The 72,089-nt window shown below is 41.3% G+C and overlaps 5 protein-coding genes across 7 annotated transcripts; 2 read left to right on the plus strand and 3 right to left on the minus strand.

Moving 5' to 3' along the window:
• Positions 1-804: 804 nt before the first annotated feature.
• LOC308087959 (leukotriene B4 receptor 1-like) lies at positions 805-1,803 on the minus strand (the record flags this gene model as incomplete). Its single annotated transcript, XM_080432226.1, has 1 exon — positions 805-1,803. The coding sequence occupies one exon, from the start codon at positions 1,801-1,803 to the stop codon at positions 805-807; it is 999 nt and encodes a 332-aa protein (XP_080288352.1).
• A 1,902-nt stretch (positions 1,804-3,705) lies between these two features.
• On the minus strand, positions 3,706-4,710 carry LOC308087968 (leukotriene B4 receptor 1-like; the record flags this gene model as incomplete). Its single annotated transcript, XM_080432239.1, has 1 exon — positions 3,706-4,710. One exon carries the CDS (start codon positions 4,708-4,710, stop codon positions 3,706-3,708), a length of 1,005 nt encoding a protein of 334 aa, XP_080288365.1.
• A 2,408-nt stretch (positions 4,711-7,118) lies between these two features.
• On the plus strand, positions 7,119-29,744 carry amfra (autocrine motility factor receptor a). Its single transcript, XM_080437852.1, has 14 exons — positions 7,119-7,299; positions 8,496-8,839; positions 9,330-9,422; positions 10,149-10,313; positions 15,750-15,902; positions 17,163-17,203; positions 19,877-20,009; positions 22,139-22,272; positions 22,919-23,029; positions 23,383-23,579; positions 24,108-24,211; positions 24,522-24,656; positions 25,331-25,521; positions 26,797-29,744. The coding sequence occupies exons 2-14, from the start codon at positions 8,579-8,581 to the stop codon at positions 26,951-26,953; spliced, it is 1,875 nt and encodes a 624-aa protein (XP_080293978.1). The 5' UTR covers positions 7,119-7,299; positions 8,496-8,578; the 3' UTR covers positions 26,954-29,744.
• Positions 29,745-35,819: 6,075 nt separating this feature from the next.
• LOC308087976 (N-alpha-acetyltransferase 15, NatA auxiliary subunit-like) lies at positions 35,820-38,420 on the plus strand (the record flags this gene model as incomplete). Its single annotated transcript, XM_080432249.1, has 1 exon — positions 35,820-38,420. The coding sequence occupies one exon, from the start codon at positions 35,820-35,822 to the stop codon at positions 38,418-38,420; it is 2,601 nt and encodes an 866-aa protein (XP_080288375.1).
• An 11,404-nt stretch (positions 38,421-49,824) lies between these two features.
• Positions 49,825-65,659, minus strand: LOC308084842 (CD209 antigen-like protein C). Of its 3 annotated transcripts, XM_080427769.1 has the most exons (8): positions 65,619-65,659; positions 65,213-65,332; positions 63,559-63,678; positions 61,677-61,784; positions 61,254-61,343; positions 60,650-60,789; positions 60,297-60,397; positions 59,350-60,196 (listed from the first exon to the last, which is right to left on the minus strand). In XM_080427769.1, exons 2-8 carry the CDS (start codon positions 65,310-65,312, stop codon positions 60,067-60,069), a joined length of 789 nt encoding a protein of 262 aa, XP_080283895.1. In that variant the 5' UTR covers positions 65,313-65,332; positions 65,619-65,659; the 3' UTR covers positions 59,350-60,066. The 3 variants fall into 3 exon arrangements, with proteins under 3 accessions (XP_080283897.1, XP_080283896.1, XP_080283895.1); XM_080427771.1 differs by lacking the exons at positions 59,350-60,196; positions 60,297-60,397; positions 60,650-60,789; ... (2 more) ...; positions 65,213-65,332; positions 65,619-65,659 and adding exons at positions 49,825-51,646; positions 51,747-51,850; positions 52,026-52,168; ... (1 more) ...; positions 53,071-53,178; positions 54,910-55,029; XM_080427770.1 differs by lacking the exons at positions 59,350-60,196; positions 60,297-60,397; positions 60,650-60,789; ... (3 more) ...; positions 65,213-65,332; positions 65,619-65,659 and adding exons at positions 49,825-51,646; positions 51,747-51,850; positions 52,026-52,168; ... (2 more) ...; positions 54,910-55,029; positions 55,356-55,451.
• Positions 65,660-72,089: the final 6,430 nt, after the last annotated feature.

Below are 72,089 nucleotides of genomic sequence, written 5' to 3' on the forward strand. Positions count from 1 at the left end.
CACAAAAATAAATATGGCTATTGTATTATACAGCAATTATTGATGCTTTAACCACATTAACCAGTGTGTGGCATGTGTCGTGTTTTGAGCTTGTAGATCAGTTATTTTTGCTGTTCATCGTATGATGAAGTATAGGGCTTAAGCTGTTAATGTGTAGTTAATGATAAAGGAGGGTCTTATTTTAATTACTTTATATACTGTGACCCCTCACCCATACATCCTAATTTACAATATATATGAATCGGCAAAGCTTTTAGAAGTAAAACATTATTTGTTTTAAATACTTTTAAAGATGTAAATGTCCTTCATCATTCTGGTGTTAGGCCTACTGTAGATCATTGATTGGCTTTGTGTTGTACATTCTCTCAGCAGCCAGCAGAGGTAGAGCAGGTCCCTTATGGGGACACAAAACAATTCTTAGGCCAAAGAACCACATTGAATCCATTTTAAATGTCCTATGATCAGTACCTGCTTCTAATAACGAATTGGAATGACCAGACTTTAGTTTATATCTATTATTTTTGACTGAGGCAGCCTCAGAACAACAATCAAGCCTTTGTCTTAATGACATTCCAAGGTTCAAGGTTCTCGTTTATTGTTCAATCGTGTGTACAGGTACATAAAACATAGTTTTGTAAAGCAGAGGGCAGACTTGTTCAAATAAATAAATCACTGGTGGTGATTCACACATTCACACGTTCTCACAGGTTCACACAGTGTTAAGAGTCTCAAAATGCTTTTTTTGACATACTGCACAGTGCACACGGTAAAAACTACTTACATTCAGGATTTTACTGTGTATTATCAGATATCTGTCTTATCCGTGGTTTTGTCTCTTAGCCCATCTAATTCTGTACTACCAGCTCCACCTAGCTGGTCAGTAGGGGAGGCCACTTCTCGGAACAGCTTGACCAATGGGGATTCACTGAGACTTCCCTGGAACGTACTCGCAGCGAAGACATAGAGGGCAGGATTCACTGAACTGTGAATGAAGGCGAGGGCACCGGTGATGAAGATGCCACTCTGTGGAACTTCATCATCTGAGCTCCAGGCTAAAATGTGAACCAGTTCAATGATGTTGATGATGTGGTAAGGTAGCCAACACAGTATGAAGGCTACCACCACACTGCTGATGAGAATGATGGATTTCTGTTTGATGTTCTGCATTCCACTGAGTTTGACCGCAACCATACAGCAACAGCCAGTGAGAACAGTGAAAGGAGCTACGAAGCCAAACGTGATCTCCAGACACAAGCAGGTTAGTTGAGAAACAGTGCTGTAGTCCCTATAAAGACACTGTTCAGTCCCATCAATTGTGTCTATGGACCGGGTCACTATCGCAGGAGTCCCCAAAAGAAAAGCAAGGAGCCAAATCACTACCAGAGCTCTATCCATAATGGTTTTAGTCGTCCAGCGCATCACAAACGGGTAGCGGACACCCACAAAACGTTCCACGCTCATGAGCGTGATGAGGAACACGCTGCTGTACATGCAGACATTGATGACGTACACCATGGCCTTGCAGGAGGCCTCCCCGAAGACCCAGGAGCGGGCCAGAGAGTAGATCCACAGAGGCAGGGAGATGAGCACCAGCAGGTCAGCAACAGCCAGATGCAGGATGAGCACCACAGTGTGGGAACGCTGCTTGACGTGCCTCAGGATGGTCCAGATCACCAGCAGGTTCCCCGGAGCCCCCACCAGGAAGGACAGTCCCAGGATAATACAGGCAACTCTCTCACCTACTGTAGACACATGATCTAACGATTTGCCTGTAATGATCTCTGAGACTGACGAGGTGTTCATTTTGCACAGAGGAAACAGACAGTAGTGTCTGTTACTCTGTTACTCTGTTTATATCCAGACTATATATAGGTCATAGTCTACAATTATTTATCACCTGAAACAGGGGGAGGACTTCCGTTTTAGAGAGAGCAATTCCAAGAAACCAAAGGTGGTTTGAGAAGAATTACCTTGCAGTTGCACTACAGACTACATTATAAGAGTTAAACAAAACTAAAACTAGGTGTGAATACACATTTAGGTGATTTAATTCAAAACGTTAGAAAAAAAATAAACTGACTGAAACTATATTTTGTGCTTTCAAACAAAACTAACTAAAATAACATACAAATGTACAAAAATTTATTTCGTTTTATTTTTTAATTTGGTGAAATTGGCCAACACAACAAGCATGCAGTTCTTATGTTTATTATGTCTACATAACTGAGTCAATTACACTCTAAAAGTGTTGTGTTTGTATTGTAAACCCTATTCTCTGAAAGTTAAATCTTGCCCCTGACAAATATGCCCCATATTATAATAAAAAACTATTAAACTATTATTTGTTCTAGTATATTATAGTATTCTAATCCTGAAACGAATCAAAACAAAACTAAAACTAAACTGAACAGTTATAAAAAATAAAAACGGAACTGAAACTAAAATGCACACCCTAACACACCCTATCTGAGGAATATACAGTAAGTGATACTTAACTCAATAGATTTGTTTTTATAAAATAGAAGTAAGAACTATGAAAAAATACAAAACTATAAAACCTACATATTTAGCATCTGTTAACAAGTCAACAACATAGGATGTTATCTATTAGCGTCTGGAAAATGTACAGATGCTTCCAGGAGCACTATTTATTCACCTGTTGACTATTTAATAGTCAACAGGTGACTAAATAGTGCTCTTTGAAGAGATTGCTTATGATTAAGTCAGTCTGAAGGGTCTCCATTGGGATTAATGTTGTTTATTGAGTTATACCCTTGTATTTCTTTCACTTCACTGTATCACTTTGAATAATATTAAACATGAATAAAACTAGACACTAATAGCAAATAATGGACTTTATGCATGTTAACGTTTACTTTTTTTTCCACAACTACACATTATCACAGCATAATTCATTTGTCTTTTCTTTTTTCATTTTAATTTAAAGTGAACATTATAAAAATAAATAAATATAATTATTAGTCAAGGAGGCAGCATCATGTCAAAGAACACTCAATAGTCAAAAGAGAAAAAGAAAAGAAAAACTCATCATTGCTCTGAGGTCAGTAGGCCAAAAGCATGTTATTATTATCACAACTATCCCTTACATCCTAATCTCCCGCAAAACTTCCATATTCACATGACAATACGTTACAACACATAGTACTATAGCATTCTCTCATCAACCAGCTGAGGTAAGAGCAAATCCCTTATGTGGACAAAAGAATCATTCTTAGCCAAAGAAGCACATTAAATCCCTTTTGAAATCAGTTAATGTACCTGCTTCTATTAACAAATTAAATTGGAATGACCAGACAATAGTTTACATCTATTGTTTCTGACTATGAGGCAGCCACAGGACAACGATAAACGGTTCATTGTCTTCGGAAAGGCATATGCATCTAATTACATATATCTGAATCAACATACAAAACGTAACGCAGAGGGAAGACTTACATAAATAAATAATAAATAAATAACTGGTGATTCTCACATTCACACGTTCTCACAGGTTCAAACAGCCATAGTGTTAAGAGATCAACGTCTCAAAATGTTTTTTGACATCTTCTCCTTTTTTCTTTTGGCTAATTAGGATCATCTGTTTCAATCTGTGTCTGTTTTCCGCATCTTCCTCACTACCGTCTTACCAACATACACAGTACAAAAAAAAAGAAACATTTACACTCATGATTTTACTGAGTAATATCAGACATCTATCTTGTCTGTGGTTTTGCCTTTTAGCCTGTCTAATTCTGTACTAGCAGTTCCTCTCAGCTGGTCGGTAGAGGTCCAGGAGGCCACCTCTTGGAATAGCTTGACCAATCCGCATTCACTGAGACTTCCCTGGAACGTACTCGCAGCGAAGACATAGAGGGCAGGATTCACTGAACTGCTAATGAAGGCGAGGGCACCGGTGATGAAGATGCCACTCTTTGGAACGTCATCATCTGAGCTCCTGGCTAAAATGTGAACCAGGTCAATGATGTTGATGATGTGGTGAGGTAGCCAACACAGTATGAAGACTACCACCACACTGCTGATGAGAATGATGGATTTCTGTTTGATGTTCTTCATCCCACTGAGTTTGACCGCAACCATACAGTAACAGACAGTGAGAACAGTGAAAGGAGCTACAAAGCCAAACGTGATCTCCAGACACAAGCAGGTTAGTTGAGAGATAGTGCTGTAGTCGATAAAAAGACACTGCTCAGTCCCATCAATTTTGTCTATGGACTGGGTCACTATCGCAGGAGTCCCCAAAAGCAAAGCAAGGGGCCAAATCCCTACTAGAGCTCCGTTCATAATGGTTTTGGTCTTCCAGCACATCAGAAGCGGGTAGCGGATGGCCATGAAACGTTCCACGCTCATGAGCGTGATGAGGAACACGCTGCTGTACATGCAGACCTTGATGATGTACACTATGGCCTTGCAGGAGGCCTCCCCGAAGACCCAGGACTGGGCCAGAGAGTAGATCCACAGAGGCAGGGAGATGAGCACCAGCAGGTCAGCGGCAGCCAGATGCAGGATGAGCACCACGGTGTGGGAACGCTGCTTTACGTGCCTCAGGATGGTCCAGATCACCAGCAGGTTCCCCGGAGCCCCCACCAGGAAGGACAGTCCCAGGATAATACAGGTAACTGACCGACCAACCATAGACACATGATCCAACGATTCCCCTGTAACGTTCTCCGAAGCTGACGAGGTGTTCATTTTGTACAGAGGTGAAAGTCACAGACAGGTTGTCTTTATATACTGACAAGTCTTACCTGAGGGGATTTGGAGAATGAAATTCCAAGACACGTCACTGATTCTTGGAAACAGGAGAACGGTGGTTTGACAACTACTGTAGTATTAGCTATACTGAAACCAATTAAAGTGAAACTAAAACTAAAACAAGTCATAGACTAGACCTAATGCATTTTTATAGCACATTGTGCAAAATAATGGTAAGATTAAACCACTATGGATAAAATAACCCAATATAACACAGTATCAAATCAAAAGAAAGTGGTTAGCATAATATCAATGTAAGTGTAGCTGTGTGTGTGTGTGTGTGTGTGTGTGTGTGTGTGTGTGTGTGTGTGTGTGTGTGTGTGTGTGCGTGTGTGTGTGTACGTGCGCAGACTGCGCACGCACGTACATACATACGTACATACACGACATACATACATACATACATTATACATACATACATACATACATACATACATACATACATACATACATACATACATACATACATACATACATACATACATACATATATATATATATATATATATATATATATATATATATATATATACATATATATATATATTAGGGGTGTAACGATACGTTTTAACAACGATTCGATACGTATCACGATACTTGGTGGTCGATACGATACATGAACGATACAGGTTAATTTAGAACGATACGATACGTTTCGATTCAGTGATTTAGTCGATACGATACATGAACGATACAGGACAGGTTCATTTAGAACGATACAATTCGATTCAATGATTTAAAATCGATATAGTAACTATTTATTTACCCAAAAATGCTGTTTGAAAAATAAATACCTGGATACTGGATATAAAACCCCTCTTTCTCTTTTTTTCTTCTTAAAAGTACTTAGTATTGATAAAATTGATTATTTGCATTGCAAAACGATTCGACACGATACAAAGTCAAACGATACGATATTTTGCTGTTTGCATATCGATATAGTAGATCGTTGAAAATTCAAAACGATTTTTCGATGCAGTTACTATATTGTTACACCTCTAATATATATATATATATATATATATATATATATATATATATATATATATATATATATATATATATATATATATATCCTGGTATATATCCTGTCCCATTTTTCTTTTACCACAATTAAAATGTTGGAAAGTTCTTCAGAGGTGGAAAGTCTGGTGACGTCACGCGAGGTTAGTTGGAAAAGAAAAACGCCTATGGTTGTGCTTACAGTACGTCATGACTCGAGCAAGTCTTGACATGCGTTAAACTGATTGTGTGTGTGTGTGTGTGTGTGTGTGTGTGTGTGTGTGTGTGTGTGTGTGTGTGTGTGTGTGTGTGTGTGTGTGTGTGTGTGTATGTATATATATATATATATATATATATATATATATATATATATATATATATATATATATATACTTTTAGTACTTGGCGATCAACATTAGAGTGCAGCAAAATGTGTTGACCAACACCTGCCAAAACACAAATTACACCATTAGTCTGTCTGTGTCTGGGGTACAAGAAAAATAAAGTAAAACGAATCACACAATCTTATCAGACAATGCAAAGTCCCACAACGTTGATCAATACTGCAATGTAGAAATACTCTGTAATACAAGTAAAAGGCCTGTGTTAAAAATGTTACTTGAGTAAAAGTACAAAAGTATTGTTATCAAAATATACGTTAAAGGTAGGGTAAGTGATATTTTTGGGTTAAAACAAAAAGTATTTTGTTAAAAGGTTAAAGCACTATATTCTGATAGTAATCATTGCTATAGAGTGTTTGATCAGTAACAGGAGTCTCCCCGTCTCTCCAGCTCTTTGATAAACAGAAAATACATTTTCCGGTAGGTGTCAAAATCTCAGCCAATCAGGAGAAAGTACCCATTTTTAAGCTTCATTTTTATAGTGTTCCAGTTCCAATTTTGCCTGCTCATTTCTTAGTGTCATCACTTCCAATTTCACTTGTTTAATCTATATATCCTGATTGAGTTCTCTATCCTCATTGGATAAAATTGGAAATGAAACTGAAACTGAAACGAAAATGATTTTCTGTTTAATAAAGAGCTGGAGAGACAAGGATACTCCTTTTACTGAACAAACACTCTATAGCAATGAGTACTATCAGAATATAGAGCTATGTAACACTTATTTTAACCAAAGAAAATCACTTACCCTACCTTTAAAAGTACAGTACAAGAACATGTTTGAAAATAGCAAATCTACAAGCTCACAATATATATATATATATATATATATATATATATATATATATATATATATATATATATATATATATATATATATATATATATATATATATAGTACTTTTAATTTGAAATCCATAACGGACGGGGTGGTGACGTAGGCAGAAAGTCCTGTCTGACGTAACAGCGTTACAACCATAGAGCCACTTGTTCTTATTGTGGAGAAATAAACATGACGGTAACGACGTTGTTGTCAACATGACGTTGTTCTGTCAACGACAACAACAACAACATTAAAACAACAACCGCAACTAGGAGGATAACAACACCTATACGCGACACAGTGAGTGGAAATGTTCTCATTATTATTTCAGCTCCTCGGCTGTCTGTCAGAGGAGGCTAGCTACAGCTAGCGGGCTAACGTTAGCTTTAGCTGGGCTTCACTGACAGCGGCTAAGCTAAGCTAGCTGCGTAGCGTTAGCAGCCTAGCTAACGCCTGTCAGAGGGGCGTGAGCCCACTTTAACAGCTCTATAAGTTGGGATATTATTATTATTATGTGTCTGCTAGCTCGGTTGGCTGCATCTGTCGACATCTGTCTTGTGTGGTGAGTGAAGGTTTCGCAACGGTACCTGGCGTCCATTGGAACTGGTTCGGTAGAGAAAGAATAAACAACATTCTGCGATCTGAATCTTCAGCTCAGAAGAGGTTCAGCTCTCTTGTTTGTATTATAAATAGCAACTGAACAGCATTGACCCACATTGATTCAGCCATTTCTATAGTATCAGTAGGAAAACTATAGGCTATCAGTGGTCCTTACACTTTTTAATTTCAAAGACCCCCCATAACTCTGGAACCGAATCTGAGAGTTGCAGACCTGTCGGGTCCATTTAGAACCGCCGAGCCCTGATGGTCCCCGTACCACACTTTGAGAACCACTGCTGTATCAAGGCTAATGAGTTCATGTAAATCACCTAGACTGGAGTCACTTATAATGACTCCTCCTGACTATGGTGAGCATATTTTCACCTGCTGTACTTAACCACTGAAGCCCTATAAAGAAAGGTGAAAATAGAAGCTCTACAAGATTGTGAGAATTTGTGACACATTTTGTGCTTGCAGATCTATTTTAGTTAGATTAGCTAATTTTTGGATTATTTTTGTAAATTCTGTGCCTATAATGGCATGCCCAAAGGGACGTCAGGGTTAAAATGGTTAAATGAACAAACATAAAGTTTATGCACACACGTTCAATTCAGTTAAACCCATGTCAAGACTTGCTCACAAGCACAACCATAGGCGTTTTCATCAGGATGGGGGAAAATTATCATTTTTGTTTTCAGCACACCTAGTGACTGCACCTTTTCAACAGAACATGAGAAATATTTATGTATAAGCTCTGAAAACATCTATTATCATTCTAAAAAAAACGGGACAGTTTTGTCAGGAATGTTGAAAACCGGGACATTTTAGTGTTTCACAGCTGTTTTGTGGGGACCAGTCCGTACTCCTTTTCCATTCACCCTCTTCTCCCTTCACAGGTTGTGTGAAGTGTTTATTCAGCTCAGAGGCTGTCTTCAACCGCGTTTCTTTCGGCAAGAGGGCGTAGGAACTCCACTGCTCCATGATGCCTCTGCTGTTCCTGGAGAGATTCCCCTGGCCCAGCCTGCAGACCTACACGGCTCTGAGCGTGGCTCTGCTGGCCGGCAGCATCTTCAGCGCTTACACCACTGTGACGGACCAGTCGTTCGGAACCTCCGAGGTGGACGAGCCCCCGACTCCACCCGCCGATGTGGAGGTGGAACACCTGAGGAGTGACGTTGGGGACGTGGAGTTGGCCACGACCGTGCTCTGGTATCTCGTCACTGACAGTCTCTTCGTATGGGTGAGTCCCAAGCAGTGGTGTAAAGTAACTAAGTACATTTACTCAAGTACTGTACAATTTTTTACTTTACTTGAGTATTTCCAGTTTTCCGTACTTTTACTTCTACTCCACTACATCTCAGAGGCAAATATAGTACTTTTACTACACTACAATTATTTGGCAACTATAGTTCCTAGTTACTTTTCAGATATAAATTATGATATTATGAAACGTACATTAACCACTTTAGCCCTATTTTATACATTACCTGAGGGGCTATTTGAAAATAGCCGATCTACAAGCTCACAACGCGTCGTGATGCGACGCGTTGTGAGCTTGTAATTTTTTTTTAACACAGGCCTTTTACTTGTAACAGAGTATTTCTACATTGCAGTATTGATCAACGTTGTGGAACTTTGCATTGTCTGATAAGATTGTGTGATTCGTTTTACTTTCTTTTTCTTGTACCCCAGACACAGACAGACTAATGGTGTAATTTGTGTTTTGGTAGGTGTTGGTCAACACATTTTGCTGCACTCTAATGTTGATCGCCAAGATGATCCAGTGTGTGGTTTTCGGGCCTCTCAGAGTCAGTGAGAAGCAGGTGAGTTTTGGAGTCGCAGTAGTGCTGTATTTTACAACTCAGTGGCTTCGCTGGCTGGACCCAGTCCCCTGAATCACAACCACGTCCACTCATTCAAATCGTCATGCCATTCGTGGGGATTGGCCCTGCTTTTTCTCTTGGCAGGAGATATGGACACAGGGTAAGTCCCAGATGCCTGATTGGATGGTTGACAAACCTACTGACGCCATCGTAGTACTTGACAAGACGACAACAGAATGGCAGCACTGCTGTGATTTGACGATTAGAAAGCCATTGAATAGCAGCAGATGTAATCAAATATGTACATAAGGTCCATGGTTCAAAGAAAATATCAATAAAATGATGCAAATGGAAAGCAGCAGATATAATAACAACCATTGGGAGAAGCATTGACATTAGTACAGTACATCATCCTCACAGAAGGGCAGGGCCAGTCAGTTTCTCCTCTTATAAAAATATATTATGTTCCCATACTTGAACACACACCTCTTTCATGATGGCTCCCTCCTTCACTAAACACACAAATACTTTGGTGTCAGACTGCCATCACTAATACAACCTAAGCCTTTGCTATTTGACACAGGCTATTTGATGGCTCCCTCCTTTGTTAAACACACACATACTTTGGTGTCTGAATGCCATCACTTTGCTATTTGACACAGTCTATAACACTTGTTATAACATAGTTTTGTTCTGACACTCCCTTTGTGCTCTGCCGGCTTGCAGCACCTGAAGGATAAGTTCTGGAATTTCATCTTCTACAAGTTCATCTTCATCTTCGGCGTGCTGAACGTGCAGACGGTTGAAGAGGTGGTGATGTGGTGTCTGTGGTTCTCTGCCCTGGTTTTTCTTCACCTGATGGTGCAGCTCTGCAAAGACCGCTTTGAATACGTAGGTTTACAAACCACACTACATTTTTTACAGATCGGTATCACTTAAGGCCGAAAGATACTATACTGCCTGTGCAATGCATGCACTATATTCTTTGCAGATGTTGAATATACATTCTTATGGCACTCTCATCCTTGTACTATATACCGGTATACTTTCTTCCAGTGGTTTTGTGTAATTATGTTTGATATAGGTACAGTATTTACATGCAAGAGTACGGTCCGCCCCTCCCCAGCTTTTCTGCTTTATTGTGATAGAGACAGTGAACAGAGAGACGGGAAGGGTGGAGGAGAAAGGGAAAATGCAGCAAAGAGCCTCAGGTCGGATTAGAACCTTGGCCAGCTGCGAAAGGAATGTAACCTTATTTATGTGGTATGCACTTTTACCAGGTGAGTCTTTGGGACGCCCCTGAAAGTACTGCATTTGACCCTTAAATCTTTTGAGGGCGCAGGTCAGATGTGAGAGCTATGCAAGCCTACAGCTGTAAGAAGCACATTTTGGCGTTTAGTCATGCAAAGTTGACTTATTACTGGTTACATATACTGCTTTTAGTCTCAATGGATAATAACAACTGAAAACCTGTTTCTCTAAAATAATGTAGGGACTTGTTTTAACCTTTCCCCGACCCAACTTGTCGTCGGTCTGACCTAGATTTACGTTAACACTGTGCTGCACTGTACTGCACTGTACCTCCTCCTACCATTCACTGATGTGTGTTGTTCAGTGGTGAGATTCAAAGTCACAAGGGCTGGCAGCGTGTGGATATGATTTTCTGCTTTTGGGTTCCCCGGCTCTCATGAGCTGATATTGGTCTGGAGACATTACACACATTGCTGTAACACTACAGAACAGCTTTGTAGAGCCCATACCCCATAGAAGGTATGAGGAGACTGAAGCACAGCACTGGCTTTTTCAGCAGCCATGTCATCATTCTTTAGAAAGAAAAATCAATAAAACTACGTTTGCGGGGTGCATTGAAATGTGACCGGTTTGTGTGTCAACCACGATGTAAATACGATGTCTCAGATTCTGTTCCAACCTCGAGACCCGTATTGGGTATGGAATCCGGCCCTTTTACCCTTGGTTTCCTATGTCTCTCTACATTGTCTCATGTCATTACATGCACAAATGCCTAAATAATCTTAATCACTTGTGCCCTATTTTATACTTAACTTGTTTGAAATCTTGTGAAAGTTTTCTTGCCTATAATAACATGGTTACAAAAACCTTGCCTTCTGACTCTAACTGAATCTTTGAATCGACATAACGCATTATAGAGTTTCTTTGAATAGGTTTCACCTTTATGACCCACTATGAGGCCTGTTTCTTTATTAGGATACAGAGTAAACATGATAGGCACAGGCCAGATTTCTCTGTCATGTTTACAGGCTGCACTACCCCGGTGTGTTGCGTTCCACTCACTGAGTGACCATACAGTACTTTTCAGTATTTTGGCTTGGTTTGTTTTTTCTGATACTATTCTTGGTGACTTTGGCTGCCGATGTTGTGTCACTGGCATCACCACGTTGTGTTCTGCATGTTGGGCAAAACAAAATATCAGATTAAGTTGTCACCTTATGTTGGAAAATGGTGTCAGGTTAACGTCTTATCTGTTGTTTATCTGTTACACTGCTTGTTCTAATGTGTCAGCAGAAGGTCATGCTGTCCTCACCTCCTTGTAAATTAAGGAGACAAAACATGGTATTATAATTGAAATGTCATCAATGAAATAAAATAAAAATAGTAAATAGGCCATTTATATGGTGCGTTTATCCAAAGTGCTTTACAATGTACAGCAGATAAAACCTTGCAAGACACCAACTTGCTCATCGGGTGCAGTTAGGCCGCGCTCAGTGTCTCGCTCAGGGACACTTTAACACTAACTCATGGGGAGCTGGGCATCGAACCGGGAACCTTCCAATTCCCAAGCGGCTGCTCTACCTCCTGTGAGCCACTGCCAGTCTTGTATTGAAAATGTAATTATTAATAAAAGAAATAAATGTAAAAGTAAAATAATAATAATACAATCATTTTCATATTGAAAACTGGTGTTTGGGGAGGGTTCTGACAAAAGTTAGTTAAGGCATTTGTAGATTGAATTGCAGATTGCGGTTTTACTTACTTTTTTAGTCTGCTGTGTGTGTGTGTGTGTGTGTGTGTGTGTGTGTGTGTGTGTGTGGGTCTTGGTATCTGTGACTTGCAATCTACAGCACTGCGTATAGACAGACATTAGTCTATATATATAATAGGTTAGCAGTGTGTCAGCACTGAGTTAATGTGTAACACATCACCCTAGACATCTGTCTGTCTGTCCTTCCAGTAGAGTTGTGTGAAAAGCTGATTAGATGCAGTGGAGTCCTGTTCCTCTGGTTTCTAGCTAGTGGTTAATGAACACACATCCATGCTGAGCTTCTCCAGGCCAGGGGAGTACGGTTACGTCTGTATCCTCCTGAAAACATTGGAACACTTTACTTCTCTGGAATAGAGAAACTCTGCTTTGAAATTTGCTTTGGAAAAATTATAATATTATTTTAAAATCTTATAATAACACTTAGTAGCCGTGGTGTACTGTATAATGTGCTTGGTAAACTGTGGATACTGCCATTGCAGTTTAAACCCTCTATTCTTAGTCAACCAGACCTGAGTTCCAACTGTACTTGGACTGCTTTTTCCTGTTTACACTCTTCCAAAAAAAATTAATATGTTATTATTGTCACGTTGATTGTTGTTGTTCTATTTACGTATATGTTCTATTTTCGTACATCACCGTCGTACGACAAAGTATAAAATAGGACTTATTAATAGCACTATTACAGTAATGAGTGGTGACAGTCAAAGGCATGTAGGGGAAGGGATCCTGTGGCTGAAAATGTATTGAACCACTAATGTGCCAGAATTGATTCTTGTGACCAGCAGCAGCATTAGAATTTAGTGGAACTGGCAAACTGTGAGATGTATGTACAGTATGTTGCCCTGCCTCCACTTGCTGCTTTTGCCCAGGCTAGAGTCACAGCAAACAGCTACTCTGAAGTTCCCTGTTTAGGTTGGGCCATAAAGTTCACACTTGGGGCTTAGTAACTGATAGTTTGTAACTAACTAGCTACTAGATTTGGTAACTTGAGCTATATGTTCTTAGCACAAGACCTAGTAAGATACAGACACTCTGTAAAGTAATGTGTAGTTGGAGTATACTAGTTACCTAGGATGATCCAATAAGCAGCTTTCACATTTGTGAACCGTGATATTGAACAGGCATGCTGTTAAAACTTCTGCTTTGGTGAAAGCTCATGTTTTTTTATGGTTAAGTGGTTAGGTTTAGCAGTTGTAGTTGAGTTATGCCTGATTTGTACATAGTTGAATGCTGTCTTGTTGCCTCACATGACAGCCGTTTTAACTTCAACAAAACTTTGTATCCACTCCTAGTGTACGAGCGCTAGCTTGGAGTGATGTCGATGAACACAAGGTGAACACGAAGTTAATCGTTATCAGTGACATCATCGATATAATGAAATCCAACCGCTATTTATTTTGTTCCTGGTCAAGGGCTTACAAACGGGGTTATGTAAACAAATCATGTTTTGCGGTGCAACACAGTAATATTTAGTAGTAGGTATGTTCTAATTTAGAGTAGTTACCACTTAAAACAAGGCTTAGTTCTAACTTACTTTGGTGCAACTGGGCCCTTGTCTTCACTGTGAATGAGTGCCTCTCAATGAGGAAACATTATATTATAGTGCAAATTCAACGGCAAAAGTAGCAGATCTACAAGCTCAAGCTTGTGTATCTGCTACTTTTGATGCTTATCTGTGACGCTGTAGTATGATCTAGTACAGCATTAACTGATTCACTGCCAAATATCACGTAGATCTACGTGAACCTATTTAAAGCCGCCACGTGCCAGTCACGTAGATCTATTTTTTTTTTTCAATTTGACCCAAAGACCAAGGAGATATGATTTTTCGAAGATCTAGACTCCTATCCACTTCCTTGTTAACTTAAAACTTAAAGATTCTGTATCTCTGCTCCTGAGTACTTTTTTTTTTTCAATGAAAAATCTCTGGCACTGGCTAAAAAAATATGAAAATACCTAAAATAGGTTTTTACCCGACAGTGGTCTCCCTATTCTTCCATTGCGACATTTAGACCCTGGTGTCGGGTAGGACCCCTACCGATTGACAAAGTAGTGCTGCCTCGAGCTCGAGTGCAAATAGCTCTTCTGGCCTACCGGGGATTCCGTCTTGGATGAGCGGTAGAGATAGGTAGAGACCCTTGTCTCCCCACATGGGGGACAAGGCTTTGAGTCTTGGGTAGGACATACAACTTATGGATTGCTGCTTTAAATCATTGGTTCTCAAAGTGGGGTCTGGGGACCCCCAGGGGTCCTTGGGGGGGATACCATGGGGTCCCCAGCAACATTTAACCATATTTTAGTGTGCCGCGCTACAAAAAAATAATTTGTGCAAATCTTTGAATCTATATATTTTTTTTTTAAGCGAACATTTGGAACTCAAACCTTTGCTTCTGGGGATCCCTGGAACTAATTTTTTTTAGATGGGGGTCCGCGGCCAAATACATATCATTTTGGGGGTCCTTGACATGAAAAAGTTTGAGAACCACTGCTTTAACCCATTAATACCTGGAACGCATCTGTGTCACTTTAGATTTCTTTGGCTATTCAAAAATAGCAGATATACAAGCTCATAGCGCGGCACCGAGTGCCGCGCTATGAGCTTGTAGATCTGCTATTTTTGAAAAATCTTGAAAAAAATATTTTTTGATTCTTTTTCAAAAAACTGTTAGGATTTAGATTTTTTTTAAAAGAATAAAGGTAGGGTAAGTGATTTGCATTGTTTAAAATAAGTGTTAAATAGCTCTATATTCTGATAGTACTCATTGCTATAGAGTGTTTGTTCAGTATTAGGAGTCTCCTTGTCTCTCCACCTCTTTATTAAACAGAAAATGCATTTTCGTTTCAGTTTCAGTTTCATTTCCAATTTTATCCAACCAGGACAGAGAACTCAATCAGGATACAGATTAAACAAGTGAAATTGGAAGTGATGACACTAAGAAATGAGCAGGCAAAATTGGAACTGGAACACTATACAAATTAAGCTTAAAAATTGGTACTTTGTCCTGATTGGCTGATATTTTGACACCTACCGAAAAATGTATTTTCTGTTTATTAAAGAGCTGGAGAGACAGGGAGACATCTGTTACTGAAAAAACACTCTATAGCAATGATTACTATCAGAATATAGTATTTTAACCTTTTAACAAAATACTTTTTGTTTTAACCAAAAAATATCACTTACCCTACCTTTAATGGGTTAAATAATATACTGTTGACATGTAAGCAACTTCTGTAAAAAAAATCCCTACTATAACTCCTTCCGTCAATTGATCTTTTACTTGTTTCGTTTTCCATCCCTGGTACAGCTGTCGTTCTCTCCCACCACCCCCATGCACAGCCACGTGCGCGTGCTGTCCCTGCTGGTGTCGCTGCTGCTGGGCTGCTGTGGCCTGGCTGTGGTGTGTGGGCTGCTGGGGGCCGCCCACGGAGCGCACACCCTGTCCTTCATGGCAGCAGAGGTGAGACGCCGTCAGCATTGGTTCTGACTAACACAAACAAAACACATGGCTCTCTCTTTTTATTTTACATTTAGTTTTTTGGGGCTTTTCTGCCTTTATTCGATAGTACAGTGGAGAGAGACAAGAAACGGGGAGAGAGTCGTGGAGTGACACGCAGCCTGGGAATCAAACCCGGGACTCGGCGCTGTCAGACTGATTGATTGAGTACTTTATTAGTCAGAAATGTGAACGGCACGGAAGTGCAGTAAGACATTTAACGTTTTCCCCCCTGGCCCCACACACACACACACACACACACACACACACACACACACACACACACACACACGTAAAGCGACTTGAGTACTTAGAAAAGCGCTTTATACATTTCAGGTATTATTATTTAGGCTAAAAGGATAACACATAAAAGTACTTGTTTCCATTGTGGTCCTATGTATTCAATTCATCAACATAGCATAGGATATTAACACAATAATACATGTCATTAACTATATGTACAAAGGAGAAAAAGAAGAAATGGCGTCATTCACGCCTCTTTTCGATTTAAAAAAATCTGCAAAAAGTGGAACGAAATGTGTTACTCAGGTCCTGGTCCTAAGACAAGTGGTTAAGCATTAGGCACCAAATAACTCATTCACTAAATGGCCCAAAAAGCCCACACTGCCAGGATTTTGCAATTTTCTTACCTTTTCAAGTAGTCACAGAATATTTATCTCTTAATATGATCGATCCCCTGATGGTTGCTAATCACGGAGGGGTTCACTGTGCTTCCGTGAAGAAAAAAAAAATGTCATCGCGATTCCCGTTTGCTTGTTTTACCCAGTTTTAAATAGCATGTCTCGCTCAAAAATACATAGTAAAACACAGGAGCAGAGATTCAGAATATTTCCCATATATTTTAACAGGGAAGTGAATGGAGCAGTAAATCTTTGGATCGCGTTATCTCCTGGTTCTTTGTGAAAAACGGGGGGAAAAAGATGTCATTGGCGGTGTGGGAACACTAAAAATAGCCATCAAAAGACGTCATTGGCAGGGAATGAGTTAATACAGATGTTTATTGTAGGAGCTTATGTTTGGTACCATTTTATTTTAGGGAAAAATAAGATCATAACTTTCTTACAGGGTCATTAGTCTTAACATTTTCTGTATATGAGCAGGGAGACGCAGCAAATGTTGACATTTTAAAACAAAATCATTACACCATACATTGACAAACATATTGACCTGCGTGTTAATGAATGTATGCTTTTTCTTCTGCAGTGTCTGCTGGTGACTGTACGCACTGGCCATGTCATTATGCGGTAAGCGCTTTTAAAGCCCAGTACCACACACACACACACACACACACACACACACACACACACACACACACACACACACACACACACACACACACACACACACACACACACACACACTACTGCAGCAGCACTGATGACATAGCCTTTGTAAATTTAGAATGATCCAGGGACTGTGCTATCTAACATTAGCACTGTCATTAGTTTTTTCTCCACTCTGTTTACAGGAACAGCATTTTGAAATGCACACAAATGTTTGTGTGTGAGAGAGAGAGGGGGGTGAACAGGATTAGCCTAGCGGCTAAAGCTGTATTGAAGAAAAGCACTCATTAATGAGGTTAGGCTGAACCTAATGCGGGTAAACGCAGTCTAGTGAGGATAGCCATGAGCATTTCACATAGCAGAGCATGGTGTGTAGAAACTCATTGCCCTGGTCCGTAACACAGCAATAGATTGAGTGCTTTGTGCAAGGAAAAGCCCCGTCACTGCCACTGGCTTATTTTTTACACTGACTAGAAACCTGATGGATAAATATAGATTATCACCCAAGCATTTATTCACAAAACAACAACAAAATAAATAGCATTTGATCAAATACCTTAATGAATAGATTGATGTCTTTACACGGGTATCGCAGGTGACAAATTTGGCAAGAGTTACTTCCTCCGTCTTACAGTATGTGGGGTGGTTGGCATAGAAATTGCTCCCTTCAGACGCTGTACGATCAACTGAGGGCAGAGCTGTATGTTTCAGACCTTATGACTTCATAGGGTTTTCAAGTGGACATCCCACGTCAACTAGCCCACAAGACCACTACACCTCAGTGTTGGAACTGGTCCCTGGGCCGCTCAGGTCTTCACCATTCAGCTCTGCCCTCTCTCTCCTCTGCCAGTCTCACTTCTCTTTATATTAGCCAAAGACCACCTGGAAGCCGTCTCTGCCTGCCTTATGATGTTTTCACCTGATTCTTCCTCTTTCTTTTGGCAGATAAGATGTCAGGTGCTGCAGTTGTCTTGCTTGCTGTTTTCTGCTCTATATTTAGGTTCCCTTGTGCTCTGATTAAGTCTAGTGTCTCCTCAGCCATTAATTCTACCAGACCATATGCAGCAAAAGTGTCTGGCACATGATTTTTGCCCAAGTTTTACTTTTCTTTTTTTATATTTAGAGTTGCCAGTTATGTTCCCGCCCTTTCTCCAAATTTATTTGTCAGCTCATGGTAGCACTTTAGTTCATGGTTTGCTAATTGGTCAGCTACTGCTGTGACTGATATCATTTATTTCTGTCCTTTTATCGCTCCCCCCATCCGTGGTAAATAGCCCTACAGCCTAGGGCTGGTAACTGTTCCGTCCTTTTGTTTAATTTTGTCACCTTTGTTCTTTATTTTCTTTCCCCATTTAAGATCTTTGTTGGGAGTTTCTCTTTGCCAGATTTAGTGTCTAATGTCAGGGGTGTTATTATTATTTTTTTTCTGGTCATACCGCCCAGCCCCACATTATTACACAACATACTTGTTATTGCCAGACCCAGGGGCCAGACAATATATTTTTAACTTTGTTTTATTGGTTTTTCTGCACATTAATAACAAATTCAGTGGTATTCGGTTCATGATATGTGCTATAGGGGGAAAGGGAAACGAAAACGTACAGGCCTTCACATTGAAGGAACCTCAACAGAGGGAAAGAAAACAAAACAAAACAAAAAAAAATTGACAAAACGACAACATTAAAGCAACAGGGGAAACAATAAAACTATCCATCACAAAACAAAAAACGAAACCAAATACAACTACTCGCACGCGTACATACACACAGTGTCATTTTGATCTCACCTTAACTCCACACTTTTAAGTAACAAATTCATTCAGGAATAACCGGAAAAGTAATTCCATCTGTGTAAACCTAGACTGCCCCAACGCTCCTGATTTCGTGTATAGAGGGGCGGGTGTAAAGAGCCGGCGAGAGATTGCGGCTGATCCCATTGGTTCACCGATCTGTCCGTCAACCCCTGCTCCGTTAACACAACATTACAAGCGACGCCCACTGCACTCTGGTTGGTTGGGAAGTGAAACACTTCCTCATACCGAGTACACCGACGCGCTGGGCCAGGCTTTTATTTTTTAGCAACACTAAACAATAAAAGCCTGGAGATCGAGGCTAGTGTAAACCAAGAAGGGATCCCATATATCGTGGAATTTTGTAACAGAGCCTCTCAATGTGTATCTAATTTTCTCAAGTTGTAAGTTATTAAAAATGTCTCTTATCCATTGAGTATGGGAGGGTGGAATTGTCGATTTCCATCTCATGAGTATTAGGCGTCTTGCCAGTAGTGTTACAAAGGCTATCAAGTCTGCTTGAAATCTAGACAGAGGCAGTTGGGAAATACCAAACAGCGCGGTAATGGCGTTAGGTTCAATGAGTGTCCCAGTTAATTCTGTAAGAGTATTAAAAATCTCAGTCCAATATGTGGAGCCAGACAATATAGTCCATGTCACTTACTGCTGGGGGCGGCAGGGGCTCAGGAGGTAGAGCGGTTGAACCAGAAGGTTCCCGGTTCGATCCCCCGGTCCTCCTGTATCACTGTATCATCTCCTCCAACGTTGTATCCATACAATTTATTGTTATTTTATTATTATTATTTGTTTCACATTCATGACCATTTACTGTTTGCCCCGTGCAGTTATTCCATCCACCTGTGGGACCTGAACCACCCAGGGACTTGGGAGGCTAAAGGAACGTACGTCTATTACACTGATTTCATCATGGAGCTGGCTATGCTGTTCCTGGACCTGTTGCATCATATACACATGCTGGTGAGAGAGAGAGACACACACACACACACACACACACACACACACACACACACACACACACACGGCACACACGGCACACACGTCACGCACACACACAGACACCGAGAGAGAGAGTGTGTGTGTGAGAGAGAGTGTGTAATCCTTCAATAATTAATTATTTAACCACTTAGGCTCTGTACATTTTACGATGACAGCACAAATTGTGAAGGTAGTGTAAATGATATTTTTGTTTTTGTTCAAACTAAACCTAAGGTTAAAAACAAAACTAATTGCTAAAAAAACGAAGTGTTTGTTCAGTAGTAGGGGTCTTCCCATCTCTCCAGCTCTTTAATAAACAAAACATTCATCAGGTGGGTTGTCAATTTCAACCAATCAGGAGAGCTCATTTATCAGATTCAATTTTATATTGTTCCAGCTTCGATTTTGTCTGCTCACTTCTTTGTGTCATCACTTCCAATTGCACTTTGTATCCTGTATCCTGTATGAATTTTGTCTCCTGATTGGGTAAAATTGGTATTATGACCTAAAAATACATTTTCTGTTTACTAAAGAGCTGAAGATATGGTGAACACTACAGTATAGCAAGGATAACTATCAGAATATAGAGCTATTTAACACTTAAAAATAGAAAACACCCACTGCACGATTGATTTGAGATACATTTGCTTTAGAGACTCCTCAGTGCATAGTCCATAGTGCTGATCCAGTCAGTCTTTTATCAAACTCCTTCCCCTGGCAGGATTTTTTGTCTGACCCCAACCCAAGGCTGTGTAAAAGTGTAAAAGTTCTGCATTTGCTAATATAATTCTGTGCGAAGATAAATATTTATCCACTCGCACGTGACCGATAACCTTTTGTTGCATAACAATCATTGAGGGTTTCCTTTTTTATCTTGGCAACAGAAAACTATAATTACACCCTCGAAATATCAGTGCTGCTATTGAAAATGAATGGCAAATCAAAGTTGTTTTAGCAAAGGATTTTCAAGATGCCTTTTCCATCATTCCAGCATTCTGTGGTATTGGAAATATCGCAAAAATCTAAATGAATGAAAAAAGAAAAAAAAAATCCTTCTCATCAAAGCCGGTGGCGAATGAGCCTGGTTAAGATAGTGGTAGCGGAATGAGAGAGATGGAACACCTCTTGTAGGGAATATACTAATCATAAAACAAGTGAGTGTTGTGAGTGAAAATATCATAACTCCAATTATACTGTCGCAGGTTTTACGGTAATTTCAAATCATAGAGAGCTGAGTAATGTTGATAAATATGAGCTCACCCCAGCCTTAAGGTCCTTACACACCGGGGGCGATTTTTTCATGCGAATATTACGTTTTTTTTAAAAAACCTTATAAAGTCAATGCAAGCTTCCACATCAGTTTCGCGGAGCGAAAAAGCGTCTTTTATTTATTCGGACCAAGTCCGAATTTTGTGTATATTCGCATAATCGCCGGTGTGTAATGACCTTAAGACCTGAAATTTAACCTTTGACCCATCCCTCCCCCTTAACTCATTCCCTGCCTAGAACGACTAAAACGACTTCTGTCCCATAAGCCCTGTCTGCCAAGAACGACTAAAACGACTTTTAATAAAAATTTAAAAAAAGAGAAGTTTTTTTAAATTTGACCCAAAGATCAAGGAGATATGATTTTTCGAAGATCTAGACTCCCATCCACTTCCTTGTTAACTTAAAACTTAAACATTTTGTATCTCGGCTCCTGAGTACTTTTTTTTTTCAATGAAAAATCTCTGGCAGTGGGCAAACGCAAAAAAAAATTGTTCTGGCAGTGAATGAGTTAATCCAGGGGTTTCCAAACTTGAAGAATACATTATGAATTAACCACTTACTTGAGCCCTATTGAAAATAAAACAAAATAGTGAAAATAGGTGATTCACGCGTTGTAGATCTGCTATTTTCACTAATGTGTCCCGTAAATGTTTTTTTCATTTATGGAATTGTTTCGATTTTTTTGGTGCAAATTTCTGAAATTATTTTGAAAAATGTTTCCTGAAAATGTTTGTGATTACTAAATTTGACTAATTTGTTTGGAAAACACAATCTGTCTTATCTCTCCCTCTGACATTCTCTCACTCTTCCTGTGTGTCATTGTCCAACCTTTCTGTCCACAGCTGTTTGGTAACATCTGGCTGTCTATGGCCAGTCTTGTGATCTTCATGCAGCTGCGCTATCTGTTCCACGAGGTCCAGCGCCGTGTCCGGCGACACAAGAACTACCTCCGCGTTATCGACAACATGGAGGCCAGGTGACCATACCGCTTTATTCACTATCACTGATGTGATTGGGATGTATCAGCTTGGGTTTCTTTCCAGTTTTCAGGATTCATACACATTATTATACCATTATTTATAATGCAGGTTCCTGTATCTCCTACCCCATTCCTAAACCTTCGGGGTCGAGACGGCCACCCGTGACCTTTTAGGATAGTCTTTATTCATTTTGAATTATCTCTGTCCTCATAGAAGGTAGAAACGTACTTTAATGAATTGGCATTTTTTCGGTCTCCGTCGCACTAATACTTCATTCAGACGCTTTGTAATCCAGCCTTGAACTGCACTCCATTTTTGGAAATCCATAAAAAAAAGTCTGTAGAAGTCTTGTTTCTAACATTTCTGCTATGTCAAACGAGACGACACAACAGTCACATGACGCGTTGGTGAATCTATCGACCAATACAAACGTCTAATTTGAAATTTAATGTACATTACAGGGCTGATGTTTTATAAGCATTTTAACACAAGAATACCAGGGGAACCAAAAAAAGTTTTCTCACACAAAAAGCTTATAGCTTTAGTAGCAATGATTTTTTTGTTCCTTTGTTAAATGATTTTAGTATGTTGCCTTTGCTTTACTTGAAATGACTTCAATTGTTTGTGTGTGTGTGTGTGCAGGTTTGCAGTTGCTACTCCAGAGGAGCTTACAGCCAATAATGATGACTGCGCCATCTGCTGGGACACCATGATGACAGCACGCAAGCTGCCATGTGGCCATCTCTTCCACAAGTATGTTTATCTTTCCAGATGAACCAGTGTTCTGTACTGTGCATGCAGGCACGGGATTCATGGGCACCGCTAGTCTGGTGTATCCTTCCATGTCACAATAAAGGTCAGATGATTCACACCAAGCCTGATGCTACTGTATATATTTTAAATGTTCTGTTCTCTTTTCACACCACGGCTGAGTAACGTTTCTTTTACCGACGCTGTCCAGGGGCTGAATATCCACTTCAATGATAATAATATTAAATAAGTTATATATATAAGTTATATAACACCTTTGCAAAATTGGCCTCCATTGAAGAGGTTACCAAGTGTGTTTCATGTGTGTGAGGGGTTCTGTGTATGCGTTTCTGTAGCTCCTGTCTGCGCTCCTGGCTAGAGCAGGACACTTCGTGTCCCACCTGCCGGATGTCTCTAAACATCAATGGGGACGGGGGGCAGGAGGGGGGCCAGCGACAGCAGGGCCCCTCCGAAAACAACTTGGTCCCTGGGGGGCCTCCTGCGGAAGCCAGACCCCACGTCAACCAGCACAACCACTTCTTTCACTTTGACGGTGAGTCCTTCTGGCACTAAGGAAAGACAGTAGGCACAGATTATCTAAAGTAAACAATACGAAGAAACCTGTCACATGAATTTTTTTGTTTTTTGTTTAGTGACCGCTTAAGCGCAATACATGCTCGTTCGGATACATGCTTTTTTTTTAGGAAAGGGAGGTGTTATAACTACAGTTTGACGTCATTTAGAACTTGTGGATAGCTTCGTCCTGACCCTCCAAACTAGTTTGGAAAGCCTGTCGGAAACGTCAGAAGGAGACGTTGGAAGGAGCATGTACATTCTGTTAATAAGGATGTTAATTCTTTGATGTGTTACCAAGATAATTGTCTCTACGGAACTCCAGATGACAATTAGCTTTGTAACTATATTCGTTCCTCTCTCTAACTGTGTGTGTGTGTGTGTGTGTGTGTGTGTGTGTGTGTGTGTGTGTGTGTGTGTGTGTGTGTGTGTGTGTGTGTGTGTGTGTGTGTGTGTGTGTGTGTGTGTGTGTGTGTGTGTGTGTGTGTGTGTGTGTGTGTGAATACAGGGTCCCGTATTGCCAGCTGGCTGCCCAGTTTCTCAGTAGAAGTGATGCATACCACCAACATCCTGGGCATCGCTCAGGCGAACAACTCTCAGCTCAACGCCATGGTGAGATGACGTCTACAGTCTTCTCTTCATTTGCAAACCCATGTTGCCTCATTAATATTGCTTATGTACAGAATTATTGCTCTCGTTTACACATTCAAGTTGCCTGTCCTCTGGGTCAAATCTACCATGGGGATTTTGAGTTACTAAAGGCGCAAATTCACCCTGCTGTCTGCTTGAAGTGTGCATATTTTCAGCAGGAGTCGACCCTTGCTGAAGCCGTCAGGAGCCACCTTACCTCCTTACCTCCTTACCTCCTGCTGTGTACAATGTGTATTTTCTTCTCCTTCACCTCCTTGTACCCTCCCACCAGGCTCATCAGATCCAGGAGATGTTTCCCCAGGTTCCCTACCACCTGGTGCTCCAGGACCTCCAGCTGACCCGCTCCGTGGAGGTCACCACAGACAACATCCTGGAGGGTCGCATCCAGGTGCCTTTCCCCACACAGGTCAGTTATTGCTCTTTTCAGTTACTACCCAGAACCTACCAAAACCCTGTCAAGTTTCTGTGATGTTTTTTTTTTTGGTTTACATTTTCCATTATGACCAGACCCAGCCCTGAAGGAGGATGTACATCATTAACCCATTAAAACCGGGAACGCTTATGTCATTTTAGATTTCTTTGGCTATTCCAAAATAGCAGATCTACAAGCTCGTACCGTGGCACTCGGTGCGGCGCTACGAGCTTGTAGATCTGCTATTTTTGAAAAATCGTGAAAATGTGTGCAAATCTTTGAATATATATATATTTTAAAGCGAACATTTGTAACTGACTTCTGGATGTCCCTGGAAGAACATATTTTACAAATGTTCGCTTTAAAAAATATATATTCAAAGATTTGCACAAATGTTCACAATAAAAAAAATATCACACCCAGTGTGAAGTGGGCGGTGTGGTCACAGTGGTCATCACAGTGATGGAAGTTCACTTAAAGAATAGCAGATCGACAAGCTCATCGCGACTTGTTGTGAGCTTGTAAATCGTCTATTTTTAAATAGCCAATGTACTGTATATAATAAGGTTAAAGTGCTCATGTGGCTTATAGTCGCTTCTTTTGGGCTTGTTTTCATACACCTCGTTGCTTATTTCTCTCGCAAAATCCGGTAACTTGTGTCCCTATAGGCAGCGGAGCGGGCCTCCATACTGGTGAACCCGGCCCAGGGGGAGCAGGCTGGGCCCAGCGGAGCGGCGGAGGCGGGCCCCAGCGAGCCTGACAACATGGAGGTCAGAGGGAGCCGCTTCTCCAAGTCGGCTGAGGAGAGGCAGAAGATGCTGAAGCAGAGAAAAGAGGAGCTACTCCAGCAAGCACGCAGGTTGGTTCACTGTTGCCCAGAAGTAGGGCAGTGGTTCCCAAACATTTTGGGTCTCAGACTCATTTTTATTGGTCGCGAGTAAATATCCCTCATTTCTTTTCGTTTACTACAATTATTTTTGTTTATTCAAAATATTTTCAAAATGTCTACCGGTATATACTATAAAGAAAACATCACATGGATGCACCTGGGACGTATCATCAGTGTTGTAGCCTGGGGTCATAGGGTGTTTCGGGTCTCACAACAACATACACCCTCGCCCAGGTGACCCAGCCCCGACTTACGTCCTAGTAGCTACCCACGGTCAGTCCTATAGGGAAAGACGGAGCCACTCAGTCCGCTTCTCCGGAACTACTCTGCCGGGACTCGGGGAGGCTCTGGCACATGGAGGGACTAGGCTCTGTGGGTGGCCTCCTGGCCGGGCTCCTCCTTCGTCTCACTAGGTCCAGGACCTGAGCGCTGTACCAGATCCGCTGCACCACCCCGATCCAAACATTTCCTTCTGGCGTGATGGTTCCTTGGGCCGTGGTGGTACTGCAGGCTCCACTTGCGGCTTGCTTGAATGACCCTCCTAAAGGCCTCACCGTGGATTCAAACATTTTTCAAAAGAAAATACATATATATTTTTTTAATCTAAGAAATTCCATACTCTCTTAGATAAAGAACGCTTAAAGGTGTAGTTCACCCCCAAAATGACTTTTTTTCTATTGATTAGTCACCCCATGGAGATGACCGGTAGGAGACACAAAGAGTCTCCTTTGTGTCTCCTACCGGACCGCTTCCTACCGGTCCGCTGGTCATCAAATTATTGGCTTAGGAATGTGACAAAACCCCAAAAATATCCATGAATTCAAGTCTCCATCGGGTGACTAAACGATAGAAAAAAGGTTATTTTTTGGGTGAACTATTCCTTTAAGAAGTAGTGAAAATAGCAGAGCGACAAACTGTGAGCTTGGAGATCGTCTATTTTCACTAGTTGGGTCCCGGGGAGCTTAAAAGAACCAATGGATTAGGTCATCATTAGTCACCCGTAAACTCAGACCAAAAGCCTGTTTGGCAGAGGATATATTAAGCTTTGAGCTTCATGCAATACCTCTTGTCTACCAATAGTGGTCCTACCCGACCACAGGATCTAAATGTCTCGGTAGAAGAGCAAAGGAGACCAAATAGAACCATCGCAGTTGTTTTACAAAAAAAATTATTTAACATTTTAATCACTAAAACAAGTTATGCAGAATTGCAGCTTTAATACGCATTATTATTATTTGCCTACAGGCGATATCTGGTCAAGAGCCCAGAGGAACAGGAGGAAGATTTGCCGAGATTGGAGGAGGACTCGGGCCCTGTAACGGACTTGACCATGTTGAGACGCAGAACCATGGCGGCAGCCGCAGAGAGACGTATGCAGAACCAACAGAACCCAGCACCCTGAGACCTTCTCCATCCACTGGAAAAACAAAACACCACATCGTTATTATCCTAAGAGGAACTGACCCAACTCCTTTCAATCTAACCTCTCCACTTCCGTATATGATCAATAGTATTAACCCACGCAAAAAAAGAAAAGAAACAAATGTTGCAAGCATGGCCTTTGCCTGGAAATGGAGTTTTTTGCTGTTTTCTGGGCTGCATAAGCAAGACGAGACCATTGTGAATATGGCCTTTGCATTGTTCATTTCAGCCACACCTTCTCGTCCCTTCTCGTCGGGAGCACCGGTGGAGATTCAAGGGCATCGAAAGTGCACGGTTACATTGCCCTTATTTATCTACTGCCACATATTACAAACACCAGCCACAGTACGGATTCAGCGTTTACCACTACTGGGGGTGGCTGTTTTCAAAACAAACAAACAGAAAACAAAACAAAAAAAACAAGCATGCATCGTATAAAAGAAAGTTTTCTTTCTTCTCATGTTTTGAAGGTGCCACTGCTACAGCCTTGGTCTTAGTGATTTTACTTTTATCAGTTAGTTTTTAAAAAGGCAGAAATGTATATCTTGGGTGGAGAAACTCAACTTTTTTTTGGCGCGTATTATACGAGATGAGTTTCAACTATGAATTGACAGTAAGTCAGAGGACATAACACCCAGCTTTCAATGCTTTTATTTCTTACCTCCGAGTAAGAAAATGTCACTTTAGTATTTTTGCTGCATTTCTGTGAAATATGAATGTACCTCTCAACATGATGCTACAGATGAAGTGTCTGGCCGTCACAGGCATTTGGGTGGTTCTGTGTTCAATGTGCGAAACACTTTGGGGTTTTGGTTCTCATTTAACAAGGCAGAGTTTTTGTTTATTTTGCTCTTTCTCCTGAAATCCCATGGTAGTGTACAAGAAAAGGGGGTGCTTTTTATTTCTGCCATTGCTTCTGCCCTCTGCTTAACAAGCAGCTCTGTCCAAATGTTTATTTTCTCCTTATACTTTGGAGTAATACGCTAATGGTTTCAGCACTCATTTAGATCATTTTGGTAATTCTGAGGATGTTCTGCCGTCGTCCTAGATTCATCTGAATGTTAGTCTCGTGTAGCCAGACGATCAGAGATCCCCCGTCTACTGATAATCTCTGATATCTAAATTCAATGTTGGGGGGAAAAATTTGTGGGAACAATTCAGAAATATAACGGCATCACAGAACCAATGCAAAGACTTAAGGGCGTTCCTTCATATGGGATGGTATCAGGATTACTTTAAAAGCAGAGGGTGTAGGTTTGTTACTGCTGTTTTTTCCCCAGCGTCCAAGCCCGTACATTGACTTTAGATTGCCCCAGACCTATGAGAAAGCGGAAATCTCAGATCGTCTGACACCGAAGACTATATGTATGAGGGATAAGTGCGATAGAATGCCAGCGGTTCCCCGTGCACTGTAAAAGTGTATTTAACTCTGAGACTGTATAAATGTGTACACTTGTACACTCTCAGAGTTACAGACCCTTAAAGTGTCCAAATGAGTGAGTTAAAAGTAACACGGAGGATTTTACTGTGTTCAAGCCACTTATTTTTGGAGCCTGGGTGAGACAACTTAAAAAGTATGTGTAGTATTTTTGTGAGCCTGTTGTAATGTTACATCTGTTGTCTTGTACACATTTGGCGCCCTCTGCTGACAGCCAACTGTTGTAAGAAAACTTGATCAATTCAGCAGGCAGATAAAGCTAACTGTATTACTAACAGCATTGAGTAGCAGCACAGGCAGTAAGTGATGTTCTTTTGTTAGTAAGTATTAAATAGCTCTATATTATGATAGAAATCATTGCTATGGAGTGTGTTAAGCAACAGGGGTCTCCAGTTCTCGCATTTTCAGCTTGGGATGTCAATTTGATTAGGAGAGAGAACTCATACAGGATATATACGTTAAATTGTAAATACATGTATTTTTTCTTTGCTGAAGAGCTAGAGAGACGGGGAGACCACTGCTACTCAACAAGCACTATAGCGTGGGATTTCACCGGGTGGTCCGGCAGGGACTGGATGATAGCTTGTATTGGATCGTGAGAAAACATTGAACATCTATAGCAGTGATTACTATCAGAATGTAGAGCTTTAACTTTTTAATAACACTTTGTTTTAAGCAAAAAATATCACTTAGCCTACCTTTAACTGTGCTGCTGCCAATCCAGTGCACGAGCAGTGTCTTTGTACATCGTTTGTTAAGAAAAGACCACTGTTCTTCCTCTCGTTGTATAGAAAATTAACAGTGCCGTTGCAAGGCAGTGGGCTGAATTCTGGACTTATTGCAATCATGGAGACGATATGTATTATAAGTGATTTCTGAGAGTGCAAGGGTGGTTTGGAGTTGAGTTATACGAGTCCAGAGATGTTGCTTTGTTTTCTTTAGATCTCTTGTCCCAAAGAGCGCCCCATAAATTTCCACTAACTAACGGAGGTCTTGTGATCTTTTGTGTTCTTTTATTTTGTCCCCAGCTTCATTGTTAGTCCAAATTCAACAGGAGAAATTAGACCGTTGTCTTTAAATTGTTTGAAATGTTTCATATTCATGGCATAGTTTCCTATTAACTGGTTATTTTTTATAACCACGACATTTAATATCTAATCTAAACTGAATTACTCTTTGGACTGAGGTTTCCTGTATTTTTGTGCCTAAATCAGAAAAAAGGTCCATTATAAGTTAATTCTGTAAATAATGTAGTTTTTCTTTTTTGTAAAAAGTGTACTATTAATACAAAAGACCCAATAAACAGAGCTTCTCTTACAGCTTTTTAAGGAAATAGTTCCATTATTTTCCTTGTTTGTGTTCTGTATACAATTTTAAAGACCCTAATGAAATGGAGAAATATGTTTTTCAATTTTCAAGAGCTTTATAGTCTATGTTCAAGAGCAGTATATTTTCAGGCCATTATGTGGCCTTCAAATCCAGTCCCACTGATCAGAGCAGTGGTCACAGAGTTATGGCCATTTGAAATGTTAGACATGTGTGCGATTTTGTTTTTTTTGGTGTGACTATTGTCGTGGCAGATCCCTGACGTGGCCCCTGGTGTGAGTATTGTCATGGCAGACCCCTGAACAGTGTTTGTGTCAAGTTTGGTGCAGATTGGAGCAACAGTGTGCCTGTTACCCCCGGAGGTCCCTGATGTGGCCCCTTGTGTGACTATTGTCATGGCAGACCCCTGAACAGTGTTTGTGTGGAATGGGCGGACTTGAAGGTAAATCAATTATTGTTCCAATTTTGGTTGCTTTTTGTTTTTACCCATTAAGACACTTTCAAGATTTTTCAAAAATGTAAAAAAAAAATTGCAGATGTACAAGCTCGCAGCATGAGGTGACGCGCTGTGGCTGGGCTGGTTCATCAATGTTGGATCCGGTTCAACCCGATCCCTCCGGTTCCGGGTCCCAACCCTAGCCGTGACCCTCCCAAAATAATCATATTTTCAACTGGGGACTCCCCACCCTGATAAGCACTTGGAATGTAGGAGTTGAGGCATTACATTTAGTTTGACTCTGTTCCAACAACATTGGGTTCCCCAATTAGATGCATTGGGAGCACCTGGCCAGTGCTCCCAGGGGCCCTATAAAAGAGTGGGTGCCAGCCATTCTGCTCTTTCCCTCTCCCTCTCCAGATGACAGCACCGTACCTCTCCCTCTCCAGATGACAGCACCTCTCCCTCTCCAGATGACAGCACCTTTTTGTTTGCTTCCCTTTAGTTCGCACACTCGTGGAAAAAAGTGCTCACATTTTTAAATAATCAATACTTAAATGTAGAAATACTCTGTTACAAGTAAAAGTCTTGAATTCAAAATTTACTTGAGTAAAAGTATTATCAAAATGTACTTCAAGTACCAAAAGTAGAAAGTACCCATTATGCAGAATGTCCCATTTCACCAGTTTTCAAATGTATATGAAAATAGCAGATCTACATGCTCACAATGTGTTGCGCTTGCGATCATGTGACGCATTTTGAGCTTGTAGATCGGCTATTTTCAAATGGTCAAAATCTATTTAGGGCTGAAGTGGTTAATGTATGTTTTGTAATAATAATCAAAATCTACTAAGTAACAAGTAACTGAAGTTTTCAAATAATTATAGTGGAGTTAAAAGTACAACATTTGTCTCTGAGGTGCAGTGGAGTAGAAGTTAAAGTATTGACAATTGGAAATACTCCAGAAATACCTCAAAATTGTACTCAAGTACACTACTTGAGTAAATCTACTTAGTTACTCTACAACACCCCACACTACATTGATCACACAACATCCACACATTGCTGACATCACTGAGCTTACTGACTTGCACACCTCATACTTTTTGTATGCTTCATTTAGTTATTTCTGTAAATACAATTGTTACTTTTTGTATGTCATGGCCCCACATGTACCTAGTGAAGGCTGTAATTTGCGTACTGTTCATAGGCTATGCAAATAACTGTGTTTTAATTTAACAGCAAAGTTATTCAGTGTTTTTAATTGTATGTATGTGAAAGGTCAGTAAACAATAACACTGTGACTGAAACCATGTGATGCCCACACGCTATCTTGTTTGATCAGCCCATGGGCTGCCTGGGCACCAGGAAAGATGCATGATGACACCTAACCACTTTAATCCTGGTTTCCTGATTTTGGGAATGTCATTATTGGCAGAAATGTTCTTTTGTTCTTCTAACCCTAGATCTGCTATTTTTGCATGACATATGACTAAAGTATAAAATAGGGGTTTAATGAATAGTGAAAAGCAACTAAATCAATCAGGATAGTAAAATATGATATTTTTGTTTTCCATACTTAGGATCAGTGGCTCTCAAACTTTTTCGTGTCAAGGACCCCCAAATTAATATATATTTGGCCATGGAACACCTCCTGGAAATATTTAGTGTCATCATGTCATTCATGCGCATCATACCAGCTTGTGGATCTGACCACCAGTGTCTTAATGTTGAACTTGAAATGTTGAAACCTTTTCTATGATCCAGTGAAAATACATTAGATGTCTTAATTATTTTTCTTTTTTCATCTAACAAGAGTAAACAAGCACAGACCAGGTTGTCCTCAACTCTTTCAAGTCCAGCTTGGAACCAGGATGTGAAAACAAAGGCGCCTGGACATCAGTCATAGTTTAAAGCTGCAACAATGAACCTGAACACACATGGTGGATTCTAATGAGAAGCAAGTTGCTGCGCAACTCTGACCAGTTGCTGGGTGAAATATTTGTACTGCAGTAGTTTAATGGAACCAGGTTTCACTCAGAGTTTTTATTCCAGGGTGGAGTGCGTGCTAAAACATCCTCCACATCGTTGAGTATAAATCGTGCCAGGACTCCTGGAGCGATCGTCATGCCAGAACGGTACTCGTAGACACGATATGACATGTCCTCCAAATCGGCACGTCGTGTGAACTTAGTCGCCCACTGCCACTGCCAACTTTCATAGTCGTGGCACGTTTTACTTGGAGACGAGTAGAAGCTGACCCATGACTTTCTAAAAAGTTTCCTCCAGTCAGTGAAAGTCTTTCCCACATACAAGCGAGCGCAGGCCTTGCCGTCTGCCAGGAAGAGTTGGAGTTGTGCATCGTAGCCCCGTATTTGGACTCGTTGTTGTGCTTTGGTGTCGTGAAACTCTGGCCCCCTGGTTAACTCTTCTCCCACGGTTGTCCACAGCCCACAGCACCATCTTCTGGTGCGGTGGAGACGCACCTGAAGGCCGGGGTTCAGAGGAACCGAGGTTTGGTAGCTCCCTGATGCTCTGTCCCTGATGCACTTAAAAACAGAGCTGGCCGACAGGTCCCCATCGTTCTTGAAAAGCACCACTATCACATCTTGATCTAGAAGGTTCTCAGGAATGTTACTCCAGTGTACCATGGCCTTACCTTTGTCACCAGTCCCAACCTCAAGTCTCATGGCTCGTGAAATGTCAAGCACACAAACATTCTGTATGTCTTCTGGCATGTCAATGACAAAGTGAGCTTGTGATTTCTCTGAACCTCTACTAGTTGAAGGAACCTTGGAGTGTTGCGATGTATTTGAACCTCTATTAGCTGAAGGGACCTTAGAGCGTTGTGATTTTGTTGACCTTGTACTAGCTGGAACCTTGGAACGTTGCTTCCTGGATTTTGCAGGAGAATGCCTTTCTGTAATCACTATAAACAACAGAAACCCAACACGAGCAAGGTCGCCCCATGTGTTTTTAAGATACCTAATTTCGGAATCGTCGATGTTACTCCCAAAGTGTTCTCTGATCTCCTGCAGTGTGCTGCATTGGTTTCCCCCCTCAGAGAACAGTCTGATGTCTCTCAACAGGTTGCTAGTGATGTGGTAGGTGTGTGCTGGGTCGTAGCTCGTACCCTGGCGCTGGTCAACTCCGTAGTGCTGTGTGATGTACACCTGGTCGACTGTCGGGTTCGTTTGCACCAGCAGATGGTGGATGTTGTTCTCCCTGACTCGGAATATGATCCTGTCTCTGTTTGTTTCCTCATATTCCATTAAGTGATAAAGCTGTTGGGAGACATAGGAAGGGAGTGTCACAGAGCTGCTCGGAGCGTTGAGGTTTCCAATAGTGTAGTAGCGGTATCCCCGAGGCAGTGGGTCTAGCATCCGTTCATAATTACCATAATGGTGAGCTCCATATTCTCCTCTGTTTGGCTCAAAGGTCAGCGTTATGACATCGTTGTTATCCATCTCAATCATGTTGGCAAACCAGTGGAGCAGCAGGAGGCTGTGTTTGGGCACAGAGTCTCCAAAGTCGATCTTCTTCAGGCCGTTGATTGAATGGAATCTTTGAACGGCCAACACAGACGTCGAGGGGAGAAGCAGAGCTAAAATGTACATCAGGAGACATCCTGACATCAGGTGATGTCCAGACATGATCGATCTCCTGTAGAGGATTAAAACTTAACAAAACAAGACTATGGTCAATCCTTTATGCTAGAAATTATTGCAGACTGCTAGATGTGCTAACAACAAGGGAAGAACTTCTCTCTAATTATTTGAATCATGAATCTACTGGAAAACAAGCTTATCAGCAAAATACTGATGGAAAAAGAAACAACCTTAAATCGAGACTCAGTTCTTAATCACAGGGAATCACAAGATTAATAATGAACTCACCTGTTTAAGTCTGCTGCAGTCTAGTGTGTGTCTGCTGTATTTGTGAGAGTATGAAGCCTGGAACACCTCCTGTTGTGATTTCCCTGTAAATGAAACTGTTAAATATTAATCAGAATCATAAAAAAAAGAAACCTTTAAAGGAGGAGGTGCATGTTACTGCAGTTACAGCATTTCTTCTGAAATGAAACCGTCCAGATTAGCAGTGATGCTGTGTCTCATTAAAATTGTAATCATCACAGAAAGCCCAACCTGTGTGCTATGGAATAACAGATATCTACCATAGTAAAAATGGCACAGCAGTTGAAACTCTGAGGTTGACTTATTTACTTTCATTATTTACACAGAGGGTAGATGGTAAAAAAATGTCTGTGTGTGTGTGTGCGTGTGTGTGTGTGTCTCTGTCTGTCTGTCTCTCTCTTTCTGTTTGTCTCTGTCTCACTCTCTCTTTCTCTCTCTCTCAAAAATCATGGTTATTGAGTTACGGGACATGAATACAATTTTAGGGGGGTCACAGGACTCGCAGCCTAAGTAGGTTGAGAACCATTGTTCTAAATCATTCAGCACCAGGAAGCACTTCCTCAGGCTCGCGTTTTTTTTTTGGCTTGTTTTTAAAGTTTAGTTGCTTATTTGGGCTTGCTTCCAAATGTATTGTTTATTGTTTAAACCAGTGGTTCTCAAACATTTTCATGTCAAGGAACCCCAAATTAATATGTATTAGTCCACAGACCCCCATCTGAAATGTGTGTTTGTGTTCCACATTTTGCCCTTTTTTCCCCTAAAGATCTTTTTGAAAATAGCAGATCTACAAGCTCACAACACGTCGCATCGCAAGGCGTTGTGAGCTTGTAGATCAGCTCCTTCAAATAGCTGATATATATAGGCTTAAAGTGCTCATGTGGTCTAGTTGCTTCTTTTGGGCTTGTTTTCATAGACCGTCACTTATCTCTCTCGCAACACTGGTCAGAGCCTTCTGATCCATCAGCCTGTGCACCAGCTCCCCAGTTCTCCTGCTGGAGCTCCTCTGTCCTATTTTGAATAGAATCTCTTTCTTGCAGGCGAGATTAGAAGTGGTGGAAGTACTAAGATTGTTTTACTTAAGTAAATGTAGCAATACCACAGTGTAGAAATACTCTGGTTGCAAGTCAAAATGCCTGGATTCAAAATGTTGCTTGAATAAAGTACAAAAGTAAAAGCATTACAGTACCAAAGTAAAAGTAGTTATGAATCCCCCATTTCACAATTATCAACAGAAAAATTAAATGATCTACAAGCTTGGCTATGTTTATATTGACGTGCAATACTGTATCCTCAATATTGATGACGTATTGATGACACAACAATCAGCCATCTCCAAATATTGGCTTCAGAGATTCCTGAAGACTAGTGCATGATGTGAAATAGGATATCTGTGTATGTAATCTATGTATCTGTCTCTCCAAATACGGGCTTCCAGACTGACGTCATCAATATGAAGTCACTGCAGTGAATTGGCAGTTGCCCGCCACTGAACGGGTCACCCCAAATAAGGAGATCCACGTGTCTCTAGTTGGGAGCGGCTGGTGTTAGGGGTACAGGTAACCAAAAAAAGTCTCTATATTTGGAAATACTTGCAATACCTCTCAACCAATCACAATGTGGAGTCAGAATCAAGGCTGACATCACACCGCCAAGCTGACATTATTCAACTTGCTTTGACTGTCCTATTAACTATAGCTCCACGTTGCTGAGAGAGAGCTGATCTACAGCAACAATGCCGACCATTACCTTACCGCCTAAAGAGAATGCTCTCTTCAAGAGGGTCCTGCAATGTTATGAACTCAAACAGTACAGAAAAGGACTCAAGTTCTGCAAACAGATCCTCTCCAACCCCAAGTTTTCAGACCATGGAGAAACCCTGGCGATGAAGGGCTTAACTCTGAATCTTCTGGGGAAGAAGGAGGAGGCGTCTGAGCTGGTGAAGAGAGGCCTGAACGCCAGCTGGAGTCACGTCTGCTGGCATGTGTACGCCCTGTTCCACCGATCCAACAAGAACTACGATGATGCCATCAAGTGTTACCGCAACGCGCTCAACCGCAACAAGGACCACCTGCAGTACCTCGGCGATATCTCCCTGCTCCAGATCCGGGTGAGAGACCTGGAGGGTTACAGGGACACACGGTATCGGTTGCTGCAGCTGTGTCCGACCCAGCGAGCCTCCTGGATAGGCTACGCTATCGCCTACCACCTCCTGCAGGACTACGAAACGGCTTCCAAGATCATTGAGGAGTTCAGGAAAACGCAGCAGGTGTCTCCAGACAGGGAGGACTATGGGTACAGTGAACTGCTGCTGTACCAGAACCAGGTGCTGAGGGAGGCGGGCCGCGATAAGGAGGCCCTGGAGCATCTTACCAGCTATGAGCAACAGATCTGTGACAAACTGACTTTGGAGGAAGTGCGTGGGGAGCTTCTGTTGAAGCTGGAGCGTCTGGAGGAGGCTACCGAGGTCTACCGCCGCCTACAGGAGAGGAACCCAGAGAACTGGACCCACTACCATGGCCTGGAGAAGGCCTTAAAACCTGGCAGTGTCGAGGAGAGACAGAAGATCTATGAGGATGCCTGGGAGAAGTTTCCAAGGGCTCTGGTTCCTCGTAGGCTGCCACTCAATTTCCTGTCTGGTGATAAGTTCTGCGAGGTCCTGGACAGGTATCTGAGGATGAACTTCAGTAAAGGCTGTCCACCCGTCTTCACCACCCTCAAGTCACTATACCTTGACAAAGACAAGGTTTCAATACTAGAAGACTTAGTTGTAGGTTATGAAACGTCATTAAAAGGCTGCCGAAGGTACAACCAGAATGATGAGGGGGAGGATGAGGAGCCACCGACCACATTGCTCTGGGTGCAGTACTTCCTGGCACAGCATTACGACATGATTGGTCAACAGACACTGGCCCTCGAATACATCAATACAGCCATCGAGCACACGCCTACCCTCATAGAGCTATACGTTGTAAAAGCAAAGATATACAAGCGTGCTGGGAACATCAGGGAGGCCGCACAGTGGATGGATGAGGCCCAGTCCCTGGATACTGCTGACAGATTCACCAACTCAAAGTGTGCCAAGTACATGCTGCAAGCTGGAATGATCAAAGAGGCAGAAGACATGTGCTCTAAATTCACCCAGGAGGGGGCATCGGTAGCAGAGCACCTCAACGAGAAACAGTGCATGTGGTTCCAGACTGAGTGTGCACTAGCCTACAAGTCCGCAAACAGGTTCGGCGAGGCCCTCAAGAAATGCCACGAAATTGAGAGGCATTTTGCAGAAATCACAGATGACCAGCTTGACTTCCACATGCACTGCATGCGGAAGATGACGCTGCGCTCGTTCATAGGTCTCCTGAGGCTGGAGGATGTTCTGCGCGTGCATTCATTCTACTCCAAGGCCGCCCACACCGCCATCAACATCTACCTGAGTCTCCATGACAACCCCCTCACCGACGATAACAAGGAGCTGCAGGTAGACACAGCCAACCTCTCAGCCACACAGCTGAAAAAGCTGCGGTACAAGCAGCGGCGAACCCAGAAGAAGGCCCAGCTGGAGGAAGACAAGAAAAACGCTGAGAAGGAGAAGCAGCTGAAGAACCAGAAGAAGAAGAAGGACGATGACGATGATGAGGAGATCGGAGGCATAAAGGAGGAACTCATTCCTGACAAGCTGGCCAGGGTAGAAAAACCGCTGGAAGAAGCTATCAAGTTCCTGACACCTCTCAAACATCTGGTCAAAGACAAGATAGACACACACCTTCTGGCCTTTGAGATCTACTTGAGGAAAAATAAGTTTCTGTTGATGCTCCAGTCAGTGAAGAGAGCATTGCCCATAGATCCAGACCACCCATGGCTCCACCAGTGTCTGGTACGCTTCTTCAAAGGAGTGTCGGAGAGCAGGGACCTGCCAGAGGTGGTGGGGACAGTGCTTAAGCAGGAGATTGCGCGGCTGTTCAGAGAAAGCAACGCCAAGAGTTTCAACCAGGCCTTCCTCACTAAGCACCGCGACTCTATACCGCACAGACTGGCTGCTGCAAAGATGATGCTGTATCTGGACCCATCAATGAAAACGAAGGCTGTGGAACTGGCCACTGCGCTAGATGAGTCGCTCAACAATAGAACCATACAAATCTGCACAGACGTCCTGGAGAGTCTTAGTAACGGTGTGCTGGGCAACTGTAAGGAGCGGGCGGAGGCGTACCGTGCAGAGTGTCACAAGCTTTATCTTTATGCATTAGCTTTCATGCCTCCTGGATATGAGGAAAACACAAAAAAGATTGGTAATGGAGATGTCTCTGTTGAGATCGACGTGCTAGCCAATGAGACGTGAGGTGCAGAGGTAACTGTGCAGGCCGGTGAAACTGAAGCAGGCCGAGCACAGAACCTTGGGAAATGTCTGTTAGTCATTTTGCTTTGTTTAATTTGTCACTACTCATACAGGTGAAGCAGCAACATGTTGGTGGGACATGTTCTGCAAAATTGTGCTAACGTAAGAACTCAACGCTAGCAACACAACATAATTGTAATAAAAATAAGAATACAAATAGTGCAGTATATTATAGAGTAATAACACTGGATGAGATGTAAGGAAAGGTTGGACAGGTAGAACGGCAGTATGATAAACTGCAGTTCTACCTGGACAGTTATAATATCCTTTTTATCAGCAGTGTCAAAAAAGTTAAAGAGCATAGACATAATATATTTTATTTTTATATATTTTGCAAAAGTGTCAAATGTGCAAAAGAAGCAGAAGGCACACATGCATATATACATGGGGAAAAGTCACTTGTCTATTTCACTTGCTATGTACATGTGCAAGTAACATTTTGAGCAGCTGCTCAGGGTTCTTAGTTGTTTTATTTAGCTATTTTTGTTCTTTTGTTTTTTGATCAGGAGGGGCATGTAAGACCTCTGCCCTCTGTAAGACCAAGCTCTGAGCTTGTAGATCTATTTTTAAATAGCTGGTGTATATAGGATTAAAGTTGTTTGACTTGTTTCCATGCTATATTAACTAATTTCGCTGGGGTTTCCCTGGGAAAGTGGGAAAGTGGAATAGTACATACACATACACATACAGAGACAGTGTCTCTGTATGTATATGTACTATTCCACTTTCTTTTTAGTCCCTATATGCTGCTACTATACACTGACTGCCATAGTATATTATGTATAATGTATAGATGCTTGTTCTTTTTTTTCCTATCAGATGTTTATCATGTTAATATGCTGCTGCTGCAATGTCAGAGGACATAAACAACTCTTATGTACCTGTACACAAGATGTAACAAAATAAATAATTTTTGAACATTGAGAAATGTAAGATTACAATATTTAACAAACAACTATGTTTGGTGGGAGGCTATGCAGGGATATAAATGTCATTTGTTCATGACATATAATTACGTTTTAGACTGGATTAGTTAAAGGTTGTGCAGAACTGTCAATAATAAGAACTGTCAAGTGTAAATGGAAGCTGGTGCAAGAGTTATGATGACAGACTATGTATCCTCAGTTTGTGCAATAAGTAGCTGTCTGTCTGTTTAACTTTGAACCTATACCCTGTTGTCCTTTGTTGATTTAGTTAATTGTGTCTATAAACAAAGCAAAGACACAGCACAAAGAAATAGGGTCACTACCCATTGGGATGCAATGATGCAGGGGATTAATACAATCTCTAACATCAGCCTGTTGATTCATTTAATTGTAAATCAATTAATTGGCATACTAGGATAAAAAGATGATTCAAAGACACATCCAGCCATTGAACTGCTATTTTTGCACTAACAATACGTTGTGCTGCATGCCAGTAGTAGGCCTAATGAAACTTGAATGGGCTCGAAAGGCTGCAACTATCAATTCGAATAAAAGTGTGTTTTCTTTGTTTATAAAATAATTAAATAACTATATATACATATTACATACAGTATATACAGTACTGTGTATATAAATAAATCGACACGAAAAGATTCAAATGGAACAGACTGATTAGCCACTTTAAGAAAAAGAAGAAATAGCTAAAATCTGTGCAACCCAATAGGGGAAAAAAGTTGATCTACAAGCAAAAACAGCAGCTCTACAAGCGCACAACGTGTCACATCGCGTTGTACATCAGTTTGTAGATTGGCTGTTTTTTGCTATTTGTTTTACAAAACATTATAATCAATTTGTTTGATTAACTCTGTCGCACCCCTTACTTTCCAGCGTCCGCCTGGTGGTCAACTATGACCCAAGAGGGAAATAGCAAGAGTCGCATTCTCCGGTTTACTTCCCGTTTCTGCGTGACGTAGGTGGACGCCTTTTTAGGAGACAGGAAGCAGCTTGGAGTCTATTGATTCCAATGGAAGAGTGAACGTGAACACAGCTTCTGAACCATTCTTTAGCTCCATGGTTACTGAACTAAAAATTGGACCCGATTGTCACAAGACACACAATATGTACAAGATTTTCATACTAAAATGGCTTTTTTTTTGTGACACAAATGAGGACCTCTCCAAGGAACCATCACCTTACCGTGGTGGAGAGGTTTGTGTGCCCCAATGAACCTGGGAGCTGTGTTGTCGGGAGCCTAGTGCTCCTGGTAGGGTCTCCCATGGCAAAGTGGTCTCGGGGGAGAGGCCAGACTAAGAATGGTTCACCAAACACTTCATGGACAATTCAAGACGAAGTGATGCGACCCGGCCCGGAGGAAGCCCGGGCCCTCCTCTGGAGCCAGGCCCGGAGGAAGGGCTCGTCAGCGAGCGCATGGTGGCCGGGCTAACCACGGAGCCCGGCCGGGCACAGCCCGAAGAAGGAACGTGGGCAGATCTTCGCCGCCACGTGGGCCCACCACCCGCGATCGGAACCAGTGGGGTCGGGTGCACTGTCAGATGGGTGGCAGTGACAGCAGAGGTTCCAGACGGACCAATCAGGGGCAGCAGAGGCTGACTTTTGGGACGTGGAACGTAACTACGCTGGTGGGGAAGGAGCCTGAGCTGGTGCGGGAGGCAGAGCGCTACCGGTTAGACCTGGTGGGGCTTGCCTCCACACATAGCAAGGACTCTGGAACCAAACTCCTGGACAAGGGGTGGACCTTGTTTTATTCTGGAGTTGCTCAGGGTGTGAGGTCTCAGGCGGGTGTGGGGATACTCACAAGCCCCCGGTTGAGTGCCATCACGTTGGGGTTCACCCCGGTGGACAAGAGAGTCGCCTCCCTCCGCCTAAGGGTTGATGGGGGGAAAACTCTGACTGTTGTCTGTGCGTACGCGCCAAACAAGAGTTCAGAGTATTCAGCCTTTTTGGATACCCTGCATGGGGTCCTGCATGGGGCTCCGGTGGGGGATTCCATAGTCTTGCTGGGGGACTTCAACGCACACGTGGGCAATGACGGGGATACTTGGACTGGCGTGATTGGGAGGAACGGTCTCCCTGATCTGAACCTGAGTGGTGGCTTGTTATTGGACTTCTGTGCTAGTCATGGACTGACAATAACAAACACCATGTTCAAACATAAGGATGCTCATAAGTGTACTTGGTACCAGAGTACCCTAGGCCAAAGATCAATGATCGATTTTGTAATCGTATCAGCTGATCTGAGGCCTTATGTTCTGGACACTCGGGTGAAGAGAGGGGCGGAACTGTCAACTGATCACCATCTGGTGGTGAGTTGGTTCAGATGGCGGGGGAAGCCTCTGGACAGACCTGGCAAACCCAAGCGTGTAGTGCGGGTGAACTGGGAACGTTTGGAGGAGACCTCTGTTCGGAAGGAATTTAACTCCCACCTCCGGCGGGACTTCTCTGGCATCCCTTTGGAGGTTGGGGGCATTGAACAGGAATGGGCAATGTTCAAAGCCTCTATTGCTAAAGCTGCGGCTGTGAGCTGTGGTCAGAAGGTCTTAGGTGCCTCAAGGGGCGGTAACCCTCGAACACCCTGGTGGACAGCGGTGGTCAGGGAAGCCGTCCGACTGAAGAAGGAGGCCTATCGGGGTATGATATCCCAGGGGACTCCGGAGGCAGTTGCAAGGTACCGACAGGCCCGAGGGGCGGCAGCCACAGCTGTGACGGAGGCTAAGCAGCGGGTGTGGGAGGAGCTCGGGGAATCCATGGAGAAGGACTTTCGGGCGGCACCAAAGTTGTTCTGGACGACCATACGGCACCTCAGGAGGGGAAAGCGGGGAACCATCCAAGCTGTATACAGCAAGGATGGGGCTCTGCTGACTTCAAGTGAGGAAGTCTTAGGGAGGTGGAAGGAACACTTTGAGGAACTCCTAAACCCAATGACATCAGACCCACCCTCCCTGACAGGAGCAGAGCCTGAGGATGATGGGGGATCGGCGTCAATCTCCCGGAAGGAAGTCACTGAGGTAGTTAAACAACTCCACAGTGGCAAAGCTCCGGGGGTTGATGAGATTCGTCCAGAAATGCTGAAGGCTCTGGGTGTTGAGGGGCTGTCTTGGTTGATACGTCTTTTCAACATCGCGTGGAAGTCTGGGACAGTACCGAGGGAGTGGCAGACTGGGGTGGTGGTCCCACTTTTCAAAAAGGGTGACCAGAGGTTGTGTGCCAATTACAGAGGTATCACATTACTCAGCCTCCCTGGGAAAGTTTACGCCAAGGTACTGGAAAGGAGGGTCCGGCCGATAGTCGAACCCCAGATTCAAGAGGAGCAATGTGGTTTCCGTCCTGGTCGTGGAACAACTGACCAACTCTTTACTCTGGCAGGGATCCTGGAGAGGGCCTGGGAGTATGCATATCCGGTCTACATGTGTTTTGTGGATTTGGAGAAGGCATATGACCGGGTCCCCCGGGAGTTTCTGTGGGAGGTGCTGCGGGAATATGGGGTGAGGGGGACCTTGTTGAGGGCCATCCAATCTCTGTACGCCCAAAGCGAGAGCTGTGTCCGTGTGCTCGGCAGTAAGTCGGATTCTTTTCCAGTGGGGGTTGGTCTCAGACAGGGCTGCGCCTTGTCACCTATCCTGTTTGTGATATTCACGGACAGGATCTCGAGGCGAAGTCGTGGCGGAGAGGGTATACGGATCGGTGAGCTAAGGGTTGCGTCACTGCTTTTTGCGGATGATGTGGTCCTGATGGCACCATCGGTCCGGGACCTTCAGCTCTCACTGGATCGGTTCGCAGTTGAGTGTGCGTCGGCTGGGATGAAAATCAGCATCTCCAAATCTGAGGCCATGGTTCTCAGCAGGAAACCGGTGGATTGTGCAGTCCGGGTAGGGAATGAGGCTTTGCCCCAGGTGAAGGAGTTTAAGTATCTCGGGGTCTTGTTCACGAGTGAGGGGAGGACGGAGCAGGAGATCAGCCGGAGAATCGGAGCAGCAGGAGCGGTATTGCAGTCGCTGTACCGCACTGTGGTGACGAAAAGAGAGCTGAGCCAGAAGGCAAAGCTCTCGGTCTTCCGAGCAATCTTCGTTCCTACTCTAACCTATGGTCATGAAGTGTGGGTCATGACCGAAAGAACAAGGTCGCGGGTACAAGCGGCCGAAATGAGTTTTCTCAGACGGGTGGCTGGCATCTCCCTTAGAGATAGGGTGAGAAGTTCGGTCACCCGGGAGAGACTCGGAGTAGAGTCGCTGCTCCTTCGCTTGGAAAGGAGCCAGCTTAGGTGGTTCGGGCATCTAGTACGGATGCCTCCCGAGCGTCTCCCTAGGGAGGTCCTCGCTGCACGTCCCACTGGGAGGAGACCCCGGGGCAGACCAAGGACCAGATGGGCAGATTACATCTCCACACTGGCCTGGGAACGCCTCGGAATCCCCCAGGAGGAAGTTGCTAATGTTGCTCAGGAGAGGAAAGTCTGGAGCTCTCTGCTGGAACTGTTGCCCCCGCGACCCGACTCCGGATAAGCGGTTGAAGATGGATGGATGGATGGATGGACAAATGAGGAGAAAATCTACTTTGTTATCGACTTTTCTCTATCCCACGAACACACTCTCGCAAGATTTGGGAAGATATCTGAAGAGTCCATCTCGGTCCATCTGCAGTCTGACGGACGAGGCATAGAGGGCTCTGTCCCTTATATTATATTTTATTATTATATTAGATTTTAACTCTATGCTCTGTCCCCATAAGATGCTCTAAAAACTGATAAACTGAGTTTCTGAATATAGTATGTGAAATCATATGGACATATTAAAAAATAAATACAATGTGTGTTCGTTCCAATGCTCATTATATGTCTTGGTTGATGGGGTATGATTTGGGAATCATGGCATTTTGTTAAACATTCATGCTAAACACTATAGTCCATAGTGGTAAAATATATACCTTATAAATAAAAGGCCCTGTTACAATGTTGAGCAGAAACAGGAGCACATATAGCATAAGACTGAATAATATGTGTGTGTGGGGAATTGTATGGGTTTCTTAAAAAGCATCTTTGCCAATAACAGTGCACAAACATGTAAAGCATTTATTTTCTTTAATAAAGAAAATACACAAATACACATCCACATGACGTTGTCAGCCAGGGAGAGGGGAGGGTGGTGGGATGGTAGGGGGAGAAGCAAACCACACCAACTTAGGAGACCATTTGTAGGATTTGTGTACTATTTCGCCTCTAGTGGCTCCAATGGAGATTGTGTATCTTGCTATAATAACAATCTTTGCCATGACTTCCCGGAGTCAGTGACAGACTACATCCACAGGGTGGGGTGGGCGGGGAGTGCGGAGGACGGGGAGGGGCTCAGCTTCATCACTCATCCCTGGGATGTGGAGCTGGTGGGGAAGATAGAGACCTGAGACCTCTGCCAGGAGCAGAACCAGCCTGCCGGGGATGGAGTCTACTATCCATGAACCATAACCCCAAAATACTGGCACCAGAGGAGTAGAACTAAGGGCTTTGCTTGTCTGATTGGAGGAGCATAGGTTGTAAAGTTCACCATTGGTTAACCACTTAAACCAGTGCTCTTTTTCAGCAACGCTCTGCACTTATACAGACCCACGTACATTAAAACCAGGGAACTGCACATTAAAGTCCGGTTACAACCACATTCTTATGCTGTTGGCCACTGAGCAGCCCCATTGGAGCAGCTGGGGGTTCAGTGCCTTGCTTAAGGGCACTTAAGTGGGAGGGGTGAGTGTTGGTCATTCACATCCGATTCCCTACCCAGACTTTTCCTGCCGGTCCGAGGAATCGAATCGCGAATCCATCGGCAACAAGCGCGCTCCTCTAGCCTTTAGGCCACCGCTGCCTATACTGTACTTAGTAAAGTTGATCTGAGTTGGCTCTGTGCTTGTTCTGGTCTTTTCTCCCTAGAATAGGGATGCTAGGGGTTAAAGCTACATTGTGTAAGTTTCATGTCTGTTATCTCAGTCTACCGAAGGAGAGAGGTAATTCCAACTATGTTTAAACATTCAACAACCACAGATCACATGATCAGTAACCTCACAGCAATCTGACTCATTCTGATCCTTTGAGAGAGGCCAGAAACCTCACTGAAAGAACGAAAAAAAGAAAGAAAGCAGCATGGCAGTGGTTGTGTGTGTGTGTGTGTGTGTGTGTGTGTGTGTGTGTGTGTGTGTGTGTGTGTGTGTGTGTGTGTGTGTGTGTGTGTGTGTGTGTGTGTGTGTGTGTGTGTGTGTGTGTGTGTGTGTGTGTGTGTGTGTGTGTGTTGGACTGCGGAGGAAGTACCTCGCTGAGTACTTTCACATTGGGGCAGCCACTCCGTTATGCACGGTGCCCATGCAGTGCAGTGAGTACAGTTTGTGATATACTCGTTTGGCACCAACAACCATGATGCCACGTTCAAAGTCACTGAAATCACCTTTCTTCCCCATTTTGCCTGGTTTAAACTGCAGCAGATCATCTTGACCATGTCTACCGGCCTGAATGCATTGTGCTGCTGCCATATCGGCCAATCATATTATGATTAACTGCGTTAACATGCAGTTGGAGAGGTGTGTTTAACAGAATGACCAGTGAGTGTATGTGTGTGTGTGTGTGTGTGTGTGTGTGTGTGTGTGTGTGTGTGTGTGTGTGTGTGTGTCTGTATACACTGTATATTGTTGCTGTCGAGCAGAAACCTCTTTTCTCCATGTTTTTTCATAAATTAACGCCCTACAGTACTTAATCATACTACAGTCACACAAAGGCATAAAAATATGCCCCCGAGGCTCGAAATGCGGCTCGAAATGCGTCGCGAAACGCTGTGTTTTTAGTTTGTAGATCTGCTACTTTTGATATTTTTGAATTTGAACAGTTTTGGACATTTTCCACCTGACAGAGACGATATAATGAAATTCTGCCTGAATGAATGTTGGTACAGTAGGCAGTGACTGACTGATGCACCTTGATTGTATTATTTTTAAAAAGGGGTTCACAGTTATGCTTTTGTGAACTTGTCTTCCATTCTATTTCACTGTTTGCAAGATCTGAGTAATACTCTGATTATTTTAAAGATAATTTACAATCTAGGTATTTAGCTGACGCTCTTAATCCAAAGCGATTTACAGACTAGTAAACAAGATAAACACAAAGTAATACATCAAATGCATAGAGACAGTGTAGTGCCTAACTACAAGAAACCAAGAACCTATCATCATTCTAAACATAATGTCAATAAAAAATCTGCACATTGAAACTATAGAAACTATAGGATGCCAGGTCACCAAATGAACCTGGCATCTGTCTACATAACATTCTAAAATACATTTTAACCTTTCAATTTGCATAAGACTGCATGGTCGTCAAGGATGGGTCATGTGCTACGGGCTAAGGTGGAGTCTGAAGAGGTGAGTCTTCAGATTGAGGCGGAAGATTGGGAGTGAGTCTACAGTTCTAACTGAAATGGGGAGTTTGTTCCACAGTTTGGGAGCCAGAGGGGAGAAGAGTCTGGGATTTAATGAAGTGAATTTAATGATGCAAGTTTCTGTCAAGGTGAAGATCACCAACATAATCTTTGTTCACAAATAGATAATCATGTGTTATGTGTATGATTTGTATCTTATCATCCATATAAGTGAAGACAAAATAGATGACTTTTTAGTAAAGGTAACCTCCATTTATGGTTAACCCTCCAAGACCCGCAGTTGTAATATTACAACATTTGTATTTTATCAAAAACATGGTATAAATCATTTGTTTTCCTGTTATTCTTTCACCTAAACATCATCATTGGATCCTATTGTTTAGTCTTGCAATGTCATTGGCCGGGATATTTGCATATAAATACCCCCCACAGAGGCAGGAAAAGTCACAACTTGAAAATCCTTGAAGGAAGAACAATCTCTTTTTCACTGGACAGGATTTCTCACAAAAAAGTAAGTAAAATGTCTGCAATAATTTTTTTGGTGATCATTAGAATGTCTAGAACATGTACATATGATATTATTGGGAAAGATATCCCCCAAATGTAAATTAGAGCATGCTTTATACTTGTTGTTTTTTTACAACTCTGGGTCATAGTGGTAGCAAATAGCAATGCCACCTGTTCACCTGGCTAAGTGGAGTCTTATAGTTTTCACAATACATTTATACAATTATGTGTATTTTCCCCACATTGCATTACTATATATATATATATACCACAAATAACCACAAACATTACCAAAATGTTTTGCTAAAACATTATAGGCAATGAAATGTTATAACTTATAAGCTAAAGCAGTATATTTGTCTTCGAGTACAATTGGTTAAAACATACAAATTGGTATGTGTGTGTGTGTGTGTGTGTGTGTGTGTGTGTGTGTGTGTGTGTATATATATATATATATATATATATATATATATATATATATATATATATATATATATATATATATATATATATATATATATATATATATATATATATATATACCAATTTGTATATTGTAACCAATTGTACTCGAAGACAAATATACTGCATCATTAGCTTATAACATGTCATTGCCTATAATGTTTTAGCAAAACATTTTGGTAATGTTTGTGGTTAGCAATCAGTGTATGGTAATTGTTCATATGGGAGTCGCCCAGTTAAGAATCTCTCATCATTGTTCATGTGATGGGTGTTGGGATTGCCCACTTACAGTCATCCCCAATCCCTTTGTTAGGCTAAGCATCATCATTCATCACTGATGGTGCTAAGTACCATCATCACTGATGCCACTTGTGAGGATAAGCAAAGTACAATAGGTTGGCCAGACAGTATTGTGTGACTTGTGAAATATGTACCTGCAGTGAGATGTGCTAGTACTAATGTACTAATGGTATTTCTTTATTTTCATTTCAGAATGCCACAAGCAAGGAGAGAGCCTCGCTTCACTGCAAGGGATGTGTTGGATATTGTAATGAATGGAGAGAGTGATGTGGACATCGACTTTACTGAAACTGATGAAGAGTCGGATGAAGAGGCCTGTGGAGAGGAGTCCAAAGAAAACCATCCACCCAGTGAACCCAGTGAACCCACTGACCCACTGCCCCCCCCCCAACCGGCCAAACACGCCAAACCCAGTGAAAGATATCAGTGGCAGAAGAAGACCTTCATCAGCCCTAATACAGACTTTTCTGGTCCACCTTTGACTGAAGATGTGAGTTCACTCCACACACCACTGCAGTACTTCCGCCGGTTTGTGTCCGAAGACATGATTGACTCCCTGACAACAAACACAAATGTGTACAGCCTTCAAACAACAGGAACATCAGTTAACACAAGTGGAAAAGAAATAGAGCAAATGATGGGCATGCATCTGAACATGGGCCTTGTACAAATGAATGGATGCCGAATGTACTGGGAAGTCAAGTTATGTTTACCATTTGTCATTTTAGTATTTCAATGTTTGCAATATCTCAGACTTGTATCCTGATGAATCTTTGACATGTATATTCATTTATTCTGTTCTAATCAGGTGAACACTGCAGTCAAAACGCCAAAGAGGGGACGGCCATCTTCAGCTCAGAAGAGACAACTGGAAGATAGTCCAGACTGCAATCCACGCAAGGCACCATGTCAACATCGGCCATCAGATGTGCGCCAGGACCAAGTTGGACACCTCCCACGGAAGACAGAGAGGGGGCGCTGCAGGAATAGTGGCTGTTCAAGTTACACCAGCTTACTCTGCCACAAGTGTGGTGTTCGTCTGTGCATTTCAGGAGACCGAAACTGTTTCTGGGACTATCACTGCTAAAAAGCAAGTGATTGTAAATGGTGTTCAAATAGATGGATGAGAGGGGGTGCCCGTTTCATTTTGAGCAGGTGTGAATTGGTCTTCGGTGGAGGGCTGTTTGCATCACATTGTGACCAGTGTATATTGTAATTAGGTTTCTTTAGTACATTCATTGTACTGTTTTTCATTTTGTTCTTTTAATAAAATCAAAATTCTTAAAAATATGGCTTATTGATGTTATTATTCATAATGTACTGTTCTGAGGCCCAATATTATTCATAATGTATACTGTTCTGAGGCCAAATGATAAACCATAACCATATAAATGAACCCTTAAGTTGTTTTAGTGAAGTATATAGACATTTGCCATGCTATTCTGACAGTGAGTAAAATGGCCTATAGGAAATTCTGCTACCCGTTAGACCCACTGTTGTAATATTACAACATTTCAATAAAACCTTACGAAAACTATTTTTTTTAAAAAACATTATATTTTCCTCTCCAAAGTACTCCTAAAACACCATCTGAAAGGTTGACAATTTTTTTTTGTAAGTAGAAATATATCCGGGTCTTGCAGGGTTAAGGTTGAATTCAAAATGTTAAGGAAAAAAAAATCAAATGCAAATCACACACATTTAGATGTCCTTTAATGATGCCAAATAAGCTTTATTTTCTTCATTAGTCAGTACACAAATATATTTTTTTTAATTCAACAATTTGTCATCAAATACCTTGACACAATTGATGACAATCTATTCTAAACAAGCATGCTGCCTCAAGTGGAGATAATCATCATTATCAGTGCATTTCTTCCCATGGAATATTGAAAATACAGTTGACACTTATGGAAGTTATGAAGGCCCATTATAGCGTAATACATGCTCCTTACCACATCCAAACTTGTTTTTGAGCAAAGGGAGGTGAGATATGATATATTTTAACATCATTCAGAACTTCTGAAAGCCTTTATTAAAGTTTTTTTCGGACAGATATGAATGATGAACTGTAATGTATTCCTCACTTCCACATTGATGGTGTAAACATTAACTATATCCTTAACCACATGAACCCTGGCATGTAGCATCCATATTCTGGGGGAACATTAGCTCAAAATAGCCAATCTACAAGCTCACAATGCATCACCTTGTGACACGTCAGCTTGTAGATCAGCTATTTTCAGCGAAGAGATACAAGAGCTGATCCTGGTCAACTAAGCATTAGATTACTAATTACTGTAAAAGGGTTTAAGTGGTCAAAGCAAAATAAATAACCACGTCGCTAAGCCATAATAGTTGGTGTTTAGTATTAATGTGATTATGGATGTTGTTGTTGTTGTTTTCAGTTTCTCAACTAATTAGTAGGCTATTGTTTAACTTGACAAAGCAGAACACTAAGCTACAGTTTCATCAATGAAGTTAAGATGAATATATCTTCTCACAGATCCAGGCTCTTTTATCTGAACATTTCTCATTATACCATCCACCACCCAAGTAGTTTTCTTCAGAGTTAACAGGATATTTACTCTTTAAAAACAACATAACCCTAAACACATTGTTAGTTCACCCCCCAAAAATATTTGTTTTCTATCAATTACGCTCCCCATGAAGCCTTGAATTCATGGATGTTTTTTTCTTTGTCGCATTCCCGAGCCAATAATTTGATGACCGGCAGAGTCTCCAGTAGGACACTCAAAGAGTCTCCTACTGACCGATGACCCGGCCATCAAATTATTGGTTTAGGAATGCAACAAAAACAAAACTCCATGAATTCAAGGCTTCATGGAGAGCGTAATTGATAGATAATAAGTCATTTCTTGAGTGAACTACTCCTTTAAGCTAAATTAATAACCACCGTAGTGGTGGTTTGTATTAATGTGATTATGAATACAACCGTTTGTACTTTAAAATGTTTTGCTCAGTTGGAATACTAATTGCGACTGTTTAACTTGCAGAACCGTAAGCTGCAGTTTCATCAACACAATTAAGATAAATAGATCTTCTCACTAGGGCATTCACGAATAGTGATTTTTAGTATTCGAATTATTCGACCTATAAGTATTCGAATATTCGATTAATCGATTTGATTATAAAAAATAAAATAATAAAAAAAATTAAAACATTTATTTATTTATTTTTTCAATGGCATTGATGACTCGACTCAAGGAATGCGAGTTGACGTCACACCAGAGCTCACTGCTGCATGTCTGCTGTAGAAAAGCCACTAAAAAAAAACAAAAAACAAAAACCTTTTTTTTATTTTTTATTTTTTTTGAATAATCGAATAGTGGTTTGATATTCGAATAGTCGGTTTGATATTCGAATATTCGAATATTTGACTATTCGGTGAATGCCCTACTTCTCACAGATCCATCCACTTGTTTTTGAGCATACCGTATTATACCATACACTGTGCCAGAGGGAGTGGTATGCACAGGCCCTGTCTTCATAGATATAGTTATAGTTATCAGGATATCCACTGGCCCAGCACCTGCAGAATGAACATGATGTATTTTAATCACATCCACTCAGTCACTCATATTCAGTGACTTTGATAGAATTATAATATAAAAACTAATAAAATTTCTCACTGTGTTGTCATTGGTGTTCCGTCCACCCACGTCCATATTCCTGCGGTTCTCTTTAGACCAATCCAATGTTGTCCATAGCTCGCCATAAATCCTTTGACGAATCCCTGATAATTTGTGGATAATTGAACAATAATGAAATTTCTCTAATACATTCAGGATTTCACTGTAACCACAGAATTACACACGCACACGCGCGCACACGCACACGCACACACACACACACACACACACACACACACACACACACACACACACACACACACACACACACACACAAACCTGTTCTTCCGGACTGTTAATGATCACCAGATCAGCCCCAGTCTTCTGACATTCTGCTCTGCTTTCATCCCAGGTTTTCCATTCATTAGATCCATAATAACAGCTACATCCAAACCTCTTCCATCCACTGGGACACGACTTGACTAAACATCAAACAGGAGTTTTATGATAGATTTTCAATGAACTGATCATTCTAATAGTAGTCAATACTTGTTTGTTTTCTTTGATTGATCTCTCTTCCCCCTTGCCCCCCTCCCCTCTTCTTCCCTTTTCTTTATTTTTATGGAAATAACAAAGTGAAAAACTAATTTCACCCACTTTTTTACTCCTGTAAACCTGTGATGTGAGAATAAACCTGATTCTGATTCTGATACAAAACCTAAGTAAGAGATGACCTGAGTAATGTTAGCAGAATTATAGACTGTATATCTGACTGTGAGGAAAATAAAACATTTCGTGTTTATTCTTTGTTTGTACCACTACATGCTTGACAATAATTAAGATATCCATAATAATACACAAATTAATATTCATACAGAAAAGGATTGTAACCTCTCACCTGCTGTCTCTCTCTTAAGCTGGTTTACTTCACTTTGCAACTGGTCTTTCTCCAGGGTCAGGTTGTAGTATTTGGTGGTCAGGTGGTTGTATTTGGTGTCAAGCTGGTCTTTAAGGTTGTCACAGTTGGTCAGGTTATTGTCTGAATGATCTGTAAAGGACCAAAAGGTGATGATAAACACAGTTGCTGCTACTGTTCATGATGAGGTGGAGCATCAAAAGGAGTGTAAAAAGGAGCTTTGAGAAGAAACCTCAATGTTCCTGATCAGGTGTTTTAATGTTAATAGATCTCAACATGTTTAATAAATTATCATTAGTGTTTTAATGTGAATAGATCTCAACATGGATAAGAATGTAGCGTCTCCTTACGTGCCACACCAGCTGATACTCACAGTCAATGACCATGCATGTAGCTCTCACCACAAATAGAACAGAGTCGACATTTTATTTATTCTATATGTCTAATGTTTGACAAACTGATACTCACAGTCAATGATCATGCCTGTAGTTCTGACCACAAACAGAACAGTCAACAGCATCAGACACACTGCTAGCCATCTGACGATTTCTCTCTGGATGATCAGTCCTCGGACACCTGAACAATATGAATACAACACACTTGAAGGAGCATTTCACCCCTGGAAGAACTTACAGTCACTCAATGTTAATAATATTTGTAGTAGATAACAGTAGCAAAATTTGAAATTTGCACCCTATGGCCAGAAAAATATAGAAGTCTGTGTGTTTGACTGGGGTTTGACTGGACTGCTGCATTACTACAATGACCATCATGCTTTGGGGCACTGCCCTTCCTTGTGGGGAGGGGAGGCTGCGTGGGGGTGTGGTCTACATTGTAGTCAGGAAATAAGGTGAGATAAAGAGACTATGAGTCAAATGACTCATAGTCTCTGAGGATATGGATACAAATCTAAAAATACAGATAAAACACAAAAAACACACCAGGATCATGTTTATGGGTCCTAGACCTAGATAAAAATAGGGGTTTGATGCAAAATCTGCGAAATGTCCCTTTAAACGTTTTATTTCAGAGAACAGAGTTAGTATTATATAGTAAAGTGATTTAGTGCAATGGACTCAGAACCCTTCACCTTCCATTTCTGCGGAAAAGTTCAAATGTTTGATGTACAATAATGCAGTTGAACATCTTTTCACTTTACAACATACACCTGACTTTCTCAAAAATGTCACATCGTGAAACGAAAGGAGAAATAAAACACATTCATAATGTTTCTTTTCATTGTCATTGGTTCAACATGGTGCCCTGTCCCTTGTAGTGGTGCTGGAATAGGGTTATAGTCATTTGAATTATTATGATTACACCCTCAGCCGTGACACTCCACATTAAGGTGATGAGTGGAGATTATTCAACATTTCCATAGCATTTAAACTGTATTGTATTTTACGCTATTAGATAGAAATATGAAATAGCTATACGCTCTCCCTTCCATTCTCCTGTTCACTTGCTCTATTGTTTTTTCTCCCTCGCTCTCACAGGCAGGTGCATGCAATAAAACAAAGACAAAATAGTTTTGGGATTTTCTATTCTATTCTTTCTATTCAGCCAAGTGACTTAATTTGCAATTAATTTGCTCGTAAACAACAATACCGATAATAGTCAGGGAATATTATCAGAAATGTCTCCCTGGGCTTCCAGGTATACGTCCACACCTACACCCACCCAGACCCCCCTCTGAGACCACCTGAGGGCCACCCCAGCCCTGCTACACTCCCTCACCTGCCCCCCCTCACTGACCTCCACACCTACACTCACCCAGACCCCCCTCTACCCACCTGAGGTGGAACCAAGCCCTGCTACACTCCCTCACTGACGTCCACACCTACACCCTCTCCTGATGCTCCCCTCTACCCACCCGAGGGCCACCCTGCAGCACTGCTAGTGCTACACTCCTCCACTCCCCCCGGGGAACCCTCTGGACGTACCATGTGACCTTGAGTCCTGATGCATTTGACAATGTGGAGCAGAATGTTTTAGTCTTATTCACATGCAAGCACCCAGCAATATACTGTATATTTTCACACACAAAAAATTGGTTTTCGTCAAGCAGTGGTTTTGGTGCAAAAATAAATGCTTGATTTAGACTAATGGTTTGAGCCCTCACATGCTACTTATGGCAGAAATATATATATTTTTTCCGCATAAGGTACCCCAACTTCCAGCAGCTGTCACAGGTTCCCCTAGGGGAGTTGAATTGAAAATGGGGACATTTACATTTGGTACGGAATTGATTTCAATTATTATTATATCATTATCATTATTATTAGTAGTAGTAGTATCAAAGTGTACCTTGATGTCCTGTAGCCTCCCTTGAGTCTTGGTGTGTGACAGCCTGTGACTCCAAGTTCACCTCCTTTCTCCTCCTGCCTCTCCTCCCTGACTCCTCCATCCTACTGAACCTCTATCTAACTGGATCAACACAATACCAAAGAACACATACAAGTTTCTTAAGTTAAAACCCATTTAAACCTGTTAACCTATACGTTTTTTTTTTCCTTTTAATTTGTGTTACATTAGTTGTTGCCACAGTATAATACAGTGTATAGCAACAAAACCTTTTTTCAGTTTTTCTGAAAAATTTGGTTAGGATAGAATTAGGTTAGTCTTTTTAGAATTGTCCTCAGCCAACGTCTCAATGGAATACATTGTAAAATCTGCAAATAATGTACTGTGCATATATTATGCAATACAATTACTATATTATATTTATTATGTTTAAATGTGATCTTACTCACTTTGTCCAGTATGTGTGTCGTCCTACATGGGTCTTCACTGTGGCAGAACTATAGAGTTAAAAATAAGAACAGAGGCAGAACAGACTGAGCTCCTTCAGCCTTGTTCTCACGACAGGAAGCAGTGTTCAAACCACAGGTGCCTACATCCTTCTTCTTTGTGTTATTATCATCAGATGTCCTGCTCTGTAGCGCACAGCCACACCCTCGTCTCAGGGCCCACATCCTGCCTGCTGGTATCTGTGCCACAGTAAAAACACTAGTGCTGCTTGCATTGTTTTATAGATACTTAGTATTTTATCAAATGACTTGATGGTCATTGTATATTAATACAAAACATACTGTATGTCACCTTATTATTTTACTTACAATTCCATACAGTGTATGTCATTGTGTATCCATTGATCTACACAGGGAGTAGATCTCCTAGTCCATTGATTCTCAAACCTTTTCAAATCTCTGGGATCCCAGTCTACACAGTGAAATCCTCAATGCTAATTTAACTCTGAGTGTACAAATGGAACCAAATGGACCCGTGAGGGGATCTAGATTTTCATAGGCCTGAAAATCTAGATTTGGCTCAGGCTGTCACCCATTACCTTCTAGATCTCTCCTTGGTCTGAACTTAGACTGAAGTGGTTTCACGAAAACAAGATGGAGTCTAATAACGTCATGGCTTCATGTGTATCTCACACTTCATGTTGTCAGTCTATGACAGGTTCTCAAACTCTTTATTTTCAAGGACCCCTATACATTTGTAAACTCGTGTTATAGACCTGTAAGGGTCCATTTGGAACCCCCTCAAGTAACGCTTCATTGTACTACAGAAATAGCACAAATATTACAAACAGATGTACAAGTGCATAACGTGCCGCATCGTGGCGAAACAACTCCCAACCCCCCATCGATTATTAATATATTATTTATATTGATTATGGCTTATTTGTTGTAGTGGATTAAATGGATGAACTGTTGATCAACCTCTACAAGTGACAGACCTGGGCAGCATGGTGACTGTGAAGAGCAAGGGTCTGCACTTCCTCATGCTCCACGTGAAGCACACCTTCCTGAAGGTCAGAGGAGCTGACAAGGTGCTGGAGCTCCACCGGGTCCTGAAGGTCATGCAGCCAGGAGGTAGGACTGTCACAATTATTACCTCATCGTTTCCATTCGTCTGTATAAAAACAGCTGCATGAAATGAACGGAGATGAAAATAGCAGATCTACAAGCTCCCAACGCGTCTCATCGCGACGCGTTGTGAGCTTGTAGATCTGCTATTTTCCAAAAAATAAATAATTAAATACTAATTAAAAAAGGAATAGTCTCTTGGACATACAAGGTTTCCACCTGACAGCAACGATATCATGATGGTGACATCCCTATAGGTGGAGGTGGAGGAGGGGGCAGTGCTCTGGTGTTCTTTAACAAGGCTGCGACAGTCAACTCAGTCAACTCAGTCAACTCAGTCAACTCAGTAATTCAGTCAGCTGAATTACTCTCTGGAGGAGCTGGGTGTCAAACACATGCGTCTGCAGGGGGAGATGCCCCTGCAGACGACCAAGCAGGGATCTTCCTCTCCTTCCAGAAGGGCCTGATGGACGTCCGACATCGCATTACGAGGCCTGGACACTTCCAGGTAAGGCTGCAACTATCTATCTACTCTAGTTATTTTTTATTACTTTTTTTGAATAATCTTTAAGTGCGTTTTCTTTGATTATAAAAAAAAACTCTTATCCCTGGGAGGTGGAGCTGGTGCAGAAGATAGAGACCTGAGACCTCTGCCAGGAGGAGAAGCAGCCTACCGGGGATGGAGTCTGACATCCATGTACCTAAACTCAAACTAGTAGAGTCTGCTATCCATGTACCATAACCCCAAAATACTGGCACCAGAGGAGTAGAACTAAGGGCTTTGCTTGTCTGATTGGAGAGGCATAGGTAGTAAAGTTCACCATTAGTTAACCACTTAAACCTGTGCTCTTTTTTTCAGCAACGCTCTGCACTTACAGACCTACGTACTTTAAAACCTGGGAACTGAACATTAAAGCCTGGGTACAACCACATTCTTATACTGTTGGCCACTGAGCATCCCCACTGGAGCAATTGGGGGTTCAGTGCCTTGCTTAAGGGCACTTAAGTGGTGTTGGGGGAGGGGTGAGTGTTGGTCATTCACATCCCTACCCAGACTTTCCTGCCGGTCCGGGGAATTGAATCGCGAATCCATCGGCAACAAGTGTGCTCCTCTAGGCTTTAGGCCACCGCTGCCTATACTGTACTTAGTAAAGTTGATCTGAGTTGGCTCTGTGCTTGTTCTGGTATTTTCTCCCTAGAATAGGGATGCTAGAGTTTAAAGCTACATTGTGTAAGTTTCATGTCTGTTATCTCAGTCTACCGAAGGAGAGAGGTAATTCCAAAAATGTTTCAACTACAATAAAGACGGTTGCATATACAGTCATATCATCAGTATTTTTTACAGCATTCAACAACCACAGATCACGTGATGACACTTTGAGAGAGGCGAGGAACCTCACTGTGTGCAAAGAAAGAAAGAACGAAAGAAAGAACGAAAACAGCATGGCAGTGGTGTGTGTGTGTGTGTGTGTGTGTGTGTGTGTGTGTGTGTGTGTGTGTGTGTGTGTGTGTGTGTGTGTGTGTGTGTGTGTGTGTGTGTGTGTGTGTGTGTGTGTGTGTGTGTGTGTGTGAGTTGGACTGGGGAGGAAGTGCCTCTCTGAGTACTTTCACACTGGGGCAGCCACTCCGTTTTGCACAGTGCTCAAGCAGTGACAGAGTACATACAGTTTGTGAAATACTCAGACCGGCCCGTTTGACACCAACAGCCATGATGCCACGTCAAAGTCACTGAAATCACCTTTCTTCCCCATTCTGCCTGGTTTAAACTGCAGCAGATCATCTTGACCATGTCTACCGGCCTGAATGCATTGTGCTGCTGCCATATCGGCCAATCATATTATGATTAACTGCGTTAACATGCAATTGGAGAGGTGTGTCTAATAAAATCACTGGTGAGGGTATGTGTGTGTGTGTGTCTTTATATACTGTACACTGTATGTCTTTGCTGTCGAGCAGAAACCTCTTATCTACATGTTTTTTCGTAAATTAACGCCCTACAGTACTTGATCATACTAGAGCGTCACACAAAAGCATCTTTGTAGATCTGGTACTTTTGATATTTTTGAATTTCAAACCTGAAAAGTAACAGTTATGGACTCTGTCGAGTTTCCACACGACAGAGACGATATAATGAAGTTCTGCAGGATTGAATGTCGGTACAGTAGGCAGTGACTGACTGATTTTAAAGGTTTCACATCCTTTTGTGAACTCCATTCTATTTCACTGTTTGCAAGAGATCTGTTAATCTGATTATTCTAAAGATCATTTTCAATGTAGGCATTTAGCAGACGCTCGCATAATCCAGAGCAATTTACAGCAAGATAAACAATGACGTAATACATCAAATGAGACAGTGTAGTGCCTCAGTAATCTAGGATCATAGGTAAACCAAGAAACCTATATCATCAGTCTAAACATTATATTATCAATACATAATCTGTACATTGAAACTATACAAACATAGGATATAGGATGCCAGGTCACCAAATGAATCTTGCATCTGTGTACATAACATGCTATCTAAGATTGGGAGTGAGTCTACAGTTCTATCTGCAATGGGGAGTTCGTTCCACAGTTTGGGAGCCAGAAGGGAGAAGAGTCTGGGATTTAATAAAGTGAATTTAATGATGCAAGTTTCTGTCAAGGTGAAGATCACCAACATAACCTTTGTTTGTTCACAAATAGATAATCATGTGTTATCTGTGTGATTATCGTCCATATAAGTGAAGACAAAATAGATTACATTTTAGTAATAGGTAACCTCCATAAATGTATGGTTAAGATTGAACAAAAAGTCAAATCACACACATTTAGATGTCTTTAATGATGCCAAATAAGCTTTATTTGCTTCATTTGTCAGTACACAAATATATTTTTTGTATTCAACAATTTGTCATCCAATACCTTGACACAATTGATGACAATTGTTTAGATGCAAAAGTATAAGCATATACTGTACACACCAGTCTTTGGCACAATCTATTCTAAACAAGCATGCTGCCTCAAGTGGAGATAATCATCATTATCAGTGCATTTCTTCCCATGGAATATTGAAAATACATATTTTTTTGAGCAAAGGGAGGTGAGATATGATATATTTTAACATGATTCAGAACTTCTGAAAGCCTTTATTTAAGTTTTTTCGGACGGATGTTGAATGATGAACTGTAATGTGTTCCTCACTTCCACATTGATGGTGTAAACATTAACTGTATCCTTAACCACATGAACCCTGGCATGTAGCATCCATATTCTGGGGGAACATTTTCTCAAAATAGCCAATCTACTGTACAAGCTCACAACGCATCACCTTGTGACACGTCAGCTTGTAGATCAGCTATTTTCAGCAAAGAGATTTGGTGTAGAGGGAAACAAGAGCTGACCCCAGTCAACTAACTAGATTACTAATTAAGTAGGGTTTTTAAGTGGTTAAAGCAAAATAAATAACCACGTCGCTAAGCCATAATAGTTGGTGTTTCGTATTTATGTGATTATGGATATGTTTTTTTTTTTTTTAGTTTCTCAACTAATTAGTACTGTTTAACATGACAAAGCAGAACACTAAGCTACAGTTTCATCAATGAAGTTAAGATGAATATATCTTCTCACAGATCCAGGCTCTTTTATCTGCACATTTCACATTATACCATACACTGTTGAGGGAGTGTGCACAGTTCCAGTCTCCATGGTTATGAGGATAGTTAAAGGCCCAGTACCTGCAGAATAAACATGATGTATTTTAATCACATCCACTCAGTCACTCACATTCAGTGACTTTGATAGAATTATAATATAAAAACTAATGAAATGTCTCACCCTGTTGTCTGTAGAGTTCCGTCCACCCACGTCCATATTCCTGCAGTTTTTTTTAGACCAATCCAAGGTTCTCCATTGCTGATCAATCCTTTGATGAATCCCTGATAATTTGTGGATAATTGAACAATAATGAAGTTTCTCTAATACATTCAGGAATCAGGATTACACTGTAACCACAGAATTACACGCAGTCACGCACGCATACACACACACACACACGCACGTGCACGTGCATGCACACGCACACACACGCACGCACACGCACACGCACACACACACACACACACACACACACACACACACACACACACACACACACACACACACACACACACACAAACAAACACACTAACCTGTTCTTGCCTACTGTTAATGATCACCAGGTCAGCTCCAGTCTTCAGACATTCTGCTCTGCTTTCATTCCAGGTTTTCCTTTCAGCAGATCCATAATAACAGCTACTTCCAAACTTCCATCCACAGGGACACGACTTGACTAAACATCAAACAGGAGTTTTACTGATAGATTTTCAATGAACTGATCATAATAGTAGTCAATACTTGTTTGTTTTCTTTGATTGATCTCTCTTCCCCCTTGCCCCCCTCTTCTTCCCTTTTCTTTATTTTTATGGAAATAACAAAGCGATAGAACTTGCACAAAAACTAATTCCACCCACTTTTTTACTCCTGTAAACCTGTGATGTGACAATAAACCTGATTCTGATACAAAACCTGAGTAAAGAAATGACCTGAATAATGTAAGAAGAATTATATACTGTATATCTGACTGTGAGGAAAATACAACATTTCTTTACATTGTGTTTCTATGACAGATGTTATAAACCAGAAATTATGAGGATTTATACTCTGTTTGTACCACTAATGCTTGACAATAATTAAGAAATCCATAACAATACACAAATGAATATCCATTCAGAAAAGGATTGTAACCTCTCTCACCTGCTCTCTCTGTCTTAAGCTGGTTTAATTCAATTTGCAATTTGTCTTTCTCCAGGGTCAGGTTGGTGGTCAGGTTATTGTCTGAATGATCTGTAAAGGACCAAAAGGTGATGATAAACACAGTTGTTGCTACTGTTCATGATGAGGTGGAGCATCAAAAGGAGTGTAAAAAGGAGCTTTGAGAAGAAACCTCAATGTTCCTGATCAGGTGTTTTAATGTTAATAGATCTCAACATGTAATAAATTATCATTAGTGTTTTAATGTGAATAGATCTCAACATGGATTAGAATGTAGCGTCTCATTACGTGCCACACCAGCTGATACTCACAGTCAATGACCATTTATGTAGCTCTCACCACAAATAGGCCTAGAACAGACATTTTATTTATTTTATGTCTAATGTTTGACAAACTGATACTCACAGTCAATGATCATGCCTGTAGTTCTGACCACAAACAGAACAGTCAACAGCATCAGACACAATGCTAGCCATCTGACGATTTCTCTCTGGATGATCAGTCCTCGGACACCTGAACAATATGAATACAACACACTTGAAGGAGCATTTCACCCCTGGAAGAACTTACAGTCACTCAATGTTAATAATATTTGTAGAAGATAACAGTAGCAAAATTTGAAATTTGCACCCTATGGCCAGAAAAATATAGAAGTCTGTGTGTTTGACTGGGGTTTGACTGGACTGCTGTATTACTACAATGACCATAATGCTTTGGGGCACTGCCCTTCCTTGTGGGGAGGGGAGGCTGCGTGGGGGTGTGGTCTACATTGTAGTCAGGAAATAAGGTAAGATAAAGAGACTATGAGTCAAATGACTCATAGTCTCTGAGGATATGGATACAAATCTAAAAATAAAACACAAAAAACACACCAGGATCATGTTTATCTAGACCTAGATAAAAATAGGGGTTTGATGCAAAATCTGCGAAATGTCCCTTTAGACGTTTTATTTAAAAGAACAGAGTTAGTATTATATAGTAAAGTGATTTAGTGCAATGGACTCAGAACCCTTCACCTTCCATTTCTGCGGAAAAGTTAAAATGTCTGATGTACAATAATGCAGTTGAACATCTTTTCACTTTACAACATACACCTGACTTTCACATCGTGAAACGAAAGGAGAAATAAAACACATTCATAATGTTTCTTTTCATTGTCATTGGTTCAACATGGTGCCCTGTCCCTTGGTGCTGGAATAGGGTTATAGTCATTTTAATTATTATGATTACACCCTCAGTCGTGACACTCCACTTTAAGGTGATGAGTGGAGGTTATTCAACATTTCCATAGCATTTCAACTGTATTGTATTGTATTGTATTGTATTGTATTGTATTGTATTGTATTGTACGCTATTAGATAGAAATATGAAATAGCTATACGCTCTCCCTTCCATTCTCCTGTTCACTTGCTCTATTGTTCTCTCTCCCTCGCTCTCACAGGCAGGTGTATGCAGTAAAACAAATAAAAGACTAAATAGTTTTGGGATTTTCTATTCTATTCTTTCTATTCAGCCAAGTGACTTAATTTGCAATTTATTCGCTCGTAAACAACAATACCGATAATAGTCAGGGAATATTATCAGAAACATGAACAATCTTGTCAAGAAAGAATGTCTCCCTGGGCTCCCAGGTATACGTCCACACCTACACCCACCCAGACCCCCTCTGAGACCACCTGAGGGCCACCCCAACCCTGCTACTCCCTCACCTGCCCCCCCTCACTGACCTCCACACCTACACTCACCCAGACCCCCCTCTACCCACCTGAGGTGGAACCAAGCCCTGCTACACTGCCTCACTGACGTCCACACCTACACCCCCTCCTGATGCTCCCCTCTACCCACCTGAGGGCCACCCTGCAGCACTGCTAGTGCTACACTCCTCCACTCCCCGCGGGGAACCCTCTGGACGTACCATGTGACCTTGAGTCCTGAGGCATTGTTTGACAATGTGGAGCAGAATGTTTTAGTCTTATTCACATGCAAGCACCCAGTTTCTTTTTTTCCGCATAAGGTACCCCAACTTCCAGCAGCTGTCACAGGTTCCCCTAGGGGAGTTGAATTTCAATCTTTCTGAAATGTGTTACCTTTACAAACACATTGGTGAAGACATTTACATTTGGTACGGAATTGATTCCAATTATTATTATTATTAATTATTATTATTATTATTATTATTATTATTATCGCGATCATCATCATCATAATCATCATCATCATCATCATCATCATCATCATCATCATCATCATCATTATTATTAGTAGTAGTAGTAGTATCAAAGTGTACCTTGAGGTCCTGTACCCTCCCTTGAGTCTTGGTGTGTGACAGCCTGTGACTCCACGTTCACCTCCTTTCTCCTCCTGCCTCTCCTCCCTGACTCCTCCATCCTACTGAACCTCTTTCTGACTGGATCAACACACATACAGTACCAAAGAAGGACACATAAAAGTTTCTCAAGCTAAAAAACATTTAAACCTGTTGTAAACTATACGTCTTTTTTTTCCACCTTTCAATGCAGGACAGCATTTGTGTTACATTAGTTGTTGCTATATACAGGATATAGCAGCAAAACCTTTTTTCATTTTTTTAAAAAACTTCTGTAAAAAAATCTGTAAATAATGTACAGTTAGTATTATATAGTAAAGTGATTTAGTGCAATGGACTCAGAACCCTTCACCTTCCATTTCTGCGGAAAAGTTAAAATGTCTGATGTACAATAATGCAGTTGAACATCTTTTCACTTTACAACATACACCTGACTTTCACATCGTGAAACGAAAGGAGAAATAAAACACATTCATAATGTTTCTTTTCATTGTCATTGGTTCAACATGGTGCCCTGTCCCTTGGTGCTGGAATAGGGTTATAGTCATTTTAATTATTATGATTACACCCTCAGTCGTGACACTCCACTTTAAGGTGATGAGTGGAGGTTATTCAACATTTCCATAGCATTTCAACTGTATTGTATTGTATTGTATTGTATTGTATTGTATTGTATTGTACGCTATTAGATAGAAATATGAAATAGCTATACGCTCTCCCTTCCATTCTCCTGTTCACTTGCTCTATTGTTCTCTCTCCCTCGCTCTCACAGGCAGGTGTATGCAGTAAAACAAATAAAAGACTAAATAGTTTTGGGATTTTCTATTCTATTCTTTCTATTCAGCCAAGTGACTTAATTTGCAATTTATTCGCTCGTAAACAACAATACCGATAATAGTCAGGGAATATTATCAGAAACATGAACAATCTTGTCAAGAAAGAATGTCTCCCTGGGCTCCCAGGTATACGTCCACACCTACACCCACCCAGACCCCCTCTGAGACCACCTGAGGGCCACCCCAACCCTGCTACTCCCTCACCTGCCCCCCCTCACTGACCTCCACACCTACACTCACCCAGACCCCCCTCTACCCACCTGAGGTGGAACCAAGCCCTGCTACACTGCCTCACTGACGTCCACACCTACACCCCCTCCTGATGCTCCCCTCTACCCACCTGAGGGCCACCCTGCAGCACTGCTAGTGCTACACTCCTCCACTCCCCGCGGGGAACCCTCTGGACGTACCATGTGACCTTGAGTCCTGAGGCATTGTTTGACAATGTGGAGCAGAATGTTTTAGTCTTATTCACATGCAAGCACCCAGTTTCTTTTTTTCCGCATAAGGTACCCCAACTTCCAGCAGCTGTCACAGGTTCCCCTAGGGGAGTTGAATTTCAATCTTTCTGAAATGTGTTACCTTTACAAACACATTGGTGAAGACATTTACATTTGGTACGGAATTGATTCCAATTATTATTATTATTAATTATTATTATTATTATTATTATTATTATTATCGCGATCATCATCATCATAATCATCATCATCATCATCATCATCATCATCATCATCATCATCATTATTATTAGTAGTAGTAGTAGTATCAAAGTGTACCTTGAGGTCCTGTACCCTCCCTTGAGTCTTGGTGTGTGACAGCCTGTGACTCCACGTTCACCTCCTTTCTCCTCCTGCCTCTCCTCCCTGACTCCTCCATCCTACTGAACCTCTTTCTGACTGGATCAACACACATACAGTACCAAAGAAGGACACATAAAAGTTTCTCAAGCTAAAAAACATTTAAACCTGTTGTAAACTATACGTCTTTTTTTTCCACCTTTCAATGCAGGACAGCATTTGTGTTACATTAGTTGTTGCTATATACAGGATATAGCAGCAAAACCTTTTTTCATTTTTTTAAAAAACTTCTGTAAAAAAATCTGTAAATAATGTACTGTATATATATATCATGCAATACAATTACTATATTATATGTATTATGTTTAAATGTGATCTTACTCACTTTGTCCAGTATGTGTGTCGTCCTACATGGGTCTTCACCGTGGCTGAACAGACTGAGCTCCTGTAGCCTTGTTCTCATGACAGGAAACAGTGTTCAAACCACAGGCCCACATCCTGCCTGCTGGTATCTGTGCTACAGTAAAAACACCAGTGCTGCTTGCATTGTTTTATAGATACTTAGTATTTTATCAAATGACTTGATGGTCATTGTATATTAATACAAAACATACTGTAAGTCACCTTATTATTTTACTTACAATTCCATACAGTGTATGTCATTGTGTATCCATTGATCTACACAGGGAGTAGATCTCCTAGTCCATTGATTCTCAAACCTTTTCAAATCTCTGGGATCCCAGTCTACACAGTGAAATCCTCAATGCTAATTTAACTCTGAGTGTACAAATGGAACCAAATGGACCTGTGAGGGGATCTAGATTGTCATAGGCCTGAAAATCTAGATTTGGCTCAGGTTGTCACCCATTACCTTCTAGATCTCTCCTTGGTCTGAACTTAGACTGAAGTGGTTTCACGAAAACAAGATGGAGTCTAATAACGTCATGGCTTCATGTGTATCTCACACTTCATGTTGTCAGTCTATGACAGGTTCTCAAACTTTTTATTTTCAAGGACCCCTATACATTTGTAAACTCGTGTTATAGACCTGTAAGGGTCCATTTGGAACCCCCTCAAGTAACGCTTCATTGTACTACAGAAATAGCACAAATATTACAAACAGATGTACAAGCGCATAACGTGCTGCATCGTGGCGAAACTACTCCCAACCCCCCATCGATTATTAATATATTATTTATATTGATTATGGCTTATTTGTTGCAGTGGATTAAATGGATGAACTGTTGATCAACCTCTACAGGTGACAGACCTGGGCAGCATGGTGACTGTGAAGAGCAAGGGTCTGCACTTCCTCATGCCCCACGTGAAGCACACCTTCCTGAAGGTCAGAGGAGCTGACAAGGTGCTGGAGCTCCACCGGGTCCTGAAGGTCATGCAGCCAGGAGGTAGGACTGTCACAATTATTACCTCATCGTTTCCATTCGTCTGTATAAAAACAGCTGCATGAAATGAACAGAGATGAAAATAACAGATTTACAAGCTAACGTTGTGAGCTTGTAGATCGGCCATTTCCAAAAATGTAAAATGTTTTTTTAAAACAATAATAAAAAAAGGAACGGTTTTGGTTTCCACCTGACAGTAACGATATCATGATGGTGACATCCTTAACCCTTGCATTGTGTTAGAAAACTGCATCCACTTGTGGTGTTAGCGGGTCAAATTTGACCCGTGATTTAAATCAGCCCAAAATACTCAAAAAATAATTGTTTTCATTATTTCTTTCTCCCACCTCATAGCTGACTTGTAATGCATTCGTATATGTAAACACTTTTAAAAATATTATGTTGGGTTAGGGCTTCATCTTTCAATATATCTCGTTTTCTATTATAAAAATGTTAAAATTGACTCATTAAATTTCCTATAATGAAGACAATGGATAATGATGTTATCTAGCTATAATAGAATCATTTAGAATAATAATTAGAACACACTTCCAAAAAAATATATTAAAAAAATACTTGTTTTTGCTTTTTTAACTTTAAAAAAATGTTAATATTATTAGTGACACAATAGTGGTGTTAGGGTCATCTTTGACCCGTATACCATAGAAGGTAAAAAGTTTTTTTTTTTTTCATAAACTTTATTTTACTCCTGATAGCAAATGCTAATTGAGGACAAGTCTCTCTCACTCTCAAACATGTAAACATTGAATATTGACAATTTGGGGGGAATTGAGCCACACTTCTCTGCCGGGTCATTTCGGACCCTAACACCACAAGTGTCACTTTTTTTTATAGAGACCATTCAGAATTAATTAAAATGATGATAAATAATGTTGTTGCGTTAAATTGGCTATTTCTGAGGATATCATGAAGCCTCGTTCCAATAAAGAAATGTAAAGGGTACTTTTTACCTATTTAAACTTGAAAACGGGTCAAAAATGACCCTAACACAATGGAAGGGCTATGTGGAGGTGGAGGAGGGGTCAGTGCTCTGGTGTTCTATAACAACCACTTAAGACACATTTTATACTAAATTGTACTACAGAAATAGACAAATCTGTGCAACCCAATAGCAAAAAAAGCTAATCTACAAGCAAAAACAGGGCTTTTTTTTGCTATTTGTTTTACAAAACATTTTAATTGATCCGTTTGATTAATTATCGCACCCCTTACTTTCCAGGGTCCGCCTGGTGGTCAACCACGATTTTCCAAATACTGGAACCAGAGGAGTAGAACTAATTGTTGTCTAATCGGCAACAAGCGTGCTCCTCTAGCCTTTAGGCCACCGCTGCCTATACTTAGCAAAGTTGATCTGAGTTGGCTCTGTGCTTGTACTAGTCTTTTCTCCCTAGAATAAGGATGCTAGTGGTTAAAGCTACATTGTGTAAGTTTCATGTCTGTTATCTCAGTCTACCGAAGGAGAGAGGTAATTACAACAATGTTTAAACTACAAAGACGGTGGCATACACAGTATGGTCATATCATCAGTATTTTCACAGCATTCAACAACCACAGATCACATGATCAGTGACCTCACAGCACCCTGACTCATTCTGATCACGTGATGACACTTTGAGAGAGGCCAGAAACCTCACAGGGTGCAAAGATAGAAAGAAAGAACAAACAAAAGAACGAAAGAAAGAAAACAGAATTGCAGTGGTGTGTGTGTGTGTGTGTGTGTGTGTGTGTGTGTGTGTGTGTGTGTGTGTGTGTGTGTGTGTGTGTGTGTGTGTGTGTGTGTGTGTGTGTATGTGTGTGCGTGTGCGTGTGCGTGTGCGTGTGTTCATGTTGGACTGGGGAGGAAGTACCTCTCTGAGTACTTTCACATTGGGGCAGCCACTCCGTTATGCACAGTGCTCATGCAGTGACAGAGTATGCAGTTTGTGAAATACTCAGACCGGCCCGTTTGGCACCAACAACCATGATGCCACGTCAAATTCACTGAAATCCCCTTTCTTCCCCATTCTGCCTGGTTTAAACTGCAGCAGATCATCTTGACCATGTCTACCGGCCTGAATGCATTGTGCTGCTGCCATATCGGCCAATCATATTATGATTAACTGCGTTAACATGCAATTGGAGAGGTGTGTTTAATAAAATCACTGGTGAGGGTATGTGTGTGTGTGTGTGTGTGTGTGTGTGTGTGTGTGTCTGTATACTGTACACTGTACTTGATCATACTAGAGCGTCACACAAAAGCATCTTTGTAGATCTGGTACTTTTGATATTTTTGTATTTCAAACCTGAAAAGTAACAGTTATGGACTATATAATTATAGAGTTAGGCAGTGACTGACTGATGCACCTTGATTGTATTATATTCTTTTAAAGGTTTCACAGTTATCCTTTTGTGAACTTGTCTTCCATTCTATTTCACTGTTTGCAAGAGATCTGTTAATCTGATTATTCTAAAGATAATTTTCAAGTTAGGCATTTAGCAGACACTCTTAATCCAGAGCGATTTACAGTAAGCAAGATAAACACGACATAATACATCAAATGCATAGAGACGGTGTAGTGCCTCAGTAATCTAGGATCATAGGTAAACCAAGAACCTATCATCAGTCTAAAAATAATATCAATAAATAATCTGTACATTGAAACTATACAAACTAGGATGCCAGGTCACCAAATGAACCTGGCATCTGTCTACATAACATGCTATCTAAATGACATTGTAACCTTTGCATAAGACTGCATGGTCGTCAAGGCTAGGTCATGTGCTACGGGCTAAGGTGGAGTCTGAAGAGGTGAGTCTTCAGATTACTGCGGAAGATTGGGAGTGAGTCTGCAGTTCTAACTGCAATGGGGAGTTCATTCCACAGTTTGGGAGCCAGAGGGGAGAAGAGACTGGGATTTAATGGAGTGAATTTAATGATGCGAATTTATGTCAAGGTGAAGATCACCAACATAACCTTTGTTTGTTCACAAATAGATAATCATGTGTTATGTGTATGATTTTTATCTTATCATCAACATAAGTGAAGACAAAAGAGACTACATTTTAGTAATAGGTAACCTCCATTTATATATTTACCTCAAAATCTTAAGAAATAATTAATAAATAAATCAAATGCAAATCACACACATTTAGACGCCGGTGTCCTTTAATGATGCCAAACAATAAGCTTTATTTGCTTCATTTGTCAGTACACACTTTTTAGAAGAAAGGCCGACACTTATGGAAGTTATGAAGGCCCATAGCGCAATAAATGCTCCTTCCCAGGTCCAAGCCTTTTTCTTTTTTTTTCAGAAAGAGAGGTGAGATATGATATATTTTAACATCATTCAGAACTTCTGAAAGCCTCTATTTAATTTGTTTGGACGGATGTTAAATGATGAACTGTAATGTGTTCCTCACTTCCACATTGATGGTGTAAACATTAACTATCCTTAACCACATGAACCCTATAGCGTCCATATTCTGGGGGAACATTTGCTCAAAATAGCCAATCTCTATAAGCTCACAACGCATCACCTTGTGACACGTCAGCTTGTAGATCAGCTATTTTCAGCAAAGAGATTTGGTGTAGATGGAAACAAGAGCTGACCCCGGTCAACTAAGTATTAGATTACTAATTAAATAGGGTTTAAGAGGTTAAAGAAAAATAAATAACCACGTCACTAAGCCATAATAGTTGGTGTTTAATCCTTAGGATTTAGAACAGTGGTTCTCATAAATAGCAGATGTCTGCTACTTTTGAACATTTTTTAAAAATCTTGAAAGCGTTTGAAAGATTTTTGAATAATGTTTTTTTTTTTTTTACACAAATCTTCTGTTTTGGGGGTCCCTGGCACAAAACCTTTTCAGATTGGGTTCCGGCGGCCAAATGTGATTCTCAACCTTTTCAGGCCGTGACCCGCTAAAATAATCAGATTTAAACTGGAGACCCCCAAAATAATCATACTTGAACTGGGGACTTCCAAAATAATCATATTTGAACTGGGGACCCCCCCACCCTGACAAGCACTTAGTAGTAAGTGTTGAGGCAATACATTAGGTTGACTCGGTTCCACAGATAAACGTTGTGAAAATAGCCGATTTACAAGCTCACAACGGGTTGTGAGCTTGTAGATTGGCTAATTTCTAAATCTTTGCCTCTTTCTCATATTAGTTGACAATTTGGCCAATATTTGACCACTTTTTATAGTATAGTTTGCTGATTACTTTAGTTTTTTTGGGTATTAAAACTCCTTAAATTGGGCACCTGCTGGCCTAGCGGTCCAGGCGCATACCACATAGACTGATAATCTAGTCATGCAGCGTGTCGCGGGTTCGACTCCCGGTCCCGACGACCTTTGTTGTGTGTCACCTCCCCATTTCCTGTCAAATAAAGGCAGAAAAAGCCCCAAAAATATACTTTAAAAAAAAAGTCCTTAAATTGTCACTTTAGTGTCATCTGGGGACCCCCCCAAAATCATGCGGGACCCCAGGGGGATTACGACCCACAGGTCGTAATCCACTGTACTTAGATGCATGTTATGTAGACAGATGTCAGGTTCATTTGAAATAAATAATAAAGTAAATTGCACACAACCTACACAATAACAACACGAGGGGCCTCATTCACAAATCTCGGCGTCCGCACATAATTTGTACTTATGCGCATATCCACACCTTTCCATGTTCAGAGTCCGATTCATAAAACATTTTTGGTCCGTGGATTTAAACAGACGTGTCTGGAACGCTCAAACTCACGCCTGCTCAGGAGCAGACTTATATGCCTCAAACCTTTCATACAGTATATGTTATTAGAATGCCTTATTCTTGCAAAATCAATTACAATAGTGCCAAACCTCAAATTAAATATTTATGTGCCCACCATTTGTCATCATATGAAAGACAAGAAAAAATATGTATTTAAACGATCTGTTGCTTGGATGCATACTATCATAGACATGATACAAATTCAAACCGATTGTTTTGTCACAAATATATACATTTGCTGCACTATTGATACTGTACCAGCCATGCGTCCTTCTACATCTTCTTGTTTCTGCATAGTGGACACTCACACGCGCGTGTGCACGGCTGCACGCACACGCACACGCACACGCACACACACACACACACACACACACACACACACACACACACACACACACACACACACACACATTATTTAGCACCATTTATATTTAGTGTGAGATATGATCTACTGGTCCTCACATTTCAACATAAAGTTGATGATCAAATCGACCACTTCTGTAATTTGGTCACTTCTCTATTCTTCTTCTCTCTACTTCACTTACTTGACCACAATGGAAACAAGCCCCCTAGGGCTTTGTGTGTTATCCTTCTAACAATAATTGTAAACAGTACCTCTGTACAATCTGAAAACTGTTAATAAAGTATTCAATCAATCAATCAATCTCTTATTTGATCTTGAATCA

Source organism: Gymnoscopelus braueri (genome assembly GCF_963280865.1).
Source record: "Gymnoscopelus braueri genome assembly, chromosome: 1".
In the NCBI taxonomy this organism is placed as follows: Eukaryota; Metazoa; Chordata; class Actinopteri; order Myctophiformes; family Myctophidae; genus Gymnoscopelus; species Gymnoscopelus braueri.

What these genes read in the sequence shown, in the direction of transcription:
- amfra (XM_080437852.1), top strand. Translation starts at nt 8,579, where the DNA reads ATGATGCCTCTGCTGTTCCTGGAGAGATTCCCCTGGCCCAGCCTGCAG. An exon ending in TCAGAGTCAGTGAGAAGCAG is followed by an intron (nt 9,423 to 10,148) that starts GTGAGTTTTGGA and finishes GCCGGCTTGCAG; the next exon opens with CACCTGAAGGATAAGTTCTG. An exon ending in CCACTTCTTTCACTTTGACG is followed by an intron (nt 23,580 to 24,107) that starts GTGAGTCCTTCT and finishes GTGTGAATACAG; the next exon opens with GGTCCCGTATTGCCAGCTGG.
- LOC308084842 (XM_080427769.1), bottom strand. Translation starts at nt 65,312, where the DNA reads ATGGAGGAGTCAGGGAGGAGAGGCAGGAGGAGAAAGGAGGTGAACGTG. An exon ending in GGAGGGTACAGGACCTCAAG is followed by an intron (nt 63,679 to 65,212) that starts GTACACTTTGAT and finishes GTGTTGATCCAG; the next exon opens with TCAGAAAGAGGTTCAGTAGG. An exon ending in TACAGGCATGATCATTGACT is followed by an intron (nt 61,344 to 61,676) that starts GTGAGTATCAGT and finishes GGTCCTTTACAG; the next exon opens with ATCATTCAGACAATAACCTG.